Genomic DNA, 72,089 nt, shown 5'->3' on the forward strand with positions numbered 1-72,089 from the left:
TATATATATATATATTGATTGATTGATTGATTGATTCATTCATTCATTCATTCATTCATTCATTCATTCAGATACCTGTCAGTGTTGTACAATTGTTGGCGAAATTATATTTAGTAACAACTCGAAGACAAATTTAAACCACCGTCACGTGTAATTCCTAAATATGTATATTGGGAACAAATGCGACTATAAATGTAATACAGTTCTTTCACCGATTACTAACAGTATCGTGTAATAACAGCTCAATGAAAAAGATCTCTCTTCTAGATTGCGCAAAACAGTACAATGGGGGGTATCTGGTACAGGTTACGGGAAATAAAATGGCATTTTACGTTATTACAGGAAATAAAATGAAAGTTCCACTTACAGTAAAAAAAATAGGTTTTTACACTTTTTACACTTTATAGATAAAGCAAATTCCTAATTATATTTTACATTTTTATAATACATTTGATAATTTGTGTTCAAGAATCAAAATTGCAACATTTATTGCGGAAAATGCTTTATACGCTTACAAAATAAGATCTTTATACAAATTACGGACGAATAAAATAACTGATTACTGATTACATTTCACACCTTGCTCACTTTTATGTCTACGAATTTACGTTTTTTTTATTTATTTAAATTACATCATTTCAAAAACAGCTTACGAAAATACCCCTTGCCGACCCTCTTCCATATATTTGAGTATTTAGTGTGATATTACCAGTATATATTTCTGGTGATGTTAACAAATTAGATTTTCGGTGTAAAATATACCTCAGTAGAGTAAAAAATATAGCAGTACATGATGTCGAACGTTATTTACCAATGGCTGGACTGTGCTGAGCATATGCAATCACATGATTTTTTACCCTCAACCACGCCACCAACGTCAGTAATTATTCAAGCTTGGAGAATGACGCTATCAGACATATTTGCAAAGCATATTGTTATTATTTGTATATAATTCCATAAATTAATGTGCTTTTTGTGGAAGATTTTGTCGCTAAAAATCAATGAACTGGAGGGGGATAGTGAGGAAAGGATGCAAAATAATTACTAAAACCTAATAAAGATACTGATATTTTTGTATATTCAAAAACCTTTGTAATTCTTTCTTTTCCATTTTTTGAAACATTTGTAAATAATCTTTGCTAGATGTATTCATGATTTGAGGCTATTGTGTTTTGGAATCATTTGATGTCATAAAGTAATCTGTGGAGGAGTTATTATCATCTAGGTTGCAGTTTGTTACGAACGTTTTTATTTCATTAAATAATATAATAAACAAATGTTTTTTTATCTTTTTTTCATTTGAATATCATATCTCTGTCGGAGATACTGACGTTACTAACGACCCCTTTTAATGTTTTTGAATTACTAGTACCCGTTTGACAATGTATCCCTTAATTGTATTCCCTGTACTATAAAGAAACAAGTCGGGGTTATAGGGTTACAAGAAATTTCACGTTAAACACCTTCATTTCGCGATGTTGTTATTTAATTTAAACTTTCTGAAAAAAGTCGCCAAGACTGTGCCAGTCTAAGATTCACCATGTAAAAGGTCAACATAACATGCGCATGCGTACTGATCAATCCAGGAAGTAAGTTACAACTATGGCGGCGGCAGCGGAAAAACTGCTCAAACAAATTGACGACGAGCATTTGACATGTCAAATATGTTTTGAGAGATTTAAAGACGCCAGAATGTTGCCATGTCAACATCATTTCTGTGAACAGTGTTTAGTGGCGTTGGTGAAGACGAGACGGAAAGCGAACTGTCCAACCTGCCGAGCGGAATTCAAAATGTCTGGTAATATCTCATCTTTGCCAAAAAGCATTCACGTGAATGCCTTGTCAGAAGTAATGTCTCGCGAGAAAGGTGACGTGCAGACAGTTTTATGTGATGGATGCGAGGAGTCTATTACAGCATGGCGTTGTATCGAATGTGCCATGAATCTGTGTACTACCTGTGGAAAAACTCATACCAAAGTCAAATCAACGCAAAACCACAGACTGATAACATTTGCTCAGTACCGTCTAGCTGTTCTGAAAGACCCATGTTTTGATAACCAGATACATCTGTGTGATGCCCATGAAGGCTGTCGTCTGAAACTGTACTGTAAAATTTGTAAAATTCCCATCTGTGCTGAGTGTGCAGTGGCTCTTCATAAAGGCCATACTTATATTTACTTGCTAGAAGCCAAGGATGAAATAGTTGCCGATTTAGAAGTTCTCAAAAAACAACTTAACACTAAAATGAAACTCCTGGATGCCCATACAAGACAAGTTCGATATGCAATGACTGTCATGACGTCCACTCTTAGCGACGAAGAGATGAAAATAAAGGCACATACCAAGAACATGTTACAGAGAATACGAGAGAAAATAAAGGAGATTGAGAATCAGTTAAACAACGAGTCAACGATGAAAATCAATCATCTAAAAGAGGAGAGAGACTCAAACCGAAAAATGTTAGAAAGTCGTATTGATGATATAACATCAATAAAAGAAAATGTCTTGACAACGATGGCTTCCCTGGATCATGTCATACAGGACGGAGATCCATGTAAACTGATATTGACCAAGGATGGATTACTGAAGAGAGTTGATGAGGTTTTGTTCCTATCAGAGCTTACTGTAGTTGACAAATTAGAGTTATCAGAATTTAACTGCAGTGACACATTTGAATCAACTCTCACTGAACATGATGTTTCCATTGGAACATTCAAATCGACTACAGTACAGATATCTAGAATTGACTTTCCTGATGATAGCAGAGATGAAATAGACCAAAGGGACGTATTGGTGGGGAATGAGGACGTTAACGACATGAAGACATTGAACACTTTACCTGATTTAGAAAATCAGAGAACTGTAATAGCGGAACTTTTGAAGATTAAATTTCGGAAAGGTGATGTTTGGTATTTAGTTGATGCAACATGGTTAAAGCAGTGGAAGAGCTATGTTGGGTATGAATGCTGGAATAAATACCAAATGGGACATCAGTCTTTGTATCCCGGACCCATTGATAACTCAGATCTGTTTAGGAAAACTGTTGATGGAACACACCTGTTTGATGGGTTAGACTATGCATTACTTCCAATTCAGGCCTGGGAGAAGTTGGTCGAATGGTATGGTGTGGTAAAAGATCAAAGACCTATTGTCAGGAACGTCATTGAGCAAGGATATTATGCAAAGCACTTGGAAGTTGAAGTCAATCTCTTGAAATTAAAACTGTGTGAGACAATTGATGCAGATGAATATGTGGTTAAAAATTACAGTAAGGCAGACACAGTTGAATCCATTGAAAATGAAATGCGAAGCATGTTTGACATTAACGATGACAAAATCACTCGGATATGTTGTAAATACAGTGGCGGTAAATATCGATGTTTGACAGACAGACAACTAACACTAGAGGCATCCAATCTACGTGATGGCTACATAGTATTTATTGAAAAACAAAATGAAGACGGGACCTGGAAACTGTAAAGAAAGTCTCACTACAAATTTGCATTTTTAGGCATTTTGGAAGTACTTAGGTACATGTAGACATTGCATAGATAACAAACTTTATTGTCCCATGTAAGAAAACACTAGTTGCATAGGTTGTTTGCAACAATAAAGAATTTTTTCATTAAGAAGACATTATTTTGAAAATAACTATGAATGTACTTGTAATACACAAATAAATGCACAAATAAATTATTTAAAAAATCTAATCTCTAATTTTTGTCACAGCTAAAATTAAGTTGGGCATCTCTTGTTATTAGTAGTGGTAGTACACATTCAAATTGGATTGTAAATAATTGCTGTGTATTTAAAAGAATTGACCAGCAGACAACAATTCCAAAATTCCAAAATGGCGACCATGTACTAAACAGCTTTATTAGCTCCGCTGTCGACGAAGTTGAGCACAGCTTATAGTATTACTGATTGTCCGTTGGCATCCATCGCCGTCGTCAACTTTACATTTTCGACTTCTTAAAAAACCACAAACTGTTTAGCTGTAAAACTTTCTAGGAAGGTACCTTGGGTGGTTCTCTCTCAGATTTATTCATTTCGTGTGGATATGTTCAATTGTTTTATTTATAGCGAATATTTTTGTCATTTTTGGTCAAAAATGCTATTTTCGACTTCTTGAAAACTGGTAACCCAAATGATTTGATACTTGGTATGTGGGCACCTTGGGTGGACCTCTCTCAGATTTGTTCAATTCGTGATAATATCTTCATTTCTCTAATTTTGATGAATATTTTTGTTAAAAAATTATATTTTCGACTTCTCCTTGAAAACTGCTAGTCTGATTGCTTTGATATTGTATATGTAGGTACATCACTTGGACCTCTGTCAAATTTGTTGATTTTGTGACGACATCTTCAATTCTCTAATTTTGATGAACATTTTTGGTAAAAAAAATTATATTTTCGACTTCTCCTTGAAAACTGCTTGTCCAATTTCTTTGATATTGTATATGTAGTTATATCAGGTGGACCTCTGTCAGATTTGTTGATTTTGTGACAATATCTTCAATTCTCTAATTTTGATGAATATTTTTGGTCAAAAATGTTATTTTTAACTTCTTCTTAAAAACTGCCAATCCAATTGCTTTGTAACTTTATTTGTAGGTACCTTGGGTGAATCTCTGTCAGATTGGTAATATGACGATATCTTCAAATCTCTAATTTTAGTGAATTTTTGTGTCATTTTTCGTAAAAATGTTATTTTCAACTTCTTGTTGGAAACCTGATTGCTTTATAAATTTATTAGCTCTGCTGTCGACAAAGTTGACACAGTGGAGCTGTTCATGTTACTGATTGTCTGTCGTCGCCGTCGCCTGTCATTGTCCGTCGTTGTCAACTTTACAATTTCAACTTCTATTTCGAAACTGCAAATCAGAATGTTTTCAAATTTGATATGCAAGTACCTTGGATGGTTTTTTCGCAGATTTGTTCATTTCATGTCAAATCTTCAATTCTCTATTTTTTGATGAATATTTTTGTAATTTTTGGTAAAAAGTGATATTTTCGAGTTCTTGTTAAAAACCGCAAGTTTAGTTGCTTTGATATTACATATATAAATACTACATGTGGACCTTTCTCAGATTTGTTCATTTCATGATGATATCTTCAATTCTCTAATTTTGTTGAATATTTTTGCCATTTTTGGTAAAAAGTGATATTTTCGACTTCTTGTTAAAAACCGCAAGTCCAATTGCTTTGATATTACATACATGTATATAGGTACTACATGTGGACCTCTCTCAGATTTTTTAATTTCATGATGATATCTTTAATTCTCTAATTTTGGTGAATATTTTTGTCATTTTTGGTAAAAAGTGACATTTTCGACTTCTTGTTAAAAAACGCAAGTCTGATTGCTTTGATATTACATATATAGGTACTACATGTATATGTGGACCTTTCTCAGATTTGTTATGCGGGGGAGTCGCCACCTGCGCATGCGTCAGATGCCGATAGCGTGCCACTGTTTACAAACAGGCGTCAACCCATGAACCTTTGCGTTTTTAGTGTGAATTGTTATCATCGCCTGGGACTCAATTACCGCGCGTGCGCAGGTGACGACGACCCCCCCCCCCCCCCCCCCCCCCCCCGCTTTGAATAATAACTGAACGAACAATATCTGATGTGTGAACAATCCTGTTGATAGTATAGTACTTTTTTTTACTTGTTTCAGGTCTCATCAAAATCAGTCTATATCATACGTAGTATATAATCATATCTCACTAGTTAAAGGGGCACCTTCCAGTTAAGCCTAATCTCACAACAAATTTACTTTCTGGATTAAAATAACAATGGATAACAAAAGATAGATTAACATTGTAAACAACATAAACAATAGTGTCCCATGATTCTTTGGTGCAATCCATGGGATTGAGCGAATCCCCTTTAATGACCGATAAACTTCAAGCCTTTGAATAACGTTTGTCTGTTCCATGAATATCTCCAAAAAAAAATCATGCAGTTGGAAAAAAGTTAATGCAAACAAATCAGCAAACTGATTAAACAAGTAGCTCCATTGTGAATACACTTCCCGACATAATTAAGTCATTTTACACTAAGTTTTACTCTTCAGATAATGGTATTCATACAGATTACTTTTTTGAAACATGTTGATGTACCAAACATTTCTGAGGACATGACTCTATCACTATGGAGGAGGCCATTGGAATAATAACTCACCTGGGAACGATGCGTTACCAAGTAAATTCCATAAGGTTTGCGGGTCGCTGATTGGTCCCCCTTGCGTGAGAGTCTCTCAATACAGCATACAATGGGGGGGGGGGGCAATTTTATGACACTCGCAGAGTTGTAATCAACCTTACTGCAAAAAACCGTCGTTAAAGATACTAGATATATAGCGAATTGGCGACCAATTACACTATTAAATTGTGAATAGAAAATCGGGTCTAAATTTGTAGATACTACACGACTTAATATCCCGTTATAACGACTCGGTAGTTCACTACTAGATGCGCGCACTGAAGCCGTACTGTGAAAGATACACATACAGAAGCGCTCTCGAGTTTTTGGGACACTTCCTTGTTGGTGGGAAACCCAGGTAATAAAATTACCATACATTTGCTCATCACTACTTATGAAGTTTAATAAATTAGAAATTTAGAAAGTGTTAAATTGATTTCGTTTTCAAATAAAACAATGTCCTTACGTTTGTATATGCTTTAGATATACGTGCAGTTAATGGAATGTCTAGGTGAAAATAAATACAAAGTTAGATCATACTGTTCCATGTGTGAATCGGTAGTCGGTTGGCACAGCTAAATTTTCAACTTTTTTCAACAATTTTCAATTTTCAAAAAATTACTTATTTTCTGTTTTACTACTCGGTCTCAGTCGACCGTGCCAAGTACTCAAAATAATCTGTTGTCTAGCAGTGACCACAGCAGTTTTATAAACAACCATGGTTACTAGTAAGTGTAGTGATAATCTCCATTGTTTTGCAATTGTTACCCTTTTCATTTTTTCTGATTATTATTATTATTCAAAAAGAATTCAGGTCGCACAGTAAATACTAAAGTAATACCGGTAGTAGAATCTGGAGTCATACCTTACTGTGGAAGTATGTTGGATTATTAGAAGATTTTTTCTTTCACATGAGCCTAATTATTGCGTGATTCATGTGTGAAGCATATATATGTACATGAACTCATCTGTAATCAGTTGTTTAATTTGCTTATAAGAAAAAAAGAAACAAACAAAAAACACTGTAGTGGTGTCGGTAACATAGTTATTTGGATTAATTTCGGACGCAATTTCAGTAATAAAATACATACAAGATATGGGCTTCAGGAAAAAATGTTGTAGGACCAATGGGTTGTAGGACCAATGTGCTGTAAGACCAATGTGCTGTAGGGCCAATGGGCTGTATGACCAATGTGTTGTAGGGCCAATGGGCCGCAGAGGACCAGTGGGTTGTAGGACCAATGGGTTGTAGGACCAATGTGCTGTAAGACCAATGTGCTGTAGGGCCAATGGGCTGTATGACCAATGTGTTGTAGGGCCAATGGGCCGCAGAGGACCAGTGGGTTGTAGGACCAATGGGTTGTAGGACCAATGGGCTGTTTGCAATGTGTTGTAGGGCCAATGGGCCGCAGAGGACCAGTGGGTTGTAGGACCAATGGGCTGTACGACCAATGTGTTGTAGGGCCAATGGGCCGAAGAGGACCAATGGGCTGTACGACCAATGGGTTGTAGGACCAATGGGCTGTACGACCAATGTGCTGTAGGACCAATGGGCTGTCAGGCTAATGTGCTGTAGGGCCAATGGGCCGCAGAGGACCAATGGGCTGTTCCACCAATGGGTTGTAGGACCAATGGGCTGTAAGACCAATGTGCTGTAGGACCAATGGCCTGTATGACCAATGTGTTGTAGGGCCAATGGACCGCAGAGGACCAGTGGGTTGTAGGACCAATGGGTTGTAGGACCAATGGACTGTATGCAATGTGTTGTAGGGCCAATGGGCCGCAGAGGACCAGTGGGTTGTAGGACCAATGTGTTGTAGGGCCGATGGGCCGCAGAGGACCAGTGGGCTGTAAGACCAATGTGTTGTAGGGCCGATGGGCCGCAGAGGACCAGTGGGCTGTAAGACCAATGTGTTGTAGGGCCGATGGGCCGCAGAGGACCAGTGGGCTGTAAGACCAATGTGTTGTAGGGCCGATAGGCCGCAGAGGACCAGTGGGCTGTAAGACCAATGTGTTGTAGGGCCGATGGGCCGCAGAGGACCAATTGCAATTGTAACCCAATCATTTTGTGTGCCCATAATGTAGGTATTACGCAGTAATTTAGTAAATGAATTTGTATTTACCAAACCGTCTTAGCACAAAATTGCAAACTGTTTTATAACATTATACAATGTATTAATTTATTTTGTATGTATAAGCTGCTCATCTATGCTTAATTGACCGTATTTATTATGTACAACTGTAGTTCTAAATTATGAGGTGTGAACGAGGTTGGATGCCTGTTTTTATGAAAACGAGGCTGTGGATAGAAAGGAGCGGTAGTGAAAGTTGATTTGGTTTCTGTGCTCGCTGTATAAATACTAGCTAAGTTGTATGTGTAACTTGATGCATCAATCGAAAAGCTAGGAAAGAACTGAGTCAGGGTGTTGCAGCCCACGGGCGAGTTGTTGAGTGTGCGAAGTTTCTGTTATTCCCGTGCTGTGAAGAAGTCAAAGTAACTGTCGAACCAGTGTCGCAGCAACTTTGTGGACACTCAACGTTGGACTGTGTCGTCAATGATCGGATTGATGTGACTCGGGAACTGTTCGATTAAGCGGTGAGTGATCTCTTGAAAACTAGGGCTCAATGAACTTGACATTCATCAGATCGTGATGCCTGAATCTTCGAAAGTTGTTGTAATTCTCTTAGAGTGACTGTGTTCTCTGGCGCCGCCATTGCGTCATCGCCAATTATACGTGCCTCGTGGCCAGCGAATTTTCGGAAATGTACAGAACGTTGTGAACCAGTTGGCGACTTTTGATATCGTGTGACATTGCTGTATATTGTTGAACATACCATGTTTGTTTTGATATAGTTTTATTATTGTAGTATTATCATTTAATGAGAACTGACGATAGCGGTAAAGATATTGTGTTCTCGCTGTAGATTTTGTAAAGTAATTAGTGGATGGCGCGAGTCTGTTGTTTTTGCCCCAGTGATTTTTTTTTTTTTTTTTTGAGTGACATTATTCTTTATTATTCATGTTTTGGCGGTTTGGCAATTGCTCCGAAACCATTGCTGTGAAACTTTCAGCTGTACTTTGGATAGCAGTACTTTTGGACGCTACCATTTCTTGGGACGGGGACATAGCATAGACTCTACTATCCACTTCCTGCTGAATTTTTTGTGTGAAGTACCAGTGTAGTTTCTGTAGCGGTTAGCCGCATATGAATCATATTGTTTAAGCATAATCTAGATTTATTTAATTGTGCGAAGACTCCCTGTATTTTACGTTGTTTTAGAGTTTTAGAGATACATGTTTTGTTCTTTTAACAGAGCTTATGTGCATTTCTATGTAGTAATCTGTGTTTCATATTAGTGCAACTATTAATATTGCTCTTCTTTAAGATAGTCTAAAGTGAGAGGCTGTGACAGGTTAATACGAAGCATGTGATTATAATTAGGGACTGTTCAGATGATATTGGATATTTTCATAGTTTTGTTTGTGAGTATTAATGTAACATTTGATGTATTGCACAGATCTTGTTGGATTAATAAGGTTAGTGATGTATTTACACAGATCTTGTTGGATTAATAAGGTTAATGTAATTTGGTTAGTTTTAGCTAAATAGACCCTGTGTATAGGATAGCTAGGACATGCTGGATTAATACATGTACATTGTTTTGAGCATACATGTATATCAGGTTGTTGTAGTTTAATATAGTTAAGTGAATTATTTGTACGATTAGGACTGATATAGTGGTTAGCTTGCTGGCTGATAGTGTAGTCAGTGAGTTGTATTGACCAAACTTAGTCAGGTTAAAGTACTTATTGTGTGCATTATAGATGTCGAATGTTGTTAATGTTAAATAGAGAGAACGAAGCATCGGTTGTTTTGGCTGGTGCTTGTTGAGTCAGGGATTTCTCTTCGTATTGTATTAAAGTATTTGAAGTTTATACTGGTCAACCATTGTCAGCACCTTGTCTGTATGCGTGCGTGTTTCTTCACCCTGTGGTGTGTTAATGTTCGTTGTATACTGACTAATCAACACCACGGACCCTGCCCCACGGATTTTAAATTGTGGCATCGACTCTCGTTGGCAAACAGGCCCCGGTGAGAGAAGTGTTACACAATGGGTTGTAGGACCAATAGTTTGTAGGACCAATGGGTTGTAGGACCAATGGGCTGTATGACCAATGTGTTGTAGGGCCAATGAGCCGCAGAGGACCAGTGGGTTGTAGGACCAATGGGCTGTACGACCAATGTATTGTAGGGCCAAAGGGTTGTACGACCAATGGGTTGTAGGACCAGCGGGTTGTACGACTAAAGGGTTGAAGAACAAATGGGTTGTAAGACCAGCGGGTTGTGGGACCAAAAGGTCTATAGAGCGGCCTCCCTTCAAAGAACATCCTCATATTAATGCAACCGCATCATGTCTTGTTCATACTCACAATGAAAATATTCAGACAGCAAGAACCTGAAAATGAATTCCACTTTATTATATCTTGTCTCATATATAAATAGCAAGGACAATGGTTATATGAATAAACTTCAAAATCCATTCATTGCTTTATGAATCAAGACGATAAAATTAAATTTATTTTCACAATGAACAAAAATTACATAACTAAAGGCTAAAGTTATTAAATGCAACTTTTCTACAAAGCAGCAACATCAAATGATTATAATAATAACTTTATTACACTACTAAAAAACCTTCAGAGGGTTTTTGTATGGTAAGGAACATAAATACAAAGAAATAAAAAAAACATACAATACATAAAAGATAAAAATAAAATGTTAGTAAAATAAAAGAAAAAATAAATTAATTACTTTTTGTGGTTTTAAAAATTGTGCTCTTTAAGTATTTTGCTAAAGCTATATTATTCTCCATAATTTTAAATATGGAATTCACATCCATTGTGTAAATATTTATTGCACACTCATCAAACAGTTTTTTTTCTTTGTTCTATATAGCCAGTACAAAATAGCAGGAAATGTTTTTCATCTCCTAATGCTTTAGTGTTACATTTATTACAGTGTCTATTTTCTAATTCTATTTTGGGCTTTGTTCTTCTTCCTAATTCTATTTCTAAGTTGTGGTCACTCAGACGGAATTTTGAAAGCATTTTCCTGAGGCTGAAATTTGAAATGTTTTGCAAATAATTTTCATATTATAACTTACTTTGAATAGTTTGTATGTTCTCAGTTTTGTTCCCCTATTTTCATTGGTTTCACTGAAATTTAGTTCTTCTCTCCATCTTTGAATATAAATCTCAGATAGTCTGAGTTTTACTTTTTTTAGTATTTGATTCCAATTTTCCATATTGTGATCATTTTTTATTTTAATTAGATCATGTCCCAGTGTAGCATTAATAGTCCTTACCCAGTTTGAATTAATTTTTCATCCAGGGCTAATTTTAAAATGTGATTATCAGGCAGACTATGTAGTCTATGCCAGTATTTAATTTGAGCCAAATTAATTTTTACTTTTACTGGTAACCTACCAAGTTCTGCTTTCAAACCACTAATTGGCGTCATTCTGTTTGAAGAGAACATACAGTCAAGTGCTAAACTAATAATAAAAAAAAAGGAAGAAATAAATACATGTATGTAGTTTAAATAAATACATATTTAAAATTATGAAATATTGATATATATATTTAAAATGCACCACATTCTCTAATATAGTTCGCAAGTTCCTTATCTACATTGCTCATAATGTATATGAACTTGTCATCTGGTTTCATCAAATTAAAATATGGATGTATATAAGCAATTTTTCCAAACAGCTTACATCTTGCATTTTTATGACTTGGACAATCAATCAGGAAATGGAATTCATCCTCCACTGCATCCGCATCACACTTTTAATCAAATGATTATTTTGCCAGAGAAAGTTACATTTTTCTTTTATACTACTCCCATTTCTCATCGAAGAAATCTAGAAATGTCACAGTTTGAAATCATGATCGACAGTATTGAGGATAAACACATCACTTTATCAGATTTGCCGAGTTGGAGCTTAATCTAAAGCAAAAATCAGCCGATTTTGAGAAATTCCAGAACGTTACAAAGGTTAAGGAAAACAAACTTGAGGCAGAGATAAGCACACTCAAGGTCAAAAACACAGCCATGGCGACAGAGATTAACGAACTTAAACAACAATTGCTTAATATTAGAGAAAAGTGGCGTGACGATTTGGTGAAAGCTCAAACTGGAATGGAAATAGAAGCAAAAAGTCGACAAGTTGCACTTTCTAAGGAATGGAAGCAGGAAATGGATAAGGTAAAATCAGATATTAAGAATATTCAACCATCAGATATTAAGAATATTCAACCAGAGCCAATTGAAACTCAAAATCGGTATGCCTGCTTACAGGGTGCTAATGACGAAAACACTTCCTCTACTGACCTACAAGCTGAAATAAAACACTTTGTCCCTACTACCTCAGAAGTAATTGTTATCAAGGACAAACAAAATGAAGTGGCCAAGTTGAAACAACATACCCATCATAATTTAGAGGGTGTTGACATATTAATTATTGGAGATTCCATGACAAAACACATCAACCCTAATCAGATGTATAAATATAAAAAGGTGAAGAAAATTCGCACATCAACCATCACTGAGGCATCCAGCTATATATCCAATGTCACAAACCAGGAGCAGATTAAAATGGTGATATTACATGTTGGAACTAATGATGTATCCGAGAAAACAAGTGCAGAGTCAGTTGGTCAACAAATGAACTGTTTAATTGACTGTGCCACTGGAAAGTTTAGTGGGCTGACAGCAGTGTCATGTATTCTACCACAGTTCAACGATAAAGCTAACATAAACACAGTGATAGATGATATAAACAGTACAACCAGACTTAAATGCAATAACACTATGAACTGTTTATTTGTGGAACATAGAAAGCTAAGCAGTGCTAAGGATATGTATTCCAGCGATGGAATCCATATTAACATTAAAGGCACCAGTCTACTAGTAGCTGACATCAAACGCACAGCTGCTCATGTCCAGAGAAATACTCACCCTCAATACCAGAAAACGAGAAATTCTGGTAGTCATGTTCAACAACAGTATCACAAATCTGACAAACACAAGTCTTATCAACCAAGATCAGATTGGAATAATAATTCCAGAAACCAAAACCATGATCAGTCTCAGTATACCCAGGCTTACATACAACACAATGATGAACAATACAATCGTCCCATTCAGTACCATAGCAGACACAACAATCGTGAAAACTACTATGACCATAATAGCCATTACGACAGTGCATATTACTATGATCATTCCAAGAAACATCATTCACATCGACGATATGATAATGATCATCAAGATTCTCACTACAGTCCTGCAGCTACTGACCAATTTTACTATCACAGTGGAGGTTATGAAGATGACCATGTAAACAAGAGCTATCAACATACAGACAACAAATACATTCAACGATCAGAGAGGCAGACAAACAATAGAATTATAAACCATGACTACTACAACTACTAATATTTAACTTCAATATTCCAGCAGATCATCATCATAACATTAAGTAATTATTAATGTCATTATATTTTACTTTAAATGTTTTATTACTTTTCATTTAAAAAACAAAAATTTGTGGCCTGCAACCCCGTATCGTGGAGAATAGAATAATGATGAAAACAACAACTGTCAACAGTATTAGGCAGACTAATCTTAATGTAGGTAGTTGGAACATTCACGGCCTTGGTGCTAAGTGTGTAGAATCTGATTTTACTTCTATCTTAAAGAAATTTGATATTTTGTGCTTACAAGAGACGTGGTTAGGTAGTCTAGGTAGTAATAGTAGTTCATTAGATGTATTAGATAGTTATAGTTATTTTAAAACAGACAGAAAATGCAAATCAGCTAGAAGTAGGAGGAACTCTGGGGGAGTGGCAATTTTGTTTAAATCAGGGTTGAGGGGAGGGCTGAGAGAAATAAAGTCTGAAATTAACGACTTCCTTTGGTGTAAATTGGACAAGGAATTTTTCTCATGAGAAAATGATATTTATTTGGGTTGTATATACATTCCACCCGAAAATTCGGTTTATCACTTAGATGTTGACTACTTTGGCATTTTAGAAAAAGAAATAACAGTTTTCTCCAATCAGGGCCAGGTAATTATAACAGGTGATTTCAATAGTCGCACTGGAAATCTAATTGATTACATTGCATTTGGAGATAACATTCATGTACCCACTCCAAATAATTACGCTTTAGAAAATTTTGAAAAAAGGCACACCCAAGATAAAACTAACAATAAGTTTGGCAAACAATTAGTCGATCTTTGTACTATAAATAATCTTTTAATAGCCAATGGTAGGAAGATAGGTGATTTAAATGGAAACTTTACCTGTCATAATCCGGTCGGTTCAAGTACAGTTGATTACTGTATTAGCACAAAGGATTTACACAGACATATTGATTATCTTAAAATTCATGATATTAATTACTTGTCAGATCATTGCCCTATTGGTTTCTCACTAACTGTAAATTACAATCACACCAAGAATACAAAGCTTGTGGATAAATTGAAACTGCACTGTAAAAAATTCATTTGGGACGTTGAGGCAAAGCAAAAGTACAAAGTCATGTTACAAAATTCAAATTTTGAAACAATGTTCAAAAACTACCTTGCCAATGATTTCAAAGACAGTGATGTCAATGAACCAACAGATCAATTCAACAAAATATTAATTAATGCAGCGGATAATTGCCTTAAAAAAGTAACCAATAAAAGAACAATAAATAATAAAAACTATAAACATCCAAAACAACAACAATGGTTTGATAAGTCGTGTTCTGCAGTAAAAAGGGAATTAATTAGTACCTCTAAGTTGCTAACAAAACAACCAACCAACCCGTATATCAATCACCAATATTATACTTTTAAAAAGCATTATACAAAACTTATAAAATATAAAAAAAGAGAATATAAAAACATGTTGGTGTCCAAACTTGAACATATGGACAGTGCCAACCAAAATGAGTACTGGTCTGTGCTGAAAAGCCTACGTAATCAAAAGACCAAAAATCAAGACAACAATATCCGGAAAAAATTGGATTGATCATTTTTCAAAACTCTATAATAAAACAAACATTAAAAATCATGACTTACAAAATAATCTTATAGAAAAAGAAATCCGACAAATTCCCAACCAATATCTAAACTCAAATATCACATACAAAGAAATTCTTAGCGCTGTTAGCAAACTAAAAAACAATAAATCAGCTGCTGGTGACAGCATTGCCAATGAAATGTTGAAAACCAAAAATAAGTTAATGATAAGATGTTTACAGAAACTTTTCAACTGTATTCTAGATAGTGGAAAATTTCCTGCAACCTGGAAATCTACGATTCTTGTTCCACTACACAAATCAGGCGACAAATTAAATCTTGGTAATTATAGAGCTATTGCATTAACAAGTTGTCTCTCAAAACTATTTACTGGCATAATGAATCAAAGATTGACCACATACTTGGAAGAAAATAAATTATTTACCGACATGCAGTTTGGCTTTAGGAAAGACAGGAGAACGACAGACGCAATTTTCCTGTTAAAAACAGCAGTTGAAAAAACAATTTATAATATAAATAAAAGCAGCAGTTCTGGAAAACGGTTATACACATGTTTTGTTGACTTTAGAAAGGCTTTCGACAGCATCTGGAGGGATGCACTCTTTCTCAAGTTACAAAACATTGGTATCACGGGGAACTTTTATGAAATAATAAAATCTATGTATAAGGATATTAAATATAAAATTAAATTGTCAGAGGGTATAACTGATGGATTTCAGTCTACCTGTGGAGTTAAGCAAGGCTGCAATTTATCACCAACTTTATTTAACATTTTTCTGAACGATCTGCCAGAATTATTTGGGGATCAAATTGATAAACCAGTTCTAATGGGTGAGAAACCTATAAATTGCATCCAATATGCAGATGACCTTGCACTTATTTCAGAAACGGAAGACGGCCTACAAAGCTGTCTGAACAAATTAAATTACTATTGTATAAATTGGAATTTAGAAGTAAACGTAAAGAAAACTAAAGTCATGGTATTTAATTGCAGCAACAGACTGATTAAAAACATGAATTTTAAAATAAACAACCAAGACATAACAGCTGTTAGCTAGTTTTGCTATTTAGGGGCAATATTTACTCCAAATGGGAAATTTAAAACAAACTTATCTATGTTAAAAAATAAATCAATGAAGGCTCTTTTCAGCATCAGACAAACAGTCTTAAACCACAAAATAATCTCACCAGCACTTAGTTTGAAAATTTTCGACCAATTAATTTCACCTATACTCATGTATGGTGCAGAAATCTGGGCCAATGAAATCACAACTGACAGTAACAGTTTAGAGCAAGTTTGCAGTCATTTTTGACTCCCATGTGCGAAGCACAAAATGGGAGTCTTTGCAGTTAGTGTGTCTGTATGTGTGTATGTGTGTATGTGTGTGTGTATGTGTGTCCGACTGTTCCACTGCTATCTCAAGAACCATACATCGGTTTTTGATGAAACTTGGTGCATAGATGCTCTGGGCCAATGCGCAGATTTGATTAGGTTTTGGTAAAAATCCATGCTCGTTAATTACCTAATTTGCATGATAATTAGCTAATTTTTAGCTGTTCTATGACTGTTCCACTGATATCTAAAGAACCACTCATTGGATTTTGATGAAACTTGGTACATAGATGCTCTGCACATATGCGCAGATTTGATTAATTTTTGGTAAAAATCCGTGCATATTAATTACCTAATTTACATGATGATTAGCTATTTTTTAGTGGTTCCATGACTGTTCCACTGATATCTAAACAACCACTCATTGGATTTTGATGAAACTTGGTACATAGATGCTCTGAACTAATGCTAGGTTTTGATTAGTTTTTGGTAATAATCCGTGGATACTAATTACCTAATTTGCATAATGATTAGTCAATTTTCGGTTTTTCCACTGATATCTCAAGTACTAATCATCACATTTCAAATGAAACTTGGTACATAGATGTCATACGACACTGCACAGACCTGATAGTTTTTATGGTAATATCAGTACATATTAATTACCTAATTTGCATAATTAATTAATTTTCAGCATTTGATATAAGTAGTTAGCATTACATTTCAATGAAACTTGGTACTTACATACTCAAGGACTATGCAGAGATTGATTGTTTTCGATAAATATTTGTGCATATTAATCACCTAATTTGCATAATTAGTTAATTTTCAGCTTTTCCATGGGTATCTCAAGTACTAATCATCGCATTTCAATGAAACTTGGTACATAGATCCTTTAGGACTATGCAGAGACCTGATTAGTTTTAGGGTAAATAATTGTGCATATTAATTACCTAATTTGCATAATTAATTTTCAGCTTTTCTACTGATATCTAAAGTACTAATCATTTACATTTCAATGAATCTAGAATTATGCAGACCCAATTAGTTTCCGGTAAATATTTGTGCATATTAATCACCTAATTTGCATAATTAACCAACTTTCACACTGATATCTCAGGTACTATACATCACATATCAATGAATGTACATGGATGCTGTAGGACAATAGACAGACCTGAATAATTGTGGGTTACAATCTGTACATATTAATTACCTAATTTGCATAATTAACCAATTTTAAGCTTTCACACTGATATCTAAAGTACCGTAAAAACTCCAAAATTTCGACCGGTTTTAAATAATTGGCGTTAGAAATGTGACATGTTTTTAGAGTCGTGGCCGAGTTGTAACTCAAAATCTAAACAAAGTCATCAATCAGTGAGTATTATGACAAGCAAAACAAAACATCAAGACGCGCAGAAGAGGTCAGCACAAAACTAATAGGTCAAAAGACAAAGCTGTCTCGCACTACCTAGGAAAACTTGCGAATGTTCGAAGTACAGGTACCCATTGGACAAAAGATACATGGAAGTTTAGCAAACTATCTCCCCGACCCAGTGCAATGTATCCGGTTAGAATCAAAGCTCACGTGTCCCTTATTTGAGGGACCAAATTCTGCCGTAAATTCGCCCTTGGATTAAAAAATAAAATGGGATTTAAGAAAATAAAATGGGACTTTTAAGGTGTATTTTGGCGTCATTTTTCGGACATTTCAATCAATCCTGCCGGCTAAAATAGAGTAAGTTTTACCGTAGTCATTGACGTCTGTCTATTCAAGAGTACACGTGTATGATTTTTATCGTGACTAGCGTGAGCGGGTAAGCTTCCTTTCGAGAATGAGCTGTTATCACTGTGAACAATGTTAAATTATTCTTCAGATGACCAGTTTATTTTTTAAAAACAACTAATTTTTTTATTTAAAAAAAAATCATGCCGTTTTCGCATCAAAATCCAAGCCAAAATATCGTACTACAACATCAATCTCTTCGCATTGCGTTCAATAACATTAACATATTTAAATAAGCTATGGTAATTTGAACACGTTGGCATCATCCAGCTTTTTGATTGGTTAATTAGCGATTTGACCTATTTGACCTAAGAGAACATGGCGGATATCCTACAGCATCAAACGTTTATACGAGACCGGAATCATTCGCTTACGATGAAACTTAGTTGACTTTTATTTGTATTTCATAACCATTCAACAAATTTATTTTGTGTACATTATTATAATCACTACTGAGTACAGTAATAATCAACAATTCAGAAACGCAGCATGCCGAGATTTTTGTGTTCGTTTTTATTTGAAACTTCGTTTATTTAGAATATATTTTCGTTACCAATAAAATAAAAATCTCTCAGTCAATCAGAAACCCGGATTCATGCCTTCGAGGAAGGTCCCGTTTGAACACTCACATCGGTTTTTTTTTTCGTTTGGGGGAAAACTAAAACTGGTCGCAATTTTCGAATAAGAATGAGTCGGCAATTTTTAGTGGAGTCAAAAATTTGGAGGTAAATAAAACACCGAAACCCGGCAAATAAATAGCCAATCGAATTTTTAGAGGGGTCGAAATTTTGGAGTTTTCACGGTACTAATTATTCCATTTCAATGAAACTTGGTACAAAGATGCTCTAGGACAATGTACAAACCTAATTAGTTTGGGGTAAAAATCTGTTCATATTAATTCCCTAATAAGCATAATAATTCATAATTTTTTGGTTCTAATCACATTTCAATTAAACTTGGAGACATAGATTTTCTGTTACATTGCGCAGACCTCATTAGTTTTACACTCAAATCTGGTCATATTAATTTTCTGATTTGCATAATTAGTTTTCAGCTAAGTAATTTCGAATTATATTTAATGTGTCTCCAATACTCTCAGCACATGGGAGTTCTTTCTAAGCTTTCTTTGATTACAGGTTTATCCTAGGAGTGAGTAAAATGACGCCAATTAGTGGTTTGAAAGCAGAACTTGGTAGGTTACCAGTAAAATTAAAAATTAATTTGGCTCAAATTAAATACTGCCATAGACTATATAGTCTGCCAGATAATCACATTTTAAAATTAGCCCTGGATGAAATGATAAAAATTAATTCAAACTGGGTAAGGACTATTAATGCTACACTGGGACATGATCTAATTAAAATAAAAAATGATCACAATATGGAAAATTGGAATCAAATACTAAAAAAGGCAGCCTATCGGCTGAGATAGCTCCGCTGTTAGAAATGCACATTTCAATTAAAGAACTGAAGACATCATCAGAAAATGAACAATATGTATAGTATCAAAGCAATCGGACTTACAGTTTTTAACAAGAAGTCGAAAATATCACTTTCTACCAAAAATGACCAAAATATTCACCAAAATTAGAGAATTGAAGATATCATCACGAAATGAACAAATCTGAGAAAGGTCTACATGTAGTATTTATATATGTAATATCAAAGCAATTGAACTTTTGGTTTTTAACAAGAAGTCGAAAATATCACTTTTTACCAAATATGACAAAAATATTCACCAAAATTATAGAATCCAAGATATCATCACAAAATGAACAAATCTGAGAAAAGTCTACATGTAGTATCTAAATATGTAATATCAAAGCAATTGAACTATTGGTTTTTAACAAGAAGTCGAAAATATCACTTTTTACCAAAAATTACAAAAATATTCACGAAAATTAGAGAATTGAAGACATCATCACAAAATGAACAAATCTGAGAGAGGTCCACATGTAGTACCTATATATGTAATATCAAAGCAATCGGACTTGTGGTTTTTAACAAGAAGTCGAAAATATCACTTTTTACCAAAAATTACAAAAATATTCACCAAAATTAGAGAATTGAAGATATCATCACAAAATGAACAAATCTGAGAGAGGTCCACATGTAGTACCTATATATGTAGTATCAAAGCAATTGGACTTGCGGTTTTTAACAAGAAGTCGAAAATATCACTTTTTACCAAAAATGATAAAAATATTCACCAAAATTAGAGAATTAAAGATATCATTACAAAATGAACAAAACTGAGAGAGGTCCACATGTAGTACCTATATATGTAATATCAAAGCAATTGCACTTGCGGTTTTTAACAAGAAGTCGAAAATATCACTTTTTACCAAAAATGACAAAAATATTCACCAAAATTAGAGAATTGACGATATCAACATGAAATGAACAAACCTAAGAGAGGTCTACCCAAGGTACATATACACCAAGTATCAAAGCATTCATGCTTGTAGTTTTCAAGAAGAAGTCGAAAAAGTAAAACATTGACACGGACGACGACGACGACGTACAATCACTCATATGATAAGCTCCGCTTGACAAAGTCGACAGCGGAGCTAAAAAGTAAAACTCAGACTATCTGAGATTTATATTCAAAGATGGAGAGAAGAACTAAATTTCAGTGAAACCAATGAAAATAGGGGAACAAAACTGAGAACATACAAACTATTCAAAGTAAGCTATAAGTATAATATGGAAAATTATTTGCAAAACATTTCAAATTTCAGCCTCAGGAAAATGCTTTCAAAATTCCGTCTGAGTGACCACAACTTAGAAATTAGAATTAGAATTAGAATTAGGTAGAAGAACAAAGCCCAAAATAGAATTAGAAAATAGACACTGTAATAAATGTAACACTAAAGCATTAGGAGATGAAAAACATTTCCTGCTATTTTGTACTGGCTATACAAAGAAAAAACTGTTTGATGAGTGTGCAATAAATATTTACACAATGGATGTGAATTCCATATTTAAAAAGATTATGGAGAATAATATAGCTTTAGCAAAATACTTAAAGAGCACAATTTTTAAAACCACAAAAAGTAATTAATTTATTTTTTTATTTTTATTTTATTTTACTAACATTTTATTTTTATCTCTTATGTATTGTATGTATTTATGTTCCTTACCATACAAAAACCCTCTGAAGGTTTTTTAGTAGTGTAATAAAGTTATTATTTATAAGTTACTTTTTGTTTGTTTGATTTGTTACTCTAATCTCGTTCTTGTTATTTAGTGACCTTACTTCCTTACTGTTCTCAGAGACCAGTGTTGTGCCTAATAAATATACATACAGTAATTGACCACATTTGGGGATTGTCAGCTCGGGATTCAAATATAAGTACTGTGAATCGAATAATTAAAGAGTAATTGGCTGCTGTTTGCAAATACAAATTAAAGCGTATTTATAGTCATTATTACTAAAAAAAAATAAAAACGATTTATAATTAATAAAAAGTTGTGTCTTACCGATTCGTTGAAACTTGATTATCTTAGACTTAGTCATACCAGGAAGTAGGTATGGCGTCAGCAGGAAAGATACTGAAGCAATTTGAAGAACATTTGGTTTGTCAGATATGTTTGGAGAGATTCAAGAATGCAAGAGTGTTACCATGTCAACACCTTTTCTGTGAGGAATGTTTAATTAAGCTACTTGGCATGAACCGGAAAGTGAACTGCCCTACTTGCAGAGCAACTGTTCACCTGTCAGGCGAAATTACAACCTTACCTCGGAGTCTTCATGTCAACACTTTTTCGGAAATATTGGAATCTCGCGATCAAGATGATTCAGAAGGAGTGTTATGTGATGGATGTGAGGAATATACTACAACATTGAGGTGTGTAGAATGCGCAATGTATCTATGTGATAATTGTGGTAAAACGCACAAGAGAATAGGATTGACAAAAAACCATACGCTGATGACCTTTGACCAGTATCAAGTGAAACTAATCAATGACCCCCATTTTGATAAGCGGACTCTGTTGTGCAATACACATGAAGGAATCCGTCTGAAATTCTACTGTAAGAGTTGTAAAGTACCAATATGTTCAGAATGTGCGATGTTTGAACACAAAGACCATACATGCACCTCCATGCAAGAAGCCAGGGAGGAAATGGTAACCGAGATGCATGTATGGAAAAGAAAACTAGTTTCAATGGTGACATTCTTGGAAGGGGAGACACGAAAATTGCAAAACACAATGGGGATCATCACAAAGAATATTGAATTTGAGGAGAAAAAGATACAATTGCACAGTAAGAAATTGCTGCAGAAATTAAGAGACAAGATGAAACTGATCGAAGAACAAATAGAAAAAGATTCTCAACAGAAAATCAACATCTTACGAGATGAGCGTGAATCGAAACAAGAAATGTTACAGAGTAAATGTGAAGAAATATCCTCAAGAAATGAGCAGGTTTCTGCTGTGATGGCTTCCTTGGATAAGTCTATTCAGAGTGAAGATTCATGTACATTGATACTCGCCAAGGATGCATTGCTGGGGAGAGTTAAAATGATTCTTGATCAGGCTGATAATGGAACTGTGGAAGAACTTGAACTGCCAGAGTTTGACTGCAAAGACACATTTGATACTGCTATAATGTTTGATGTTATATCTATTGGAGAAATAAACGCCATCAAAGTACAGATATCTGAAAATTCTGACCAAATGTATAATTCTGCATTTTCCAGTAAAAAAGAACACATTCAAAGTGCTGCATCGCCAAGTTATGAGGCTGCATCACCAAGCTATGAGGCTGCATCACCAAGCTATGAGGCTGCATTGCCAAGTTATGAGGCTGCATCACCAAGTTATGAGGCTGCATCACCAAGCTATGAGGCTGCATCACCAAGTTATGAGGCTGCATCACCAAGCTATGAGGCTGCATCACCAAGCTATGAGGCTGCATCACCAAGCTATGAGGCTGCATCACCAAGCTATGAGGCTGCATCGCCAAGTTATGAGGCTGCATCACCAAATGTTATTGAGAATGGAATGTCTGTCAAACACTGTAGAATTGAAGTATATCGCATGGAACTTAAACTAAGTAAGCATATGATGAATAGATATGTGGTAGGAAATTTCAGTAAAGCAGACACAGTAGGAATGGTCGAAGATAAAATGCGGAGAATATTCAACATTGGAAAAGATAAAGAAACTCGAGTTTGGAACAAATACATGAATAATGCATATGAACTATTATCAAAAAAAGATGACACAATTAAACAAGCCAATCTATATCAGGGGCAACAATTAATTATTGAGGAACGGAACAAAGATGGAACCTGGCCAAGGGCAAACAAAAATCAGTAAATATGTTAAAAACTCAAAATACGTTATTAATCGATTTTGGAGAAACTCTGTTATTCTCTACGCAGAGTAAATTCTTTGACTAATGTGAAAGACTGATTGACAAACAGAAGTGTCGTGTATGGCATTTTTCAAACTTAAATGAACATCAATTTAAATCAATGTTTTGATGGAGAGAACTATTCTGGGCAGCAAAAAGTGAAAAATAAATGTGTACCCACAAGACTAGCAGTTGTCTGGCACTTCATATTCATATTCAATCTGGCAATAATTACAGCTTTGATTTACAAGGACTATAATGTTATAGAGAAACAATTATAATGATGAATACTCATGTAGGCAGTATGCTGTGCTTCATGTTGGTCGATACTCTGTCGATGTACTGTCTTTGTGTATATTTTGCAGTATCCTTGTAGTAACCTTATTATTATACATCTTTACCCCCCAGGATGTATCTTGAGAATGCTGAAATTTAAAAATTAACAACGCCATGCTATGGAAAGTCTTTGGGCGAAACCACAGCTCTTCTGAGTCGATAAAAATTCTAATGTCTGGAAATAGCAAATTTAATGACACCAAATGTACAAGAAATACTAAAATACCATCACAAAGACTGACTAAAGAAGAGCTATGGACCCACACTTAATGGTGAATCTATGTTGTAAATATTTCTACAAGTCATAAATTATTATTTTTTGTTTACTTCGAAATTCCTCTTAAAAAGGTTACTAATATGTACAGTGCGTTTCTATTATTCAGCATGCGTGCTGAACACCTTTTAATTTTACTATATATCGCCCTCTGTCAGCACACCATGCTGCGTTACGTTCACTGACGTAGAACGGAGGTCATCATTATTAAAGAGTCTTATATGCGTACGCGAAGCGCATTTCACCTACTGAATATTGTGATCGAAATTCTTCTAAAAGATACTAGACTCAGCGAAGTAAGATATTTTTACATTTACCAACTCATGATCTATTCAGGCAATCCGGTATCGTAGTTTTGTTAGGTATCTACAATGTCATTTTCATACATTTTTCGTGGACCGATCATGCTCGTTTAGCCAGCTTGACATAGTTTGACATACTTTTCTATATCTTGTTTTAGTTTTCACCACTATTTTGAATAAATTGCCGTAAGGCAACTGAGTTGCATATTATTTTAGTAGTGGTTGACACCAATACAAATACAAAAACATCTGAATCTTGGAACAGTGTGTGTGTCTTTGTCAACTAGAATAAATAACCAATATGATATACACTCCCATATTTTATTTTATTGAAAAAACATTTAGCGATGGGCATATTTGTTGATAACTCCATAGACCTTTTATACTTGACTAGTTTCGCAACTAATTCCAACCACCAATTAGATACAGTGTCACAGCATTTTGTCTCATTTTTAACAAATCCAAATCACTCTGGAAAATCTTCCTAACTTTACATGTGTGTTACGGTGTATGTTTGCATTTGAAGTTTTGATGATACCCATCAAATATTAGTAAGAGAATTTATTACATAACCTGAACAAAAACACAATTATTACTTTCCCTTGCCATAACTATGCATTTTTCCTATCTCTGTAACTTCATGCAGAAATCCTAATAAGGCCAGACTTTTATTATCCCTTGTTTCGCGAACCCGCCGAATGAACCGGGACCGAAAATGAAATAAAAATAAAATTTTATTTCAGCGCAATTTCTCCCGCCCGCCGACTTGTAAGCGCAAAAAATTTCTAAAAAATATTATTTTTATCTTCATTTTTTTACCGCCCGCATTTGCATTTTTATGGGAGTATCATGATCAAAGTACCAAAGCCTCGTGCAGATGGGAAACAAGGTTATACATGGAATAAAATTTTATTTCTCCTCTGATCAATGATCTCATTTACAATTCGAGAATCACTCAAATCTAATGGAAAAAAAGAATTAATTTTTTTCCCCGCCCTTCTCAAAAAAATTGCCTTATAAAAACTCAAGAAACAAGGAATAACAAAAGTCTGGCCTAGATAAGATTCAAAGTTCTCAACTGACTGATTTTGCAATATTGCCAGCTGCAGATTGTTTTTTGCAAAAATTGTATTCACTGAAATTTATTTTGTATTGTCATGTCAACCATTTGTCAACCATTTATATTTGTCTCTCACTGATTTGACTATATTGTGTAGTTTATTTTTTTGGATTGTTTTGTAGAGTGTTGTCATTTGTTTTGCATTTTTAGAATTGTGAATTTCCCTATATGACTTTCATACAATGGTTTAATAGGTATGTAATTCCCACTTTGCAGTATATCATCGTATCATACATATCAGTGCAATTGTAATGTGAATTTCGCTCATTAATGCTGTATGGTGGTGACTATCTTCTGGGCATACTCTCAAGTCCCATGTTGACTATGTCCTGGCTTGTTTACTTACTTGACAATCTGATTGCCATATGCAAAATGAGACCAAAAAAACATCAAATAAGTAAAAATAGAAAGCTAAAAGTCAGTCAAGAGAGCCATAGAAATCTGAAAATAAAAACGTCTGATCCAAACAACCTGAAAATAGACTCTTATCGCCCTTGAGGCTAAAAAATGACAGATTTTTGTCTAATCTTTTATGATTCTATGATATCATTATTTTAGTCCAGCAGTTATTTATTAAAGATGCCGGGAGAACCAAAATTTGAGATGTGAATCACTTCAGGGATGAAATATTGGTGATAATATCCAAGGGTGATGGACTGCATTTTAAAAACATATTTTATATATAGGGTATATAAACACCAAAAAATAAACAAGAGAATGAATGCATGGAGAAAACTGTAACTATGTAACTGGGGTCAGGGAGAACCTTGCTGCTGTATAATAAATTTTTCAGAGATTTTCTGATTAATTGTTATGCTTTGTCTTTTGTTGAATTTCAGTGTATTTTAATTTTAGTGTTTCAGTGTGTCTTATTTTATTTCTCTTTTGTAATCATTTTTACCCTTACTCAATCCACAGATGGTTAAGTTGCGTAATAAAGTTATTATTATATACTAGTCTCTTAAAGGTTCTTAATTATTCTGCACACCCTCAGAATGTATTGAGACGATATTTAGCCAGGTATAACCTTGGAAAATCCTTTGTTTTTGTATTTGACAGGGTTATTTTTATAATTCTACTGTACGTTGTGCAGCCAGTATCTTGGAAACTGCTATATGTAGAGATGTAATTTTGTTCTGTAGTGTTGGTGGTCCATTTGAAGTTGTGCATTGTGGTATTTGAATGTCAATATGAAAATTTATAACTCAATAATGGCCAGACAGATTGTGCTCGGACACAAATTTGTTTGTAGATAGTGGATAGTGTATGTACAGTGATCCCTCACTAAGTCACGATATCTTCTAAGACCCTGGTAATTGGAGGGTCCCCCCTAAATCTAGCTAATGGTTCATTGCATTCTGTCATTGCCCAGTCGATTGCTGGGATTCAAAATTTGATGAATTCTTGGCTAAAGTGTCAATTCACAACTTTAAGCATTTCACGACCAATACTGCTTTGATAACTCACTGCAATGTGAACCATCCATTATTCCAATCTCTAGTTTCAACTGAGCAGCATGTCTAAGCACAAGTTGTCCAGTCTGCCAGTTGGGAAATGTCATACATATGCATCTCTCCAAAATTTTGTGAATGGGGGATTCTTTATGAAGGGTGTCTGAAGTAATACAGGTATTTGTCCAAGTAGTATCTCAAAGATGGAATCAAACTCAATGCTAATATTTAATTTTGATGATTCCTTTCAACCGGCAGTTATCCTATAGTAATGTCTCCTGCATTGGTACACTTGTACCAAGTTTGCTCATTTTTGTTGTGTCAACTAAACAATATGTTCGCTTTGCTGGAAATGTTCCGTATTCACTGAGAGTCTGTTCCTCCGCACTTTGGAATTAATCAGGACCCACTTACAATATGCAGATGATAAATTAGTAGTAACGGTAAAGCTCAGTCTATACTCGCATCACAAAGTGGTGAGAGGTTATGTATTTGGCTGAATTCATCCTTGACATGAAGTATAGCTGTATTTATTGTGAAGGTTTCAATACAGTTTGTTGCTATGTCACAGCCTCACATGTTGACACAAGATGGCGGGAAAGGATTGTACCAAGACTAGGTACTAGGTTTGTCATCAAACTTAATCAACTGACTATAAAAACTGCGAGACTCCTTTAGAACTCGAATTTTGAGGTCTGTGCTGGCCGAAAAGGCCTTAATAGTCAAGTAACTTTTATTACCATAGGTAAAACCAATTAGCACAATACTAATATTTTTAGAAGATTTCTAAAAGAAATTTGTTTTCTGAATAAAAGAAAATGGCATATACCGCCACCTAACTCCTCGATGTTGAGTACCAAAATGTTTTTTTTTTCTTAGTTTCTGCAAATGCCTTTATCCGAGATATTTGACTACAGGGCACAATAAACAGTCCCCGTTAATTTTTTAAAAGTTCTCTTTGTGCTTGTCATATTAAAGCGGAGGGGTTGTCGCGAGCGTGTCCTTGAAACTTGAGTTCCAAGTGGCGTATACAACAGATTGTTTATTTACATCAAAACACGTGTTCCTTGTAGTAGTAATATGGCCAAAAATATAAACAGCCGTTATCCGGCCATCTTTGATCTGATTATGAAACACACTGATATGTATGATGTATGTGCCAAATATGAATGAAAATGGTACATAAATTGTGGAAATATAGCAGTAAGGCCAAAAAGTCAGATGGCTGTCAATCGGCCATCTTTGACCAGATTTTGAAACAAATTGTCATGGACATGCATCCTAACATGTATAAAGTACATGTATGTGCCAAATTTGAATGAAAACTGACAGAGCACGTCCAAGATACCACATAAAAAAAACAAAAACAAGATGCCTGCCAGTCGACCATCTTTGATCCAATTGCGAAATAAATCGCCATGGACATGTATCCTAACATGTATAATCTATGTACCAGGTTTGAATGACAACTGACAATGCATGTCCAAAATACAACATTTTCAAAAAACAAGATGGCTGCCAGTCAGCCATTTTGAATCAAATCATCTAAACCACTGCATGTGCATATGTCCCACATACGGTACTAGGCACATGCAAAGAATGAACGGAATCGATCCACGGGATTCTGAAATACGACTCTGGACAGAGTGATGCACGGACGGACAGACACACGGACGGACGGACTCAGGAACTCACGGATGGTCGGGGACATGTACCCTAACATGTATGATCTATGTACTAAATTTGAATGAAAACTGACAAAGCATGTCCAAAATACAACATTTTCAAAAAACAAGATGGCTGCCAGTCGGCCATTTTGAATCGAATCGCTAAACCACTGCATGTGCATATGTCCCACATAAAGTACTAAGCACATGCAAAGAATGATCGGAATCGGTCCAAGGGATTCTGAGATATGACTCCGGACGGACGCACGAACGCACAGACGCACGGAAGCACAGACGCACGGACGGGCGGAGACCGAATTATAAGTCCTCGTTTTCAGACTTCGTTCGAATGGGGACTATTAACATTCAACTATATCCATGTAACATAAAAAGAGATTTTTATTATACACATTCAACTGTAGGTGGCGCTAGACTGCACCTGTATACAGATCACAGATCACATTCTAACAGCAGATATCATATCACTATAATTGGTATGTTCATTCATTGTTGTCACCTTTGACCTTTGAAATGAATGGTTGTTAAGATCATGTTGAAAGCAAGAAAGCAAGGAGACTTGTTGTAACTCCTGTGATAGTGTTTCATTCTCCACTGATCGACAATGTATGTAACCATAGTAACAGTAGACATGATGACGAAGAAAACACTATTCCAGACAAAAACAAAGCTCTCTCAATCTCAATGAGGTCTTAACATTCATTTTTGTCTTTTACTGTACAATCACGGTTGGTTGACTTCTTCGGAGTATTTAGACTCCTCTTTCTTGTCACATGACTCACCTTAATGAGAGAAAAAAAAACAATTTATGTAAATGAGGTATGTGTTTACATATAAATTGAAATTGAAACGTGAAACGTGAGTACCATTGTGGTGATATTTAAAGTGCCTGTGAAATGGCTGCTATTTTCACGCCTAAAATTATCCATTGATACATAAATATTATTAATTTTTATGTTTCTAAGCATAAATATTTTTTTTAAGTGAAAAAATGTGTTTTAAACTCAGTCTACGGAAACTTTATTTTTGTGTATTTTAAAACGAGGCTCCTCATTAGCTTCTCATTTGCATACAGGAATTCCCCTTGTGACGTCAGAAGGGGAAGTCGCTGGGCAGCTTGCATTGCCGATACGTGTAAATAAGGCAAATTTCTTGTGCTGTTTTCTCGTCTTTGACTAAATTGCCACTTATGTACTTGTTCGTCCGAGGAAGAATGGACCATAATGAACACATAGTATCAAGTTTGTTGCATGGGGTTGAGTCAGATGCGAAATATGTCCGGTCTGGTGTAGCTAGTCACCGTGGTCGTCACCGTCACCGGAGCACGTTTGTACACTGTCGCTGGACTCCGGCATTGGACAAAATCAAATTTGACGGCTGAATCGTCTTGTTATTTAGCAGGTTACGAGACACTATTAATTTATAAAATAGAGAAATAATTTAAAAAAAAAACCGACAAAACACAGTTACTAAATAAATGACTGCCGCGTTGTAATGGGTGATTGCGTCGGGTCATGAGGGGGACAAGTGCGTGAATTGCGGCGTTTAATTGGATAACAAAAATAATTGAGAACGACTCACATACAGACAAATTCAGAGTGGATTTAGCGTGATTTTCATGATTATGACATCATATTAAAAAAATACATTGACAGCTCAAGCTCGGATTCTTATTCCGTAAATTATTACGCCGATCAAGCTGCAAGTAAAGGCAACACTTTTAGCCTGCGAAAATGAAAACAGCCTGAGGGCTGCGTAATTTCCTGTTTGTCCGACGCTTCGTTTTCGTGTCATTATCAAAATTACTGCTACCTTTTACCATGGAGGTAGAAAAGAGATCTCTTTTCTACCTCCATGCTTTTACATAACACGGGTGGTCTCTATAAAGCGATAATCAGGATCGCAAATAAAATAAAATCATTTGAAACACGTACTCTACGTCTCTCTCCCTTCTGAAATTCGTCTCAGTGATCATGGGCTGGTACGGAATCTATTTTTTCGAAAACGTTTTGTATTGTCGGCGTTTCTCGTTAAAACCTAGCTGTTTTGTCATGGACAAGGACAGTTTTTCAAAAAAAAAAGAATCTGAGATGAAGTGGACACTGCATATGACGCTGTTAGGAAGAAGTCCACCCCAACCTTTTCTCGTTATTTTCACGGCTTTCGTCCACCGATTTCGCACCTTCGGATCGATTGGAAACGTGGAAATACTAGTACTTACACTATGACTACACGCATTACTGCAACCGCCCACAACACAACGTTTAACCATCATAAAAGTTTGTTGTGAAAACAATTTCTAAAAATTCGCTCTCTCAAAAATAAAATAAAATAGACAAAAGAAACGCCGATTAAAAAATGTATATCGTTTAAAAGTACAGTTGTACATTGAATGACACAGTGATATAAAAGTACGGCCCAGAGGTATGGCTTCCTCTCATATTTTTGCATTTGGTGGCGCACTTTCGGCGAGAGTCGGAAATCCGGAAACAGTCGACCGTTTCAGGATAGGTGGGCGTGGCTACAGCACGGGAAATATCTCAAATTTACTTGGATACGAGTAATCATTTTCAGCAAAAAAATCAATAATTGCCTATTTCAGTGGGGCACAGATCTAAAATGGGAAGCGAGTGGGTGGGCATTGCACAGGCACTTTAATGGAACACAAATTATGCATGTGATAATACAGATCTATGTTTTGAGTGTTGTAGGAATTTAATGAGTGTCTATAGTACACTGTACTGATTATCAATTTAACCTACCCCGGTACTATAATTGTACCATCTTGTATCATTTCTCTACAACAATCACCAAGCCATGTGATTATTATAATCCATGTGAAAAAATGAGGAATATAACTCACCAGAAGGCTGCAGAAGTTTTGGTACAAATTCATCCCAGAATACACATTCTCTCGCCTTTAATGCATAACGATTCACCATGGATGGTGATAACTCTCTATATGCTAAACCAGGTATGGTGAACATTGGCCAGTCATCGTCATTTGATTCGTCACTTAGAGAACTGAGATTAGGATTACTGGAATATATAGATATTAAATAATTTTGTTAAAATCAATTTGAAATAAAGCTACAGAGCAGTCTAAGTATGAATATGACTTAATAACTACGCTCTGATATATTTTTTTTCAAAACATGCTTTAGTCATAGATGTTACATGCAAAATACCAAGTGATCGGTTGGAGAATTCATAAGATACAAATGCCCCAAATTTGCTCAAAATCCAAGATGGCAGCCAAGTCATATTATTGCCATATAACCTGCATGCCAAATATCCAGTTGATCGGCTAAAGCAGTCCTGAGAAACAAATGCACCACAATTTCTATCGTTTTGTTGAAATCCAAAATGGTGACAAAATCATGTGTATAAAGATGCAACATGGCAAATTTCAAAATAATCCAATAAATGTGGTATGTGTAAAAAAATACTTCCTGTTCATTTTTTGATCATACTCATTCAAACTACTTAATGTCTATTTTTTGTCATATGCACCTTGTTAATATATATGCAAAAAAACAAACAGTATTATCAAAAGTACTGTAAACCTCTTTGTTTTCACAAAAAACAAATTTTCATGAATTTTGTGAATTAGATTGTGAAACATTTTGTTGCAATGAAAAATACCTGCAGTTCTATGACATGCAACCCAAGCATAATATCGCATTGTAGGGAAGACTGTACTATGATTTATACTGCTGAATAAACAGTTGGCTCTGGCTATCGTACTAAGAACCTCCCTGACGTAAGGTGAACCAGCTAATCATATTTCTATCCGATACCCAGGTTTAATTATTTACAGGTGTTGTATATCTCAGACAATTAATAAACAGACTGACAACACAGGTATTTCTTTTGATCTAATTTGTGTCTTGTGTTTACTTTTGCGATAACGTTTTAAGCTTATAAACAACTGGGGGAGATAAGAAAATGTCCACGAAGTCGCGCGAAAATGCACGACCTTGTGAGATACTGCAGTTTTTCAACAGGAAATGTTGCATTCAAATAAGTGTTACTTTCCTAAAATATGATCAATTTTGGCTAAACTAAAAAAAATATTATTGGGCAACTGAAAGTTAAACTTTCTCGTTTCAGTGTGATCTGATCTGAACTGAATACAGAGAATGCATGCATGCGAGACCACGGATTCTCGATGTGTGTACTCGCCATATGGCAAAATTTGGCAAAGTGTGAGCCGACCATCAGCATAGCCGCGACACACGCTTCTTGGGGATTAGGCCGATTGACAACTCTACACAATAGCATTGCCAGCCTGTTTATTAGTTGTCTGAGGGTATATGGACTATTAGTGGTATGAGAACAGTAAACTATAGGACGAAGTACTATGAACGCATCAAAACCCTACAAAAAACAAGTGGTTGCACTCACCCAGTTTTAGCAAAATTAGTCCAGTATTTCATGATTTGTAAAGACAGCTCGGCATCTACTTCACTTGTAGTCCATTTAAACATGGTTGTGTTATCACCGCCAAGCGCCATCTGTTTCTCGGAAAGCATGTGATAACCAAAAACAAATCCTAGTTCATCACCATGCACGGCTGTGTCAGTTTTCAAAGGCCATATTGTCATTGCAGGTACATGTGTCATTTGATATACGTATGTATTGAGTCCGGCTTCAGCACTAGCACGTGCTGCACGGTTTATGGGACATACAAAGAAGATATCGCTTGCCATCTGGCTTAATGCATCTAAATAATTGGCGTTTTCTTCATCAACATGAGCCCAGTCAACGTACAGTAGTTTAATTGTATCTAACACTGCTTCATTTGGCTGTATAGTAAAAAGAAAATTGGGATACATTGCATCGTATGTAGTCTTGTTTAATATCAGAGGACCTTCATTTTCTGCATCAGAAAAAAGGGAAAAAAGGAAGATCATTCCTTCATCAGAGACTGTGCCAAACATCACATCCACATCATTGAATGTTTTAGTTTTAAAAAAGGTATCCATGGGATCCTCCTTAATTAAAAATCCATCAATTGTAGGAAGAAAGGCAAGTTGAACTCCAGGCATTTCAAGTGCATCTGCGAGTAAACCCTAGAAGGGAAAGAAAGGTGATGTCAGTAATAATACAGATTCAATTAATTTTAAAACATTAAAATGGCCAATATATTGGACCATATTGTATTCTCAAATTAATAAATGTGCACATGTTTATTTAAAGTATAATGCTTAGTATTTCTTAGAAACAAAATGGCCACCATGGGTATCAAAGGTCCCATAATGTCTAATGTATACAATACAATACAATACAATACAATTTTATTTCACCAGATAAATTACATTACAAAGTACAAAACGAAGATAGAGATATACATAACTATCTGGCGAGGACAAGAGAGGTAGTTCTAGTAGAACTAATCTAGTCTCTAGCCCTTGCATATTCACTGATAGCAGAAAAAAACTGATAAGGACAGTGAAATCATAAATCATATTAATATATTGTTTAAGAGTACATAATACATAAGGAGAAAAATTATATGAAATATGGTGGTAATAGTGAAATGACAATACTGTAAATTGAATGATAGAAAAATAACAATAAAATTGATGTTCAATTATTTAAAAGAAATTGTTTTAGGGTAAGCTTGAAGCGATTTCTTGATGTTAATGTTTTAATGGGAATTGGAAGATCATTCCAGTGTTTTACTAATGAATATGTTAAACTGTTTTTAGTTGAGCTTTTGGAATTTCAAGTTTGTCAGAAATAACTGAACGTGTCAAATAAGAGTGAGAGATTGAAGAGGCATAATGACCCAGAGAACGAGCATAACGATCGCCCTTCAGGTCATAAATAAACATGCGCGTTTGGAACTTGCATAATTTATGCACATCAAGAATGCCCAATCTTTTAAAGAGTTGTGAGCTACTTGCACAGGGATTTGAAAAAGTGGCTAAGCGAATAAATTTTTTCTGTAATTTTAAAATTGGATCTATAACAGTACTAAAAGTGTTGCCCCATATTTCAATACAATAGCTTATGTGTGGAAGAATGAGTGAATTATATAGTAATATTATAAGTGATTTGGGTAGGTAGTGACGCAGATATGAAATGAGTCCAATCATTTTACTAATTTTTTTAACAATATTATTAATGTGAGGTCTCCAAGTAAGTGATCTGTCGAGAGTGACACCAAGATATAGCACAGAGGAAGCAAGTTCAATAGGAGAGTTATCAATATTTAATAAACTTTACATATTTGTCTTCTTTTGAGCTGTTTTGAAAACCATAAAATTTGTTTTATCAATATTTATGGTTAATTTATTTGCCTTGCACCATGTGCAAACCTTATTCAATTCTGAATTAAGTAGGCCAATATCAATAGAATCATTTTTAACGGAGTGAAACAGATTTGTGTCGTCAGCAAAAAGCCTAAACTGGAAAGTGTTGGATGATTTTACAATATCATTTATATAAATTAAAAACAAAAGTGGTCCAAGAATGGACCCTTGAGGGACCCCACAAGAAATTACTTTATAATCAGAATTACAATTATTTAAATTAACATATTGCTGGCGGTCTTCTAAATAAGATTCAAACCAACTCAAAGTAGACCCTCTTATACCATAATAATGTAATTTAGACAATAATATGGTATGGTTAATGGTGTCAAAAGCCTTTCTGAGGTCTAGAAAAATACCAAATGTGATAAAACCGTCATCTATTTGTTTTGAAATCTCAGCAGTAAGGTCAGCAAAACTAATTTGGTGCTGTGATGCTTACGGAATCCATATTGGTTTTCATCAAGAATTTGGAATTTTTCTAGAAAAGCACACATCTGTTTATTTACTAAAGATTCAAACAATTTGCTAATAATGGGTAACACTGATATCGGCCTATAATTACCAACTTCAAATGCACAACCTTTTTTAAATAATGGAGAAACCCGGGCTATTTTTAATTTATCAGGGAATATACCCGTGTACACAGAACAGTTAAAAATATGAGCCAGTGGTTCAGCAATTTGTTCAGCAGCCTGCTTGATAAGTTTAGGGAACATATTGTCATAGCCAACTGCTTTATTAGGATCTAATTTATCGATCTCTTTTAAAACATCATGAGCACAAACTGGGCTGAAAAATAATGAATGTGATTGTCTACTATCAAGGTAATCATTGAAGTTGGCATTACAATTGATTTTAGATGCATAATTTGGACCAACATTAACAAAATACAAATTAAACTTCTCAGCAATATCCCTACCCTCTGTCACAAATTCATCTGGGTTAGTACTCACTCTAAGTTTATGTGGGAAACGATCATTACATGACTGATTATTCCGCAGTTCGTTTATAACCTGCCATGTTTAATTGCTATTTCCAATAACATTTGCCAGCTTGCCAGAAAAGTAAGACTTCTTAGCAATTTTTAATAATTTTGACAAAATATTACGATAAATTTTGTATTGAATGTGAATTGGTGAACTGGGACTATGTCGCTTAGTTTTTGAGAAAAGTCTATGTTTTGTTTTAATTGAAATGAGAAGCCCCTTAGATAACCATGGTTTTTGTGATGATTTTGATGCAGAATAAATCATTTTCTTAGGTAGATGTTTAGTAATTATATCACTAAACAAATTATAAAAATAATCATATGCCAAATTCGGATCCAATAAATTATAGAAATATTGGCCATTTCCGCTTCAAATGCATCTGAATGAAACTGCGAGAAGTCAAATTTATATCTAACCGACTTTCTGTTAAAAACATGATGTAGATCCCTGAATAGGGCAAACACTGGGAAATGGTCACTAATATCAGTTTCAATAGTACCTCCTTCGATGAAATAATCAGAAAAATTTATGAGACAATGGTCTATTGTTGTGCATGTAGTACTAGTTACTCTGGTCGGAACATCTATGATTTGTTGAAAATTATTTTCATTAAGTAAGGTAACATATTCAAATTGTGAAATATTTGTACAACTAACGTCTATATTGAAATCACCGAGGATAACACAACGTTTTTTGTTACTTGAAAAATGTTCGAGACAGACTTCAAAACTCTCCAGAAATTCATGTACAGGTGTATTTGGTTTGCGATAGATAACTCCTACTGTGATTTGTTTAAAGTGCCTGTGAAATGGCTGCTATTTTCACGTCTAAAATTATCAATTGATACATAAATATTATTAATTTTTATGTTTCTAAGCATAAATTTTTTTTTTTTAAGTGAAAAAATGTGTTTTAAACTCAGTCTACAGCAACTTTATTTTTTGTATTTTAAAACGAGGCTCCTCATTAGCTATTCATTGCCATACAGAAATTCCCCTTGTGACGTCAGAAAGGGAAGTTGCTGGGCAGCTCGCATTGCCGATACGTGTAAATAAGGCAAATTTCTTGTGCAGTTTTCTCGTCTTTGACTAAATTGTCACTTATGTACTTTTTCGTCGAGGAAGAACGGGCCATAATGAACACTTGGATATCAAATTTGTTGCATGGGGTTGAGTTAGATGCGAGATATGTCCGTTCTGGTGTGGCTGGTCGCAGTGATGTCACCGTCCCCGGCGCACGTTTGTAAACTATCGCTGAACCTCGGCAATGGACAACTTTCGAGTCGGTAAGAAGTTCTAGTTTTTTTTGTTCTAGTTGAGCTTACTACTCTTTATAAAATATCTTATCGATAATTTCAAAGAGGTATGTGTGAACTCTTTATTATGCTCGATAAACTTAGATCGCGAATTTCCTCAGAAATATTGCCTGCTTCGTTCAAACGTGCATTGGCATCGATATATTGGATTTTCGTTCATGGTCGAAGGCGTGAGTGTCTCGTGTGGCCCGAATGTCATCGGCGTTTTACTTTATCACGTTTGATTTTTTTTTTGCACAAATGAAACTCTTATTTTTTTCCACCATCAACAATTTCTGATATGGTTGTTGGGATCGGCCGACGTCTCTGTGGGCTGCTCTACACACGTAAAATGCCCAATGTTTTGACCTGGCTTCCCTTCACACGAAGCGCGGGTGTGCATTACATCCGCAAGTTTCAAAATTTTAAACGTAAATTTGAAAAATGTTTGGTGAAATAAAATTGACATATTATTATGAAGAGAAAATGAAGAAAAAAAATTTAATTATTTTTTGAATAATCGTTTGAGAGGATTGGGTGGCAATTGCTTATACTTATGTACTAATTGTAAATGTGTTCAATATTTTTTTCATCCATAATTCAAACACATATATAACATAATAATAGTTGCCTTTATTATAGTAAAAAAAGATGCATCATAAAACGAATGAATTACGTATAAACAAATGCCAAATAAAGATTGTGACCTTATTTATTTTCTAAACCTCCACAGGTTAACGAGGGGATACTTGAAGTTCATTGAAAAAGACTACAGTACTACCAGAGTGAGCAGTAACAGATTTATCAATATTTATGTCAGAGAATTATTTAGGACTTAAATTACCAAATCTTGGTTTTTCATAGATTCCAAAATCTGAAGATGTGTTTCCTTTTTTCATTGTCACACAGTGTCACTCAATTAAAACCATATACTATAGTAATAGTAATCCATGTACAAATTATATTTTATTCACATTATTTTCCTCACATACATGTACAGACAATCCAATGTTTACATTGTCATATTTCTTTGTTCATCACAAGTCTAAATAAAATTTGTGAACTGTGTAACGTAGCTTGTTTTTTATTAGCATAATTGTTGCAGCATCTGGAAATGTATTTACACTGTTATGTGAATCTTGTAGTGTGGCAATGAACTGCCGAGACTTTGTCAGGGTGGGCATACTGGCTGTTGAGTGGCAGGGGTGCATCATCAAGTGTATGTAATACACAATCTCCTCCAACATACAAGTCTAGTGTATTGAAGAGCTCTTCTACGTAATCTGTAAATTATAATGAGAGCATTTTGATTCAACAATAGTAGATAGAAAACCATAAAGAATCATATCATACATGCTCTATTGAAGTACATTTCCAGTAGAAGCATCAAAATTAAAATAAAAAGTAAACATATTTTGACATTCTAGACGTTAAACTATAGTGATCAATAAAATAGGGAAATAACTAAAAAAAACGACAAATCACAGTTACTAAATAAATGACCGCCGCGTGGAAATAGATTCAGTTGAAATGGGTGAACGCGTCGGGTCACGACGAGGACAAGTGCATGACTGGATAACAAAAATAATTGAGAGCAACACACATACAGACAAATTCAGAGTGGACTCGAGTTAGCGTGATTGTCATACTTATTTACTTGGTGATAACGCATTGACAGCCAAAGCCCGGATTCTTATTCCATAAATGATTTCTAGACATCTCGACCCAAGACATTTCGACCCAAATTGAACATCTCGACCCACCGCATCGACGCGACCCTGTCTCAATGTGGCGACGCGAACCTCTATCCAGTTCAACGTTGATCGACATCTTTTAATTCGAAACATCGTGTACTATCTGCTAGTATTTCCAACGCGTGTGGTCGGCGCCTTTGATTGCGTTAATTTTGTTTTTTATTCGCGAAATCTATCACTGGCAGCGTTTGTTTTGTCATGTCTCATAACTGAAAGTCCAAGCTGACTTTGTTTTGGCTGTAGGTATGAAAAACGGGTCGGGATTTTTTGGGGTCGAGATGTCCAGTACCCCCATAAATTATTTCGCAGATCAAGCTAGAAGGAAAGTAACAGAGGTGTGAATTCGACATTCAACACCAATCACCGAACAATTCAGAAACTTTTAGCCTGCGAAAATGAAAACAATTAGCAGTGTGTAAGGACTGCATAATTTCCTGTTTGTCCGACGCGTCGTTTTCGTATTACTATCAAAAATTATTGATACCTTTACATAACGCAAACTTAATTGTCTCTATAAAGCGATAATCAGGATGGCAAAACAAGTCAAATGATTTGAAACACTTACCCGACGTCTCTCTCTTTTCTGAAATCCGCCTCGGTGATCATGGGCTGATTCGGAATCTATTTCTTTCAAAATTGTTGGTATTGCGCCAGGTTTAAGTTGTCGGCGCTTCTCTTTAAAACCTAGTTGTTTTTTCACGGCCGAAGACAGTTTTTCGAAAAAAGAATCTGAGGTGAAGTGGACACTACATATGACGCTGTAAGGAGAAGGTCCACCCCAACCTTTTCTCGTTGTTTTCACGGCTTTCGTTTACTGACGTCGCACCTTCGGATCGTTTGGAAAAGTGTGAATACTTACACTATGACTAGACGTATTACTGCAACCGCCCACAACACAACGTTTAACCATCACAAACGTTTGTTCTGAAAACAACTTCTAAAAACTCTCTATCTCAAAAAAAAAAAAAAAATTGACAAAAAAAAGAAATGCCGACCGAAAAATGTATATCGTTTAAAAGTATGTTGAATCACGCAGTGTTATATAAGTACAGCTCAGGAGTATGGCTTCCTCTCATATTTTGGCATTTGGTGGCGCACTTTCGGCGAGAGTCGGAAATCCGGAAACAGTCGACCGTTTCAGGATAGGTGGGCGTGGCTACAGCACGAGATATATCTTAAATTTACTTGGATAGGAGTAACCATTTTGACAAAAACAATCAATAACTGCCCACTTCAGTAGGACACGGATCTAAAATAGTTAACGTGAGAGTGGGCATTGCACAGGCACTATTGTATTTCCACGAATAATGATTCACAGTGACGTAAAGTAATTGAATCAATCATAGTATGTAACAAGTTTGAATGAAATTCATCCATACATGACCAAATCTGGTTCCAGAATGACAGAAATGTTTGAATTCAAAAAAATTTTAACAGTGAAATGACCATCATTTTTCCATCTTGATCATGAAATAAATAAATGTGCAGATGTGTGACATTATGTATGACGTATAACCAAAGTTTAAACATGATTGGTTGAGGCAGAAATGCTTGTCGCTGATTTTGACGAATTGTTAGCATGAGAATGTATCAGAAACTGCAATGTCAAAAATGGCCACCAATTGGCCATTTTTTTCAAATCAACAAATAACTTGATTGTCTAAGATATAACTTTGAATTTGGATTTTAGATGGTGCCTGTAGTGAAGATAAAAAGTATACATTACTAACATTGTTGTCCTTGTATAAAATTTGAATGAGAGAGGTCAATGATTGTCTGAGATATGACTTCACATTTGGTTTCTAGACGGTGCCTGAACTAAAGGTATAAAGTATACATTACTAACATTGTTATCCTTGTATAAAATCTGAATGAGAGAGGTCAATGATTGTCTGAGATATGACTTCACATTTGGTTTCTAGACGGTGCCTGAACTAAACGTATAAAGTATACATTACTAACATTGTTGGCAACATTGCAATAATAAACAAAAAATATCAATTTCAATTAGAGATTTTAATTATTAATTTCTCAATTTGTTTGCATGCATTATGGTGGTTAAGATATATTTTACTAGTATTTAAGCTTCCCAAGTCCTGGTAAAATTTTAACAATATTAAATAATAAACTTACATTTGATGGATCTGATATATTTCTTAACTGGTCAGCTGGTACATTACGAATACAGTCAACTAAATCCTTGGAAGTATCCTTGTCACATCCAACAATTTTGCCAACACCATGGGCAATCAGGTTAGACAACGTTTTATTATATTGCCACATTCCATCTATGGTTGCAGCACCACTCTATGCAAAAAATGTGAACAAAATCAGTCACAATAAACTATTAATCAAAGAAAGCTTAGAAAGAACTCCTGTGTGCTGAAGGTATTGAAAGCATGAAGTATAAATTAAAAATACTGTATCTTCTATATAAGCTTTAATACAGCATTTACCAAAACCGAAATGTCAGATTTCATTAAGGATTATTCTATTCTATATTAGAAACACATCGTCAATACACATTTTGAAGATTGTTTTTATTGAAGGCAATATCATTGTAATATATCTTATTTTGACAATAGACTTGTCTTTGTCATTTATATTTAGAGTAAGCATATGTGTATTTTAGTTTTATCTCTTATGTATTGTATGTATTTATGTTCCTTACCATACAAAAACCCTCTGAAGGTTTTTTAGTAGTGTAATAAAGTTATTATTATTATTATTAAAAAATATAACTGCAAGCAATGATCAGGGTGGTTCCAATTAGCTATAGTTTAACAGTTAAATAATAAATAACGATTTTCTGCCTGCCCAGGGGTGGTAGTCATGACCACAACAGCCCGAGGGCAGACGATACATAAGAAACAAGAGAAAATGCTTAAAATTGGCTAATTAGTATGTAAATTAGGTCATTAAATTCTCAGATTTAAATTAAAATGCATGAATTTCATCCAAAAACTAATCAGGTCTGTGCATTATCCCAGCGCATCTATGAATCAAGTTTTATTGAAATCTGTTGAATAGTACATGAGAAACAAGTGAAAAAGGCTTGAAACATTTATTATTCAGTTGTTACTGAGAAGACACCTAGCCTCTTTCTGTAAGCAGAGGCCAATTTGGGTACATCATACTACTGAAAACTCACCTGCATAATAGCTCTCTTAAACAATCCTTTACTTAGAGGAGATATGGTGTGAATATGCGTACTTCCGGCGCCAGCACTCTCACCAAATATAGTAACTCTGGAAGGATCACCGCCGAATGCTAAAAAACCAAACAATCAATACGCCTCACAATTCGACACTAAGATTGTAGTTTAAGACAAAAGTGAATTTTATAATAATTTCATCCCATGTTCTCCATGGAAGACTATGCTCTACAGAAATGGCATTGTATGTGTTTTATGGGAAGCAATAATGCTCTGTAGGAATGGCATGTGGTTTATGGAACACTATAAGCTATAGAAATTGCATCATATGCTTTCTATGGGGAACTATACTTTGTAGGAACGGCTTCACATGTCTTTATAACTATACTACTCTAAGAACAGCATCACTTGTGTTCTATGGAAGACTATACTCCAGGAATGGCATTACATGAGTTCTATGGGAATCTATACTCTGCAGGAATAGTATCACATATGTGAAATTGTATGTATTTCAATATATACATAATTTAAAATATACATTCTCTATGGGAGGCAGTCAGTATTTTAATACATGCGTAATACAGAACATCATACATTCTCTATGGGAGGCAGTCAGTATTTTAATACATGCGTAATACAGAACATCATACGTTCTCTATGGGAGGCAGTCAGTATTTTAATACATGCGTAATACAGAATATCATACGTTCTCTATGGGAGACTGTCAGTATTTTAATACATGCATATTACAGAATGTCATACGTTTTCTATGGGAGGCTGTCAGTATTTTAATACATGCATATTACAGAATATCATACGTTCTCTATGGGAGGCTGTCAGTATTTTAATACATGCATATTACAGAATGTCATATGTTTTCTATGGGAGGCTGTCAGTATTTTAATACATGCATATTACAGAATATCATACGTTCTCGATGGGAGGCTGTCAGTATTTTAATACATGCATATTACAGAATGTCATACGTTCTCTATGGCAGGCTGTCAGTATTTTAATACATGTGTAATGCAGAATGTCATACGTTCTCTATGGGAGGCTGTCAGTATTTTAATACATAATATATGTTTTCTATGGGAGGCTGTCAGTATTTTAATACATGCATATTACAGAATATCATACGTTCTCTATGGGAGGCTGTCAGTATTTTAATACATGCATAATACAGAATATTATACGTTCTCTATGGGAGGCTGTCAGTATTTTAATACATGTGTAATACAGAATGTCATACGTTTTCTATGGGAGGCTGTCAGTATTTTAATACATGCATATTACAGAATATCATACGTTCTCTATGGGAGGCTGTCAGTATTTTAATACATGTGTAATACAGAATGTCATATGTTTTCTATGGGAGGCTGTCAGTATTTTAATACATGCATATTACAGAATATCATACGTTCTCTATGGGAGGCTGTCAGTATTTTAATACATGTGTAATACAGAATGTTATACGTTTTCTATGGGAGGCTGTCAGTATTTTAATACATGCGTAATGCAGAATGTCATACGTTTTCTATGGAAGGTTGTCAGTATTTTAATACATGCATATTACAGAATATCATACGTTCTCTATGGGAGGCTGTCAGTATTTTAATACATGCATATTACATAATATCATATGTTCTCTAAGGGAGGTTGTCAGTATTTTAATACATGCGTATTACAGAATATCGTACGTTCTCTATGGGAGGCTGTCAGTATTTTAATACATGCATGATACAGAATATCATACGTTCTCTATGGGAGGCTGTCAGTATTTTAATACATGCATATTACAGAATATCATACGTTCTCTATGGAAGGCTGTCAGTATTTTAGTACATGCATAATACAGAATATCATACGTTCTCTATGGGAGGCTGTCAGTATTTTAATACATGCATAATACAGAATATCATACGTTCTCTATGGGAGGCTGTCAGTATTTTAATACATGCGTAATGCAGAATGTCATACGTTCTCTATGGAAGGCTGTCAGTATTTTAGTACATGCATAATACAGAATATCATACGTTCTCTATGGGAGGCTGTCAGTATTTTAATACATGCATAATACAGAATATCATACGTTCTCTATGGGAGGCTGTCAGTATTTTAATACATGCATATTACAGAATATCATACGTTCTCTATGGGAGGCTGTCAGTATTTTAATACATGCGTAATGCAGAATGTCATACGTTCTCTATGGAAGGCTGTCAGTATTTTAATACATGCATAATACAGAATATCATACGTTCTCTATGGGAGGCTGTCAGTATTTTAATACATGCGTAATACAGAATATCATACGTTCTCTATGGGAGGCTGTCAGTATTTTAATACATGCATATTACAGAATATCATACGTTCTTTATGGGAGGCTGTCAGTATTTTAATACATGCATAATACAGAATATCATACGTTCTCTATGGGAGGCTGTCAGTATTTTAATACATGCATATTACAGAATATCATACGTTCTCTATGGGAGGCTGTCAGTATTTTAATACATGCGCAATACAGAATGTCATACGTTTTCTATGGGAGGCTGTCAGTATCTTAATACATGCGTAATGCAGAATGTCATCCTATATATTTTCTAGACTACTGTAGCACATCCAGTACATAGAATCTCTATTGTATTTGTATCAGTATCTGAGGTTAATTTTGAAACAAATATACCTGCAATATTCTGTTGAATCCAACGAAGTGCTTCTACTTGATCTAAAAAACCAACATTGCCAGGTACTTCGTCATCACCTGCATAAACAAATAAGTGAATTAATAAATTCTTTGATTTAGACATATTATCATTACATTGTTCCCCAGAGAAAGGAACACAATATGACCAAAACAAAATTTGAATTTTTGTCTATTCCATTCCATTCCATTCCATTCCATTCCATTCCATTCCATTCCATTCTATTCAGATTGAAAGAAGTTGTACTCATGCTTGCTACTGGTAAAGTCATTTGGTTGTCAAAAAATCACTGTTTATCGATGAGCACAATTTTTAAATCGCACATGCATGGAGCATTGACCACTGCACTTTAAGGTGTCAATTTTTAGATTAAGCCAAACAAAACAAAATTTATGTTTTTAATAACTGTAAAAAATACTGTGTGTGTTTTTTTGACATCCTGTTACCTGTACTGAATAAGCCAAAGACTCCCAAACGATAGTTGATAGTAACCACGATGACGTCATTCAATGCAGATAGTATTGTTGCATCGTACATCTCAGTTCCAGAACCCATGACAAAACCCCCTCCATGTATCCACATCATTACAGACTTTATACCACTCTGAAACAGATAAATAGAAACCAATAATAACTTTTATTCTACTTTTGGTCATGTGACCCAATGTCTGAGAATGTATATTATTTCATCTGATTAGAATCTGATGTATTGTATTTTTAATTATTTTATATATTTGTTTTTCTTTAATTATTTTTTTTTATTATTTTGTTTGTTTTTTGTTACGTACTTGTGATTCAGTATTTGTTTTAACTATCGCCACAGATTGTACATTATTATACAACTTTGTTATTTGTAGATTGTATTAAATCATAATTGGAAATCTTGTAATGTAAGTTATGTTGTTTATATAGAGTATATGGACTCTTAAGGTACAAGGTTTGGGGTAGAAGTCATGCTTACCCTTTATTGAAAAAGTTGGTATAAGTAAATATTTTTATGTTTTGATTACAAAACTGCTATAGTCAGTTTTTTGAAAGAAATTGCCAGCTGATTTAAATAAACCCTTATCACTTTTTTTTATTTTTTCTCATCTTTAAGTTTATCATCAAAACTCTCTGACACAAAATAAGTATTGCATTATGATCATTGATATATGTTTTCAAATTTCTTGCATGGCTTTGTAAAGTTGTTGGAGTTTTGAAATGTTTAACTCGTTTTTGAAGCAAAATCTCAGAACTACTCAGACTACAAAACAATAGGAAAGACACCAAGCCAATGAAAACACTACACACGATATTTCAGACTTAGCAGACCTATGTAAATATTGTCTGCATTGACGTGAATAAAACCAATCTATCACTGTCATTACAAAGCATTCAATGTACAATCATCTAAAATGGCGATGTATTTGTTGAATGACTGGACTTTTAACATACTGACAGCTAAAATATCTCTGACATGCTTGTTTTCTTTCATCATAGGTCATATATGACATAAAATTCATATATTTTGTCGAGAATTAGATTACCGGTACTTAAATAACTTTAGCAGATAATATTCACAACTTTTAGGAAAAGGGAAGAAAAGTTAATTCAGTTCAGTAAGCAGTCATGTGACATAATTAACGTTGACATCAGTGTTTTCATAATTTTTCGATAGAAAAATCGTTAGTCAATCAGTATTATTTTTTTTATCAATCTTTTTCTGTTTTGCCCAACAAAAGTTTACTACATTCTTAAAATACACTGTGATAAAACGATTCACTCTCACTCCACTGTGTTTACATATAGACAGGTTTAGCTTGGATACAAATTCCTATTCCATGTGTTATTTAGGTCATAATATAATCTGGAAACATGCAGTTGATTTTGCTTATTAGGAATAGACCATTAGAAACTTTTAGTGAGGTGATGTCAGAAATTTTTTTTTTTCATGATTTCTCTAAGGGAGGTTGTCAGTCATAGAGAAAAAAGATGGTAGGGTTGGGTCCAGGTCTCCAGAGGGCACTATCTATAGTACGAGACGCGGAATGTAAATTTATTATTTTGTGTATACTAGAAGAAAACGTACTAATAATTCAAAAGTACGTACGTATTGGAGGCCGTGGCGTGTGTGTTTTAAAATGATGTGTGCATTTTAAAAAAACGACATGACTGTGCGTTTTAATGGTTTGTGCTTTAAAAAATCATGTGTGTATATTAAATGGCATGGGTGTTTTAAAGAACGTGTGTTTTAAAAATGACGTGTGTGTTTTTAAAAATGGCGTGTGTTTAAAAATGACGTGTGTGTTTAAAAATGTTGTGTGTGTTTAAAAACGACGTGTGTGTTTTTAAAAATGGCGTGTGTTTAAAAACGATGTGGATTTTTTAAAAAATGGCGTGTGTTTAAAAACGACGTGCGTGTTAAAAAATGATGTGTGTGTTTAAAAATGACGTGTGTGTTTAAAAATGACGTGTGTGTTTAAAAATGACGCGTGTGTTTTTAAAAATGACGCGTGTGTTTAAAACGACGTGTGTGTTAAAAATGACGCGTGTTTTTAAAAATGGCGTGTGTGAGGTCGAATGAAAATTTCGTGTGTGTAAAAAGAAAAAAAACGCGTGCATTAACTTATTTACGCCTGTGGGGGCGCTGTTTTGAATGATTTTTTTTCCGTGTGTGTGTGTGCAAAAAACGCGTGCGTTAACCTTTTTATGCCTGTGGGGGTGCTATTTGAGAGATTTATTTCATGTGTGTGTTAAAAAAATCGCGTGCATTAACCTATTCACGCCTGTGGAGGCGTCGTCTCAAGTGGTAGCCATTTTCGTTTGTGGATTTCTATAACTTCAATAAGGAAACAAGAGAACTGGTGATGTTTGTAGAACCATAACTGCCTCAGCTCAAAGATTGTTATGTAATACATGAGAATGTGAATGAAAATGTATTGTAATGTTACCTCTGTGTAATTTACAATATATCTTCAATGTGAAGGACAATATGGGAGTTGACTTAAATGACTGGTAGAAGCAAGGCTGGTCAAAATTTACGAAATAGTAGTTAGAATTTCCAGATACGCAATCGACACATTGTAGGATATCAAAATATGGATGATAAACAGCAAGTGATATTTCCAGAGATGTAGTTGGAATTGAAACAAAGGTGTGGCCTATTAATCCATGAAACATACTCACACATATCTGTACATATCATCCTGTCTTATTGTGTGTGGGCAAAGCTGTCATGCACACAATCGGAAAAATATGTTATTACTGTAAATAATTATGAACAATAAAAACTGAAATTTAGAAAAACTATGAACAATTAATAAGGAAAATTTGTGATTTGCTGTACAGTTTCCAGAAAATTATCACAAGTTCCAGAAGTGCATAGAGTCGTCAATACGTACAGTTTGGTGACAGTTGGGAATGATACCAAGATTTAACAATTCCATGAGAACATCACAATGTTCTTTTAACACATGAAACGGATGTGCATTCGTCGAATTTTGTTTGGTTTCATTAGGCATACAAGCACCTGTATATATTTTGACAATAAATCCCTCATTCACATTGTGCAAATACAAACAAGATATTAAACCTTCTTGATAGTAACAAGTAAGTGTTGTATAAACCCGAATGAAAAGTCCGGAGTCACGGCGAATACTTCTAGCGAGTCACTCCTCTAAACACGGCATTCCTGTGCCAATGACATTGAACTTTGCTCTTCCATAAATCAGCAGTTTCGATCTTCAAATAATCAAAATAACCTTGATACCCTGGCGAAGCATGTCTATTGTTTCACGACGACTGTCCCAAGGAATTTTTGTCTTCTCAATTTCTCAAGGTAAACGTCCCAAGGTTGTTTTTTGACATGTCTTTCAGTTTGGCAGCATTTCTTGTATAAATTTATATTGCACAAAAAAGTAGTAGATACTGTTACTGAAGCACAGAATTTGCATGATTTTTTTTTCTCTCCGGCCATTCACGCAAACTGCAAACGAAGTATATTACCTCATCCATAGTTGTTGACACTTTGCAACTGCCTTGATGGATGTATTGTGACGTATTTTGAGCCCGGATTCTGACCTTGCATTCCGGCTACATTTACTGCTCTTTCATACCAGTTCAATTTCCTTTAATTATTACATCCAAATGTCATGATATTTAATATTTAAAACCAACCTTTATTTCACAGTCACTTTAGTTTTCACTTTTCTAAAATTATTTTACTGATCAAAAGACTTTTCACTCCCATCATGCAATCCCCCATAGTACTTCCGCAGACACAGCGGCGATCGCCAACATAACTACAAATAACCTCGCTCTCAGGAGCTGAGGAATAAAAAGGAACTTGTCCAGCACGAACGTTTTATTCATTTTGCCCTATAAATTTACCGACACTGTGTATACCTCAGAGACCTGGTGATTTATTCGTGTGGTTGGTTGAAAATTGTGTTATTTTCGTACAATTTCGGTGTCATGGTGTGAACGCTTTCCTACCTTGTGTTATCATATGAGTAGTAGGCGAATGTACCGGCGACTGATTAACTATGCCGACCCTACTTTAGGTCATTTTTTTTATTACCCAAGAAACGTTCCGAGCGCCTGTGAGTACTTTGTTCTGCCCCATTGTACCAGACGTCCACGCATTGTCTTCAGCAACCAACCACACGAATAAATCACCATGTCTCTGAGGTATACAGTGTCGGTAAATTTATAGGGCAAAATGAATAAAACGTTCGTGCTGGACAAGTTCCTTTTTATTTCCTTATTGACGTTATACAAATTTTATTTTCCTTATTGACGTTATAGAAATTCACAAACAAAAATGGCTACCACTACGACGCCTCCACAGGCGTGATTATGTTAATGCACGCGATTTTTTTAACACGCAAACGAAAAAAAATCTATTCAAAACAGCGCCCCAACAGGCGTAAATAAGTTAATGCACGCGTTTTTTTCTTTTTACACACACGAAATTTTCATTCGACCTCGCACACGCCATTTTTAAAAACACACACGTCATTTTTTAACACACATGTTGTTTTTAACACACACGTCATTTTTAAAAACACACACGTCATTTTTAAACACACACGTCATTTTTAAACACACACCTCATTTTTAAACACACGCCATTTTTAAAAACACACACGTTATGTTTTTAAACACACATTATTTTTAAAATACACATGTCCTTTTAAACACACACGTTTTTTTTAAATACACGTAATTGTAAAACATACACGTCATTTTAAGACACACATCATTTTTAATTCACACGTCATTTTTAAAACACACGTTTTTTAAAACACACACGCCATTTAATATACACACATGATTTTTTAAAGCACATACCATTAAAACGCAAAGTCACGCCGTTTTTTTAAAAATGCACACATCATTTTAAAACACACACGCCATGGCCTCCAATACGTACGTAATTTTGAATTATTAGCACGTTTTCTTCTAGTATACACAAAATAATAAATTTACATTCCGCGCCTCGTACTATAGATAGTGCCCTCTGGAGACCTGGACCCAACCCTACCATCTTTTTTCACTTGTAAGTCAGGATATACTTTTAAGCATTGTATGAAAAGTTAGCATGTTATTGACAATGGGTGCTTTTATTTTAACCTGATTTTATTAATAAGCACTTCTTATTCCATATTTTCACTTTTTTTTCAAACACCCGCTTTTATTTGTTTACACATACAACATTGTTTACAGGATCCAGATGCAGTTTATGGCAAATAATGGTGAGTGATGAGTCATAACATTCACTGATATGTACAGTGGTGTAATACCTTATAAGGTCAGGCCGCTAACATCTAGTAGTGTCGTCAGTGGTTCAATCTAATGCCTTATAAGGTAATGGTCGTACCTTGGGTAGCGACGGAGGACACTATATGTGCTGCCTGAAGGAAACTAAACCGTTCGACAAGCACCTTCACGTTTAAATCATGTTGCAATAAATTAAATTATATTTATTTAATAAATTATTGTAATTTCTGTCAATATTTCATCTTTGAACTTGAACTCACCTGTGTTTTCGGTACAAACACGTTTAAATGGAGACAATCTTCGTCTTGGATCTTATCGATCGGTATCAATGGATTCCATGGTTGTATGCACCATGGATGTAATCTTAGTACATCCATGTATGCACGCAGCGATGAAATCCTTAGCATCGTATTCCCCTTCCCATGGTGTTTTGGGTTTCGGTGGGGCAAACCTCAGCTCGCCAACAGGTGGCTCAGCATACGGGACACCCCGGTACACATGCACTGTGTGTGTACCGTCAACATATTCGTTGCTAAACTCGGTGACAGTGCCGATCAACGTACCGGTAGAAACATCCACTCTTGGTCGATCTATGGTAGCAGCCAAGACAAACAGTGAAGCGAAGAGCAGAAATGATGTCGACTCCATGATCCTCAAAAATCTTTGGAAATACTCTTGCCCCTTTTTGTTTTTTCCTTGTACACCATTGTGACCCCGGGCTCTGTGTGACCCGTTGATTCTGACATCCGCGACCTTAGATGCATTGTCATGCAAATATTAGATTGACCGTTCACTGCTCAGCCCAATCTGATTAAAATCTGATGTAGTGTACGGGCTTTAATTATTTTGGCTATAAACTTATTTTAATTTTATTTTTTATTCCTTTTGTTATTAATGCCTTTTTATTTTATTATTTTACTTTGATTTTGTGAGGGTTTTTTTCTAATTCCGCCCTACAATTACCAAAACTTCAAAGAATAAATACTAGATAAAAATAAAATAAAATAAATATACAAAAAAGCGCCAAACTAGGATCTTATTTTAATGAAATTGTGCTCAGCCAAGTATTTCAGAAAACTAGAGCCACGTGAAGTGCTATGAAACTAACTTGAATAATTACTGCATGAGAGTACTTTGCAGTAAAGACAAAACATAGTAAACACATTAAACAGACAAAAACAAAAAATATATCTATATGTAACTATTAAAAAAATATTACTATGTAATGTAAGCCCCTTGTTTTTCATTTATTTAATTTAGTATATTGCACGGGCTAAGATTTTCAAAAACGATACCCCTTGCTATTAAACAAAACATGCGCGAACGCCTAGACAGGCTATTAAGTACGGGTTAAATCTGGTCCGTGCGCCCAGCACGTCATTTAATTGTATTCAATTCCCATTTGGAACATTTCATATTATATTCATAATTATTCATTTCGGTTTGCCATTTCCAACATGTAGAGGGCGTATGAAAGTACCCGGTGTTCGGCTTTTGGAGTGAGATTGAATTAATACAACATCGTTTGCATCCACATAGCATCGCATGACAAACGTATCATTTCTAGATTCGGACTTACATGCCAAAAAAGGACTGCAATGTCCATGGTATTCTCGTTAATTACATTGCATTAATTCGGAGACGTCTGCGAAGTTGTTCTTTATATTTTGTAGGAAGCAAATCTCAAATCTTTACTCCCTGGATAGTCTATATGACAGCCTTCTTATTACTATTCCATTCGCCTATAGTCGCACCCAAAATAGACACACATATCCTACTACCATTTAAATTATCCTACCCGAAGACCAGTTGTATTATTGATTGTACCGATTTTTTTTTATCCAGAAACCGTCTACTACGACCGCCTATAGAGCCCAGACGAAACAATTACATTTGTATCCGACTTATGGCATGGCAATTTATTACAATGAACAGTGGTTTCCTTGAACTAGTTGAGTGAGGCGACACAATCATGGCTGATCGTGGTTTTGATAACGAAATTCAAGACTTGTCATTCCGCCATTGACGAAGTGTAACTCAAGAAAAGGAAAATGGCTTAATGAAAAGAAAATACTTGAGGCTAAATCGCTCGGCTCAGAATTCATGTTAGATAGGTCGGATAAAAAAAACACTTTCAAATGTTTGCTGATATTTTAATTGTGTCTATTAAATAAATTACCAGTCAAATGGTTATCGTCGCAGCTGATATCTGCTACTCTCTGCCTCTTTAGTTGAAAGGTTTATTTTAATGAAAGTATGATTGGCAAATACAAATAAAATACGAAGCAATGTTGAATCATACTATGTTTTTATTAAAGTAGAACATTTACAAAGAACAGTTCGTACATATAAAATATGGCATGCACACACAATTATCATTGTAGTGCCTGGTACTTTGTACAAAAATGTAAAATGAATTGCAACTGTACGTATAATAGTTTTTAACATTACGACGGCGCTTACTCGACAATTCACAATCGTCAGGCTCCAAAAGAACAAACATTTAGTTCACCAATAACTACAAGTTATGCCACGCTGCTGGGATCTTCCTCCAACTAAGATTATTCACGATGTTTAGCCTCGATGGATCCTTAAAAAAACACTCGTTGGCTGGTTCCTGCCTCAAATGACATGGCGTATCAAGCCACGAGAGACCGGTAACCAGTACTAAAAATGGTACTGACCTGGGCACTGGCATTCCGATTGGTCCATCAAGTTCTTATTCTTTGTTATATTTCCCTTGGTTACCTGACGTCAGCCCTTACACTCGTGGTCGTACTATATATACATGCTCTCAAAAATTGCGTGAAGATAAAACTGTTTCTTTTGTTATATAAATAACAAGAAATGCCAGAAGAACCATCGAAATATGTAGTCTTGGCAGCCTGAATGGGCATGTTTATGGAAAACGAAAATTGGACTGTTTTTAAATTGCATCACTTAAGGAACGCCGGGAACCAGCCAACCCCACCCTCACGCGTTCAAACTTTGAAATGGTTATGCAAACGAGAAGCCGAAAGTCAGGAATTGGGTCTCGCCGATATTCAAATATAATGAGATTAGCTTAAATCTAAGCCCGTTCTTGGTGTAGCCCGGCCTGAACACGACTATGTTAAGAGAACCCCTTATTTTCTTTCCCTCCGGGGATTGTGTAAGAGTCAATAAGTAAATAAATACGGCATCAATTTATTAAAAAATGCTTTAAATTCCTGGAAAGAAATTAAATTGGTTACATAACATATTAAAACAAATGCACACTAACAAAATATAATTATAAGAATATAAAATACAGACCTCAAGATAAAAGACTGTTACAGTAATAAGCTAAAAGACAATTTAAAAAAAGGATAGTTGGAAGGAGGTGTTGCAGCCTTTGAAGGAAACTATTTAATACATTTTGCCAGTGATATATGTATCAAATCAGTTAATATCAAATTACATGATATGTAATCTTATCCACACATTTTTTTTCATTGTGTATTGCTATATACTGATAGATAACTGTTCATATATTTTGTGTACAAATGTGACCCATTTTCATACTATGTAGGGGTAATACTTTCTGTAATACTGGGGGTCTGAGAAGCAGAATACTGGGTTTAATACAATTCTTAAATTATGAGATTTCATCTCCATAGACATCACTGCCATTGACATGTCCACATTTTCATATTTAGGTTAGATTTTTACATTATTTTTGCGCTTTTGCCTTTTCTGTTAAAGAATATTTATGGCCATTTTAAATTACCCCTGGGTAATTGTCCGACTATCTTGACTCTTTCATTGTTGTAGAAGAATAAACCCACAAACGACGGAGTGCTTTTGCTAAAAGCCACATTTTTTGTCTTCTCACCATTGACTGTTAGCTTCCACATTTTTTGTCTTCTCACCATTGACTGTTAGCTTCAACATTTTGTGTGTATGAAGCCAGATTATCTAAGGAGTATTGTAAACCAGTTTTACTTTCAGATAGGAGTATGATGTAATCGGTGAACATTTAAGTGTAGTTTTTGCAATGTGCGTAGTGAAACTGTTTTTCATATATTCTGTGATTGCACCCCTGTAAAATTGTTTTGGGCAGACTTCGTCGAATGGTGGAACAAAACTAGTAACATGCATTTACAGTTGACAAATGATATTATCATTACTGGATTCTCTAATCTTCAGAATATTTTGAATTACATTATAATCATTGCAAAACATTTTATATATGATTGTAGACAAGACAGACAAGTATTATCATTCAAACTATTCATTTGTAAACCGCTAACGCAATACTTAGCGGCCTAGTTTATATTTTTCTAAGTAGTTGTTGGCAAACAGCATTGGCCGTTTTTGTTTTGTTTTTTTGTACTTTTCTATGTAAATGTATTTGTTGAATAAAAAAAAATTATCAATAAAAAAAAAAACTGACCAAAATTATTCAAAATCAAGCACTTACTGAATCGATAATGTTCAAATGTCAGGGTCATGCCAATTAAGGTGTTCTGGAATATTATTTTTAATGTGTAGTCATTGGCGCTATCATGATTCTGGGATGGTTAGTCATTGTATTTATCAAAACCATACTTTGAAAATAGAATGTACTAAACATGCATTCAAACGTGTTGTACCTAGTTGACCCTGGAAAGACTTGAACAATGTACAATGTAAAAATACCAGGTTTGTATATGGAAACTGTGTGGGTAATTACACACATAGATATTCTCAGTAAACCTATGGAAGTTGTCGCCTGTGGAGGGCGATGTGCCTGGCACCCGAATTAATGAAACAGACGCGTGTACATGTGTCAGTGGAGGCAACTGATTGGATTGTACCTACAAGCAAGTAAATGTGGCATGAACATGTTTGTATAAATTGGTGTAGACCAATGATTGGATAGTACTTAAGAGCAGTTGCATGTGACACGCGATCAGATTCGAATGCAACTCTATATGGAGACCGCTGATTGGTAGATGGGGACAACACCCAATGTGCATGTTTTGGTGCAGGGGTAAGTGTCTTTATGAACTGTTTTACGATGTTGCATATAGCATATTTTCCATCTGACATTTGTGTTGAACCTAACTCCGTTAAAGGTGCGGTAAACTATCTATGCCTGTGTGTCTGGTAACGATGTGAAAACTTTGACAGACTGCACGAGGCAGTAAATCACCACAGTGAATCGTTGACAGACTGAAGAACACCTGACAAAGTGACACTGTATACACACACCTATGGATACCCCTAACTTGAGATGTGGGTTTATCATAACAATTTATATTACTTTGAGAGAACTTTTTACAATTTAACTTACATACATTTATTACAAAGTATTGTCATCCAGCATAGTTATTTTTATTGTTATTGTTTTGTTGATTTTACGTGTGCTACGTTATGTATATCTTCGTGCATAATAAATATTTATATAATTTCAATGTGTTCTTTGCATTTGTGTTAATCTGATTAAAATAAGGTCCTAGTTTTTTTGTTAATATAATATTCATATTTTTTATTCAATTTATTTGCTGGTAGTTTTTTAAGTTTTGGTAATCGCGATAGCTCAAACTAGGATCTTATTAGTCCCCGTTCGGACGCAGTCCGAAAACGGGGACTTATGTTTTGCCCTGTGTGCGTCCGTGCGTCCGTGCGTCCGTGCGTCCGTGCGTCCGTGATCACCTGTATCTTGAACATGCATGGACCGATTAAGTTCAAACTTCACTCATACATCACACCTTATATGGGACATATGCACATGCATTTTTTTCATGATCCGATTAACGATAGCCGAATAGCGGCCATTTTAAGGCCGAAAATGCATCAAAATCGCACATTTTCACAATTCCGGACCCGGATCTCAGTTATTCATGGACGGATTTTGTTCAAATTTGGTACATACATTAAACATAATAGGACCTTGATGCACGTCATTTTTTTTTTTGGATCGGGTTCGAAATGGCCGACTGGCAGCCATTTTGTTTTAAAGAATTCAGTTCTGGATCCGTATCCGAGACATGTCTGGATTGATCAAGTTCAAACTTCACACACACAAGGTACATCATGTCACAAATATGTATGTGCATTTGTTTCATGATCTCATTAACGATAGCCGAATAGCGGCCATTTTAAGGCCGAAAATGCATCAAAATCGCACATTTTCACCATTCCGGACCCGGATCTCAGTTATGCATGGACGGATTTTGTTCAAATTTGGTACATACATTAAACATAATAGGACCTTGATGCACGTCATTTTTTTTTTTGGATCGGGTTCGAAATGGCCGACTGGCGGCCATTTTGTTTTACAGAATTCAGTTCTGGATCCGTATCTGAGACATGCTTGGATTGATCGAGTTCAAACTTCACACACACAAGGTACATCATGTCACAAATATGTATGTGCATTTGTTTCATGATCTCATTAACGATAGCCAAATGGCGGTCGCTTTAAGGCCGAAAATGCATTGAAATCGCACATTTTCACCATTCCGGACCCGGATCTCAGTTATGCATGGACGGATTTCATTCAAATTTGGTACATACATTAAACATAATAGGACCTTGATGCACGTCATTTTTTTTTCGGATCAAGTTCGAAATAGCCGACTGGCGGCCATTTTGTTTTAAAGAATTCAGTTCTGGATCCGTATCCGAGACATGTCTGGATTGATCAAGTTCAAACTTCACACACACAAGGTACATCATGTCACAAATATGTATGTGCATTTGTTTCATGATCTCATTAACGATAGCCAAATGGGGGCCGCTTTAAGGCCGAAAATGCATTGAAATCGCACATTTTCACCATTCCGGACACGTATCTCAGTTATGCATGGATGGATTTTGTTCAAATTTGGTACATACATTAAACATAATAGGACCTTGATGCACGTCTTTTTTTTTTTCGGATCAAATTCGAAATGGCCGACTGGCGGCCATTTTGTTAAAGAATTCAGTTCTGGATCCGTATCCAAGACATGTCTGGATTGATCAAGTTCAAACTTCACACACACATGGTACATCATGTCACAAATAGATATGTGCATTTGTTTCATGATCTGCTTAACAATAGCGGAATGATGGCCATTTTAAGGCTGAAAATGCATCAAAATCACATATTTTCACAATTCCAGAACCGGATCTCAGTCATGCATGGATGGATTTTGTTCAGATTTAGCACAATGTGTTGTACATATGCAGGTGCATTTCGGTCATGATCTGCTTTGAATGTATATGTCACTCAAATATGAACGGAACGGGGACGTGTCATTGACAATGACTTGTTTTGATTGCATTTGTGTATGAATTGGTCTTCATTGCAATCTCTCATAACATTCGCTTGTACTTTGTGAGTCACCCTTGACTACATTAAAGTCCCACCAGAACCCACGTAAGAGTATAAAAGTACGTTTTGCTGTTTTTATATTTTGGAACACCTTGACAAGTACAGTTAAAGAAAACAAATTAACTAAATGACTTTAATTGCCCATTGGCTTGATCCTTTGCTCGTATAGTAGTTCGTAGTAAGGCATGGCTTCCTTGATTTGCTTCACTCCATAATCAGAAAGACCCTCCATATCTACATCGATATTAGCCATTGGTAGGAACTTACTACTCCTAATGGCATCGCCTGTAAATGCTTCTGTGAAGAAAGCATTACGAGAAAATGGAAGCCAATGATCATTGTTGCCTGGTTCCCAATTCAACATCTTATCCTGAAACTGTAATCCAACTTTCTTGCAATACTTTTGCAGTATTTGACGTGGATTATTACACAGGTCGTAAGCATCAATAATAATGGCTTCCTGTCCCAGCATTTCTGTTACGTACACAAAAAGGTCATACAGTTGTTTGACCCCGCCACTAGAGGGCAACCATTCATCAAATTTGATTCCACACCCAGCAGATGCTTTGTAATAACTTACAATGGTTCTCTTCGGATCTCTGATTAGAAACGTGTGTTGATACCCACACGGCAGCAGACTGTAATTGCCCTTTAACGTGTCGCATGGTAAATTTGACGCCATTGAGTTGTATTTTTATTGTGTAATTAGAACATTTTATAGATTGTCAGACGGACATGACATGCAGTGATTTGTGTGGATGTGCTTTTTGCATACACTATACTAACAGGGATAGCCGTAATGGAGTTATGAAACTTATTTTTGCTCCTGAGTGAATGCATTTGACATGCGAGTATCACGTGATCACTTCGTGGAACGGATGACGTCAGCGTAGTGAAGACGGGGGAACAATGGCTGCTCGTTAAAGTGGAACCACGCCGTCCCGAGTTGACTGGTTGAAACGCTGCCTGAACCGATCAGCGCGACCAGAAAAGGCCATCGCCGATGGGACTGTGAGTTGAAGTCCCTGCTGAGTGACAGGTACCCGTGGGGCCTGAGTATTTCGAGTCGAACGACTGATAGAAGCAGTTGTGGGCGAGTGAAATGAACTGGTTTTGTCAAGTTTGTGAAACTACTGTACGCGCGTGAGGCGATTTGAAAGTCAAAGGGACCTACGCTCCGTCGCTACAGTTGTGAGGGTTTCGCCGCTGCTTTGACGTGATCGACGCCAGTACACCACTGAGGGACTCGCCGCTACCGTAAGGAACTTGAAGATCAGGTTTGATACTCGTTATTGACTAACAAAAGTTAACTTTGTGCAAACTGTCATACGATTTCGAACAGTGATCAGTTCCGTTACTCACATGTACACGCGCGACTGTATGATTTTTGTGTGTTTGAATCTTTGCGCTTGGAGGGACGTTTTTCGTTTGGCTTGTTGTTAAAGTTAGCAATTTTGTGTGTTGTGCCCTACAAGACAGCAAAGATTGTGCGTATCTGTGTGATGTTCGTCTGAAGTGAATATTAATTAGAGGTTACATGTAATTAGTTAACTAGGGTTAGGGCTTTTACTGTTGGTACATTCATGACATGTATAGTTTTATTAGGCTGTACGTTGTACTAAAGTTCATGCAGAATTTTATTGAGTTGTTGTACCAGTTAACTGTTGTTGTATTTACCCAACGAGAGATTTTCATAACACTATAGTTATTGTTGTGTTTACGCTACATGTATATTGATGGACATTGTGTATTTAACTATTGAGTCATACAACTTTAGTAATTATTGTGATGAACATTGCTGTTAATTCTGTTAACCGGAAGTGATTATTATTGTGTGTATTACTGCCAATTCATGCATTTGTAGTGTTTATTACCATATTATTGTTAGTTTATACTTCAGTGAGCGAGGTGCCAATTATTGTGTTATGTACAAATAATTATATGTGCCCACTGTTGACTTTGGTTCACCTTTATGAATATTGAATAGAAGTTGTTGTTTACTTGACCTGTCTGCGTCGTTAATTAATGGTGTGAATGTCTCCTTGATTATAATATTCGATGTACGTCGTTACCTCGGTTTACCACTGGACTGTCGAATTGTCTCGACCGGAGTAAGAGATCCCTGGTTGTTATTGTATAGATACCAGTTAGTTGCCCTTCATATAAATTTTCCTTATCTGTCCACCTGTGATTTGAGCTAATCTAGTTTTAGGCAACTTATGGGTGTGACAGATAAATGGCGCCCAACGTGTTAGGCATTGACTGGATTTTGATTGTATCCAGTATCCAGTCTGAGTGGTAAACAGTTGTTAGTTAATGGGATCATTTTGAGTATTTTTTCAGGAGCAGACATTTTATAGTGCTGAGTGGTATTGCTACTGTCATGGAGGACAAGGTAGCATGGGGTGATGTGAGCGATGGTGATGAGAGACACTCCGTAGATACGTCGCCAGACTGGACGGTGGGCACTGGTGATAGGCCGTTAAGCTTTGCACAAATACGTGGAGAAAGAGAAGTGTTGCGCAGAATTGATCAAGAGAAAATAAAATGGAGACTCGAAGAGGACGAACGTTTAAACAGAGCCAAGAGTCAATGGTTGTTAGATGAACAACAGAAAAGAGAGGCTTGGATGGTGGCCATGCATGCAGAGCAGGATGAGAGACATGAGAAATTTCAGAAAGAGATAGAGAAAAGGTATGAACAGCGAGAAGCTGAACAGTGTGAATGGAGACATAGAGAACAGTCTGGACTCGCTGGTGAAAACTGGGATGTTGATTATGAGCGTGACAGCGATAGTTCTGTACGAGGGGGGCGTAGCCGAGAGAATACACCCACTAGACGAGAGCGACTTGAGTCATCTAGAACTATGGTAGGTACTGGGAAGACTAGTCGTTCAGATTTGTTTGGGAACGATATCGACCGCTTGGATCGTGAATTAGAGAATGAGAAAATGTCATTGGGCCCCTATGGTAGAAGGTGTGGTACCAATGACGCTGTGGTTGATACCTGCACTGATAGAGATGGTAGCTACACAGCAGTATATCTGGGAGACAGACACAAGTTGAGTACATTTTCTGGAGATGTTGGTCGAACATCTGATGTTGACTTCCTGACGTGGGAAGGGGAGGTGAAGACGTACTTACATGGTAATAAAGAGTCCCCCATATCGATGCTGCGAACAATAAGAGCCTCATTGAAAGGAGGCGCGGTTCGGCTCATAGACGGGATGGGACCTGATGTTACGTTTGACCAGTTACTGAGAAAGCTACGCAAGCGCTATGGTGATGTTCAATCCACTGAGACACTTCTGGCGAACTTTTATAGTAAGGGGCTACAGAAAGAAAAAGAAACCATTGCTGACTTTGCTAACAGACTAGAGGAAGAGTTAAACAAAGTAGAGCGGAAGGGTGGTATACTTAAATCGGCCATGGACCAACGCCTGAGAAATACGTTTTGGAGAAGTTTGCGAGATGAAGCAGTCAGGGACGCTATCAGACATCGTGTAAACAGAGTGTATGATTTTGATGAGATGGTAGGGCTGGCGAGAGAAGCTCAGGAAGAAGTTAATGAGAGACGCCAACCATGCCAACCCCTGTCACGGTCGAAACCCGCAATGACCCGACTGATGGCTACTGATGATGCCATGCAGGCACAAGACAACTCTGGTGAGACGCGGTTTAGCGAAACAGATGTTGTGAGTGGAGTAGCTAGAGAATTTGCTGAACAGTTGAAACCAACGCTATCGTCTGTTATTGAACGCTTGGATAGGTTGGAGATGAAAGTCAAATCAACGCTTGAGTATGGCACACAGACAACAGGCTTTACACGGGAAAATGATGACCCCGGTTCCAAGAGACAGTATAAAGGTAAGGCCAGAGTGCCTAGACATTGTTATGTATGTGGTGACCCAGACCACATGGCCAGAGACTGTCCAGACAAGAAACAGCAGGCACAGAGATGTTTCTATTGTAAAGAGGAGGGACATTACTCAAGGAATTGCCCTCAGAAAAAGGAGAATAATGCTAAACAGACAACATCCACTTCTGGTGAGTCTGATTGCAAGACGCGTGACCAGCCTGCGAGATATGAACAAAGAAGAGTTCGACAGCGGAAACGTAACCGCCCAAGAATGAGAAATGATAGGACACCCCTGAGTGTAGATGACTCCACCCCCAACCTGCAACTGATGCAGGCAGATATTCGTCGCAGAGTCGTAGGACCGGCATATGAGGAAGTAATCACAGTGAGCAGCCATAGCGCACGTTGTCTAATGGATACAGGTTCACAAGTAACTACATTGAGTAAGTGGTTTTATGATGCTCATTTCTCTGGTTTTCCCTTGGACATGTCTGCTGCTGATTTGCGAATACTGGGTGCTAGTGACCAAGCTGTGCCAGTATTGGGACTATTGGAAGTACAGTTAGGACTGCCACCGTCGATATATGGTGTAGAGCAGACCATGGATGCCGTGGTAGTGGTAGTTCCAGATACAGAGTATGGAAATCGAGTACCAATAACATTGGGTACAAATGTGTTGGAGCCATGTATGCGAGCTGCTGCGGACAGTAGAAAGAAGAATCACAATGAAGTTGGTAAGATGTCTACACCTGGGAAAAGGACATATGATAAGTTGAGGTCTAGACATTGCTTTGCTGGTGTTAACGGTCATATGGGATCTGCTCGTGCCTTGATAAAGAAACCTGTTACTATTCGTCCCGAGGACAGTGTTATTGTAACTGGTAGATTACCGCGTGGGACCGCTAATGATGAGTATGTAGTAACTGTCGAGCCAGCGTCGACACCCAGCTGTACAGCGACAGCCAGCCCGATTGTTACAGTGATGCGCTGTCAAGTAGATCAGTCAACAGTTCCAGTGAGGTTATATAATGGCAACAGTCGTAATATCACAATCAGACCAGGTAGTGTAATTGCTGAAATTAACGCAGTGACCAAGGTAGAGGCCTTATCGACCAGTAGACCAGACGCGATGATGAACAGTATCCAGGCTGATACTAACAGTGACTCGTGTAACGATATTGATGGTACAATTGTAAGGGGTATTAAGTTTAACCTGGCTACTGAACAATTGACCCGAGAACAGACGGAGGAGGCACGTGAATTGTTCAGAAGAAACCTTGATGCATTTTCTAAAGGTGACAGAGACCTAGGTAAATGCAGTCTGGTAGAACATCGCATTAGACTCACGGATGACATACCCATACGAGAGAGGCATCGTCGTTTACCTCCAGCAAGGTATGCTGAATTACGCCGACTGATAGAAGACATGATGGAGAGTGGTGTCATAAGAGAATCCAGTTCTCCATATGCTGCACCGGTAGTGTTGGTCGGGAAGCGTGATGGCACAACACGATTGTGCATTGATTATAGGCGCTTGAACAGTAAGACAATCCGGGATGCATACGCTCTGCCGCGGATCGAGGAGAGCATGGAGTGTTTGAAGGGAGCAGATTGGTTCTCTACTGTTGACCTCAAGTCTTCATATTGGCAACTGTTGATGCACAAGGATGACATTGAGAAAACCGCGTTTGTGACGCCGGTGGGACACTTTGAGTGCCTTCGCTTGCCTATGGGTCTTTGCAACAGTGCCAGTAGCTTCCAGCGAGCGATGGAGAAATGTTTGGGGGATCTGGTGAACCGTACGTGTACAGTTTATCTAGATGATATCGTGATATTTGGAGCAACCTTTGAGGAACACTGCCAGAGGCTTGATGAAGTTCTGAAACGTTTAAAGAAACATGATTTGAAAGTGAAGGCCTCAAAGTGTGAGTTTTTCCGTAGAGAAGTCCGCTTTTTGGGACATGTTGTGTCGCGTGAGGGCATTAAGACTGATCCTGCCAAGACAGAGGCGATTAGGACTTGGCCTGTACCTCGCAGTGCTAAAGAAACTAAAGTGTTCTTGGGAGTATGCGGATATTATCGTAGATTTGTGAAAGGCTTTTCTAAAATAGCGAAGCCTTTGAACGACTTGACCGTTGGATTATATTCGAAACATCGCACAAAGGGAGGGAAAATGGTACGTGAAAAACCTCCTGATTTCAAGTGGAGTGAAAGGTGCCAGGTGGCATTTGATACCTTAGTTGAGCGACTCACGAATCCACCAGTACTGGGGTATCCGGATTATTCACTGCCGTTTGAACTTCACACGGATGCCAGCCTGCTGGGACTTGGGGCAGCGTTGTACCAGATACAAGATAAGAATGTGAAGAGAGTGATAGCTTACGCCAGTCGCGGGCTCTCAAAGAGTGAGAGACTGTATCCTGCGCATAAATTGGAGTTCTTAGCCTTGAAATGGGCGGTGACAGACAAGTTTTCTGATCTGCTGTTAGGTCACCACTTCCAGGTATTAACTGACAACAACCCGTTGGTGTATGTCACCACTAGCGCTAAGCTGGACGCAACTGGTCATCGGTGGATGGCAAGGTTGGCGGATTATGATTTTCGGGTATCATATCGCAGTGGGGTGCTCAATGGAGATGCAGATGCTCTTTCGAGGAGGCCACATGTCGGTTACACCACAGGTGAGGAAGGACGTCCCCACTGGTTGGATTGGGTTCCCCCAAAACCTGAAGATTTGACGGTAATCAGCAGTCAGGCTGTAGTAGCAATCCTTGAGAGTAAACTTACTCCTATGGTACCAGCAGCAGAAATGGTTGGGAACATTCCGAGATATTGTGCATTGTTCGTGGATGATAATATCCCAGAAGGCTCAGTGACTTTACCCACGATTAGTCATGCTGAGTGGAAGGACTTACAGTTGGCAGATCCTACGATTAGTACGGTATATAATTATGTATTGAGTGGTACACCACCTGAACGCAGACAACGAGCCTTAGAAACGCGTCAAGTATCTGCTGCATTGAGGGAGTGGAAAAAGTACCAAATACGTGATGGTGTGTTGTATAGGCGGAAGACTGACATGAATGGCAATATGGTGAACCAGTTGTACTTACCGCCTAGCCACAGAGAGACAGCAATGTATGCGTTGCATGATGAGATGGGTCATCTAGGTCAGGAACGCAGTGTGGAACTGATGCGTGTGCGGTTTTATTGGCCAGGTATGACAGATGACATCATCAACCGAATTCGTCGATGTGAGAGGTGTACCCGACGAAAGTTGAATGCAACAGGTCGAGCGGTTGCTCCCATGGTGCCTATATTGACAACAATGCCGTTAGAGTTATTGTGTATAGACTTCTTGTCCCTTGAACCTTCAAAGGGTGGGTACCAAGACATTCTGGTCATGACAGACCATTTCACCAAATACGCCATAGCAGTGCCAACCAAAAACCAGACGGCAAGGGTGACAGCAAAGGTATTGGTGGATACTTTCATGCAAGAGATAGGGATTCCAACTAGGATCCATTCAGATCAAGGAAGGAATTTTGAGAGTCGCTTGATTGCTCACCCTTGTACACTGCTTGGAGTAAAGAAGTCGCATTCATCTCCGTACCATCCTCAGGGTGCAGGGATTGCGGAACGTTACAATCAAACCTTGTTGGGTATGTTGGGTACGTTACAACCTCAACAGAAACAGAACTGGGCCCAACAAGTCAAGACATTAACACATGCATACAACTGCACAACACATGAAGTTACTGGCTACTCACCATGGTATTTGATGCATGGACATCATCCGAAATTGCCAATTGATATCTATCTAGGTTTGGAGCCGAGTGACAAGGACAAAGAGACCTATGAAACATATGTAGAGAGAGTACGCAGAGACTTACAGACAGCGTATAAGATAGCGGGGAGCAAGATGACTAACAGAGCGAGGAAGAACAAATATCTGTATGATAAAAAGGCGAAAGAAGCCGACTTGGAACCTGGCGACCGTGTTTTGATACGCAATGTATCTATCCGAGGTAAACAGAAACTTGCAGACAAGTGGGAACATGAGCCTTACTTGGTAGTCAAGAGAGTAAATCCTGACATCCCTGTTTACGTGCTGAAGCCAGAGGGTGGAGGGAAGCGCCGGACGATTCATCGTAATTTGTTGATGCCATGCTATGCCCTGCCAGCAGTTCCACCGGATCGTCCAATGCGTACACCAAACGTACCTAGACGGAATCGTTGTAGACGGACTCGCACTCGGCGCACCAATAGAGTGGTCAGAGAGTCTAGCGACACCGAAATAGAGAGTTCTTCTGATGATCTGATATTATTAGAGAGAACACGAGCGAGAGATAGCGAAAGTGGTTTGCCTGTGACAGAGGCGATGTCTAATAGTAGCAGTGAAGAGACTGACCGGTCACAGGATGAGACAGTTATGCCACCTGTTGATGGTTCAGTTGTGACTGAAATAGATGCATCACCAGCTATCGTAACTGTTAGCCTTGACAATACAGTGAGTGACAACGGGACTATAACCGCTGATATGCCATGTATTGGAAGTGGCACTTTGGATGAGGGTACTGTCGTCCTTGAGAGTGTGGGAAGTTCAGTACATGACCAAGACCGCGTGACTGGGGATGCGAGCCAAGCATCTGGATCCAGCCAAGATGCTGAATTGGCACATACTAATAGTGAGAACATGGAGGGTTCTGCTGATGTAATGTCGGAAGAAAGAGTGATGCCATGTGAAACGACAACTGAGGCACCAACAGATGATGTAACGACAGGGAGGAGATACCCTATGAGAAATAGACGAAGAACACAGTATTATGGCTTTAGTGACATGAATCACACCGTGGATTTTAGGTTGAATGCAGCCACACCAACGTTCATACCGAACGATCGAATGGTTGATGGTGAACCGCTTGGGGCGCGACTCTATCCTTTAACGCGGGAGAAGACCGGTGTGTGCCCGTGGGAATTACCCGGGTGTTCACGGAAGATAGCTTTAGCCAGGGTAGCGAACAAACAAGCGTCTAATCATCTCCCATTCACTAGTCTGTGGACCACGAGAGAAGATAAGTTGAGTAAGCCAGATGATGCTAAGAGCTGTAGGAGATATGGAATTCGACATGTACAGAATTTGCAACATTCCCTGACAGATCTACTTGCATTGGATAGTAATTCAGCAGTATCTGATTGGAGAGGAATACTATTACCGACGGTTAGTGATAGACAACCGATGAGGTGTTACTAATCGTAATCGGGATACGTTTGGAACATGCCTACCTGCTACGGGTATATGTATGTCGCCAGATTGTCGTATAGTGAGGTTGTCGAGGATGAGGATTTGGTTGAGCAACTCCGAATGACAACACCCACCTGAGAGGAGAGTGGGACTTCGCATATGTGGTATTATCTCCGACCACGTTGTAGTTCAGCGTATTGTGAGGTTTCGAGTTGGTATTATCCTTCCCATATGGCTCAACAAGTTGGGAGATGGACCACAATATAGTGAAGTGGTGACGACTGGTGCAATGTACATGTACCTAGGGAGCAGGCTAGTGTGACGTTGAACATTGTATTTATTTGCAGAGTCATTGGTATGTGGAGACACAAAGACACTTATTGGGATCGCCCTTGGTGAACCCTTGGTCATATCTGTGGACATGTGTGATTGTGTAACTGTACAACTGCATGTATTTGCGCCTCGCTCCTGAGGGAGTATACCTGGTACACTTTTGTTTGCTAGGGTGGTTACTTGCAGGTTGGACTCCCAGATTGCCAGGGAAGAGCAGATGCACTCTTATTGGGCCATGATGTAACAGACCTGTATTAAGATGAAGTTCAGCTATTACTTAAAGCCACGACGAAGAGTACAGTGGTACATCCACCATGAGAAGACGGTCCCGGTGAGGGTTAGTTAGTTACATGTCCTCCCTTGCTCTCTCTCCCATTAGCTGTTTTATGGTTAGCTATGGGAGTGGAGGAGAGGGGATGACATGTTTTGGGGAGGGAGGGTGTCGCATGGTAAATTTGACGCCATTGAGTTGTATTTTTATTGTGTAATTAGAACATTTTATAGATTGTCAGACGGACATGACATGCAGTGATTTGTGTGGATGTGCTTTTTGCATACACTATACTAACAGGGATAGCCGTAATGGAGTTATGAAACTTATTTTTGCTCCTGAGTGAATGCATTTGACATGCGAGTATCACGTGATCACTTCGTGGAACGGATGACGTCAGCGTAGTGAAGACGGGGGAACAATGGCTGCTCGTTAAAGTGGAACCACGCCGTCCCGAGTTGACTGGTTGAAACGCTGCCTGAACCGATCAGCGCGACCAGAAAAGGCCATCGCCGATGGGACTGTGAGTTGAAGTCCCTGCTGAGTGACAGGTACCCGTGGGGCCTGAGTATTTCGAGTCGAACGACTGATAGAAGCAGTTGTGGGCGAGTGAAATGAACTGGTTTTGTCAAGTTTGTGAAACTACTGTACGCGCGTGAGGCGATTTGAAAGTCAAAGGGACCTACGCTCCGTCGCTACAGTTGTGAGGGTTTCGCCGCTGCTTTGACGTGATCGACGCCAGTACACCACTGAGGGACTCGCCGCTACCGTAAGGAACTTGAAGATCAGGTTTGATACTCGTTATTGACTAACAAAAGTTAACTTTGTGCAAACTGTCATACGATTTCGAACAGTGATCAGTTCCGTTACTCACATGTACACGCGCGACTGTATGATTTTTGTGTGTTTGAATCTTTGCGCTTGGAGGGACGTTTTTCGTTTGGCTTGTTGTTAAAGTTAGCAATTTTGTGTGTTGTGCCCTACAAGACAGCAAAGATTGTGCGTATCTGTGTGATGTTCGTCTGAAGTGAATATTAATTAGAGGTTACATGTAATCAGTTAACTAGGGTTAGGGCTTTTACTGTTGGTACATTCATGACATGTATAGTTTTATTAGGCTGTACGTTGTACTAAAGTTCATGCAGAATTTTATTGAGTTGTTGTACCAGTTAACTGTTGTTGTATTTACCCAACGAGAGATTTTCATAACACTATAGTTATTGTTGTGTTTACGCTACATGTATATTGATGGACATTGTGTATTTAACTATTGAGTCATACAACTTTAGTAATTATTGTGATGAACATTGCTGTTAATTCTGTTAACCGGAAGTGATTATTATTGTGTGTATTACTGCCAATTCATGCATTTGTAGTGTTTATTACCATATTATTGTTAGTTTATACTTCAGTGAGCGAGGTGCCAATTATTGTGTTATGTACAAATAATTATATGTGCCCACTGTTGACTTTGGTTCACCTTTATGAATATTGAATAGAAGTTGTTGTTTACTTGACCTGTCTGCGTCGTTAATTAATGGTGTGAATGTCTCCTTGATTATAATATTCGATGTACGTCGTTACCTCGGTTTACCACTGGACTGTCGAATTGTCTCGACCGGAGTAAGAGATCCCTGGTTGTTATTGTATAGATACCAGTTAGTTGCCCTTCATATAAATTTTCCTTATCTGTCCACCTGTGATTTGAGCTAATCTAGTTTTAGGCAACTTATGGGTGTGACAAACGCAAATGGCATGTCTTTGCAAAAAATTGCGTTTGTCCCCGGGTATTCTCTCTCCAACTTTTCTTTAACATCTTTATACTTATAGTCCTTGACTAGACACTCCCTTGGCGCCTCTTCCCCAAAGAAATATGCAGTGACATAGGGTTCATGAAATATTTTCATGTTGTTCAACGCAGCTACAGAGAACTCGGTAACCGTTGACAGTGAACGAGGATAGGACCATAACATTATCCGGGGAGGGGTTTGGGTATTACTCATTCTGTGATCGGGAAAGTGTTACCAGACCTATATGAACAATTACGTTATTAGAAACACGGTAGAGGAATGTGTAACTGTGTGGTAACTATGGTTACCCAGGCCATTTGAATGTTTTGAATTGCAGTACTGTAAATAAACAATGAAATAAAATTGAAATAGGATAAATATTTAAATATGATTTCTTGTTTTGGAATTTGTGATAAAGTGTGTTTAAATTCGTAAAACATTGCAACGAAACACTGTCCACAACGTTTAGCTGAGCTTGAATTTGTATGTGAAACTAGAAGTTGGTAAAGATAAACTAGTCAAAATTTGACAACTTGCACTGATCTTTGACTCAATATTATTCATTATTCCTTCTTAACTTACATAAAACACATTACCAATGCAAGTGTGAATCAGTTAGAACAAACGCAATTTACCTTTAAGACGCGTGCAAATGAATCTTCCAACCAATCAATTTATTACAGTCTCGTTACATTAACATAGTTCAGTCTGAGTTCAAAATATTGACATTTCTGGTCTTGAACATACCATAAAACACAGTAGTATTAAATAAATGATTTGTATATTCGTCAAAGGGAAAAGATTCTCCAAAATTATAAATAGCAAAATAAAATTCATGTTGTTAAATTATCTATTATTTTTAAATTGTTGTGTTTTGTTGCCTTTATTGTCGTTAAAGTCTGATAGCAGTATTTGCATTGGAACCGATCCAAATACACTGAAGGATGTAGTATTTGTAGTAATGATTGTCGATTAAGTATCACATGATCGTGTCATACTGTATCATATACTGTGCCCTGACCTGAAATGACCCAAAACTACTAGTAGGGCATATCAGTGCCTTATTTATGTGTACCTTTCAAAAAAAACATGACAAAAGACAACATAAATTCATTCAGTGGAAGGGATAACCAGGCATCTGGCTGTGGACTGTGTCGGTAAATCGAGTAGGGTTTTCTGTCAAGCTTGATATCCCACAAATGAAGTGTCTGTCCTTAATCGTGTACTCACCGGCAATATCAGTCGCCGTCAGTGATCACGTGGTCAGAAAAGCAAACGTGCCACGTGACCTCAAATAGAAACTGCAAACAAATACATCTGGACTTCGACTCGCTCGGCAGATAACTCTTACACTCGAGAGATTCAACCCAAAACAATTGGCACATATTGGCTCATCACGGATTGTTCAGCTTTATTCCTACACCATGCAGTGAATAGAGTGCCGGGATGTCCACTTCTATTACAAAATCTAACACACTAAACAATTTAACCGACCAATGGCTGTAACTATTTGCGCGATCACGTGATTACTTGGGCCGTGCCTCAATGGTTAAACCATTGTGGGGTCGTCACTATGGAACACAGTTAGCATACACTGTGGTTGTGAAATTTCTGAAATATGTGTTTAATATAATATCTACTTTGAACATGCACGTTTTCAATAATCCTGTAACGTCTTCTTTAAATTCATTAGTTATTATTGTAACATCAGATTTGGAAATCATGTGTACTTTGTCTATACTTTGTGGTAGGTTAATTCTCTTCAAATGAGATTTTTTTTTTTTTTTTTAAATATTTGTTTATGCCAGGTTGTCTGTTGTCTCTTCTGACTTTTTTTTTGTATGTACAATATGCAGATTTCATTTCGTTTCAATACTTACTGATTCAAGTACCCAATAGTGTATATTTCCATGGTGCGTGATCATGCCTTCACATGACATAGCAACGGTGACCAAAATGATTTAAAATCAAGCACTTGTTTAATCGATAATCTACAACTAACTTATTAATATCATCATGTGGAGTTTCATGACGTGGTTGACTGAACAATTGAAAATGTGCCACAGGGTACACCGCATCACTCATGAAAATAACTTCCATATCCCACAAATGTCAGGGTGATGCCAAGGCGTTCTGGCACAGCATTTATAATGTGTAGTCATTGGCGCTATCATGATTCTGGGATGGTTAGTCATTGTATTTATCAAAACCATACTTTGAAAATGGATGTACTAAACATGCATTCAAACCTGTTGTACCTAGTGTATGCAGGAAAGACTTGAACAATGTACAATGTAACAATACCAGGTTTGTATATGAAAA

General features: G+C 36.6%; 3 protein-coding genes and 1 long non-coding RNA gene across 4 annotated transcripts; 2 read left to right on the plus strand and 2 right to left on the minus strand.

The window, feature by feature from the left end:
- Nucleotides 1-21,588: 21,588 nt before the first annotated feature.
- LOC100372721 (E3 ubiquitin-protein ligase Midline-1-like) lies at nt 21,589-23,979 on the plus strand. The gene has a single exon (XM_085506255.1). It carries the CDS (start codon nt 21,964-21,966, stop codon nt 23,755-23,757), a length of 1,794 nt encoding a protein of 597 aa, XP_085362381.1. The 5' UTR covers nt 21,589-21,963; the 3' UTR covers nt 23,758-23,979.
- A 5,346-nt stretch (nt 23,980-29,325) lies between these two features.
- LOC100372871 (acetylcholinesterase-like) lies at nt 29,326-51,316 on the minus strand. Its single transcript, XM_085506636.1, has 8 exons — nt 51,207-51,316; nt 45,631-45,787; nt 45,166-45,243; nt 42,474-42,592; nt 41,456-41,629; nt 33,370-34,037; nt 31,826-32,001; nt 29,326-29,744 (listed from the first exon to the last, which is right to left on the minus strand). The coding sequence occupies exons 2-8, from the start codon at nt 45,767-45,769 to the stop codon at nt 29,686-29,688; spliced, it is 1,413 nt and encodes a 470-aa protein (XP_085362762.1). The 5' UTR covers nt 45,770-45,787; nt 51,207-51,316; the 3' UTR covers nt 29,326-29,685.
- LOC146735766 (uncharacterized) lies at nt 37,183-38,639 on the plus strand. Its single transcript, XR_014931276.1, has 2 exons — nt 37,183-37,559; nt 38,302-38,639. It is a non-coding gene; the product is annotated as an uncharacterized LOC146735766 (long non-coding RNA).
- Nucleotides 51,317-58,403: 7,087 nt separating the features above from the next.
- LOC144344385 (uncharacterized) lies at nt 58,404-69,980 on the minus strand. Its single transcript, XM_085506059.1, has 3 exons — nt 69,724-69,980; nt 63,759-63,765; nt 58,404-58,919 (listed from the first exon to the last, which is right to left on the minus strand). The coding sequence occupies exons 1-3, from the start codon at nt 69,978-69,980 to the stop codon at nt 58,404-58,406; spliced, it is 780 nt and encodes a 259-aa protein (XP_085362185.1).
- Nucleotides 69,981-72,089: the final 2,109 nt, after the last annotated feature.

This window comes from Saccoglossus kowalevskii, chromosome 12, assembly GCF_978046115.1.
Source record: "Saccoglossus kowalevskii chromosome 12, keSacKowa6.1, whole genome shotgun sequence".
In the NCBI taxonomy this organism is placed as follows: Eukaryota; Metazoa; Hemichordata; class Enteropneusta; family Harrimaniidae; genus Saccoglossus; species Saccoglossus kowalevskii.

Coding starts and splice junctions, on each gene's coding strand:
- LOC100372721 (XM_085506255.1), top strand. CDS start 21,964: ATGGCGTCAGCAGGAAAGATACTGAAGCAATTTGAAGAACATTTGGTT.
- LOC100372871 (XM_085506636.1), bottom strand. CDS start 45,769: ATGATGTGGATACATGGAGGGGGTTTTGTCATGGGTTCTGGAACTGAG. Junction 42,593..45,165: donor GATTCAACAGAATATTGCAG/GTATATTTGTTT, acceptor TTGGTTTTTTAG/CATTCGGCGGTGATCCTTCC. Junction 34,038..41,455: donor ATATATCAGATCCATCAAAT/GTAAGTTTATTA, acceptor TTTCCCTTCTAG/GGTTTACTCGCAGATGCACT.
- LOC144344385 (XM_085506059.1), bottom strand. CDS start 69,980: ATGAGTAATACCCAAACCCCTCCCCGGATAATGTTATGGTCCTATCCT.